Source organism: Pituophis catenifer, unplaced genomic scaffold (genome assembly GCF_029215685.1).
Source record: "Pituophis catenifer annectens isolate HBS135680 unplaced genomic scaffold, rPitCat1.0.hap2 SCAF_3, whole genome shotgun sequence".
NCBI lineage: Eukaryota > Metazoa > Chordata > Lepidosauria > Squamata > Colubridae > Pituophis > Pituophis catenifer.
Genome location: NW_027256883.1, coordinates 213,997,748 through 214,060,412, shown reverse-complemented (window position 1 = coordinate 214,060,412; position 62,665 = coordinate 213,997,748). Strand labels below are relative to the sequence as shown.

The 62,665-nt window shown below is 47.7% G+C and overlaps 1 protein-coding gene across 1 annotated transcript; it reads right to left on the bottom strand.

The window, feature by feature from the left end:
* Nucleotides 1-18,051: 18,051 nt before the first annotated feature.
* Nucleotides 18,052-40,639, bottom strand: XKR7 (XK related 7). Its single transcript, XM_070941144.1, has 3 exons — nucleotides 40,011-40,639; nucleotides 21,346-21,545; nucleotides 18,052-19,007 (listed from the first exon to the last, which is right to left on the bottom strand). The coding sequence occupies exons 1-3, from the start codon at nucleotides 40,637-40,639 to the stop codon at nucleotides 18,052-18,054; spliced, it is 1,785 nt and encodes a 594-aa protein (XP_070797245.1).
* Nucleotides 40,640-62,665: the final 22,026 nt, after the last annotated feature.

The following is a 62,665-nucleotide window of genomic DNA, read 5'->3' as shown; positions in this document are numbered from 1 at the left end:
GTGCTTAGATTTTATCCAGGTGCTCCCTCCCACAGAGAGAAAGACAGAAGGACAAGAGAAAAGAAAAGAGAAAGAGAGAGAGAGAAAAAAAAGGAAGGAAGGAAGGAAGGAAGGAAGGAAGGAAGGAAGGAAGGTAGGTTAGAGAGGAAAGGGAGGGAGGGAGGAAGGAGGCAGGATAGAGAAGGAAGGAAGGAAAGAAGGAAGGGAGGCAGGAGGGAAGGAGGGAGGGAAGGGAGGGAGGGAGGATAGAGAGTAAATGACAGAAGGAAGGAAGGAAGGAAGGTTAGAGAGCAAAAGGAGGGAGGAGGCAGGATAGAGAAGGAAGGAAGGAAGGAAAGAAGGGAGAAAAGAAAGGAGGGAGGAAGGCAGGAGGGAAGGAGGGAGGGAAGGGAGGGAGGGAGGAGGGAGGATAGAGAGGAAATGATGGAAGGAAGGAAGGTTAGAGAGGAAAGGGAAGGAGGAGGCAGGATAGAGAAGAAAGTAAGGAAGGAGGGTGGGAGGTTAGAGAGAAAAGGGAGGGAGGGAGGGAGGAGGCAGGATAGAGAAGGAAGGAAGGAAAGAAGGGAGGAAGGAAAGGAGGGAGGGAGGCAGGAGGGAAGGAGGGAGGGAAGGGAGGGAGGGAGGAGGGAGGATAGAGAGGAAATGATGGAAGGAAGGAAGGAAGGAAGGAAAGAAAGGAGGGAGGAAGGCAGGAGGGAAGGAGGGACGGAAGGAAGGGAGGGAGGAGGGAGGATAGAGAGGAAATGACGGAAGGAAGGAAGGAAGGAAGGAAGGAAGGAAGGAAGGAAGGAAGAAAGAAAGAAAAGAAAGAAAGAAAGAAAGAAAAGAGAGAGAGAACGAATCTTGCCTAGTTCTGCATGTATAGAGCAGGCCTTTCCTCCCCTATAAGCTTCTCCTGGCCTAAATCTATGGGACCTGCTTTACGTATTTCATAATAAAATAAAATAAAATTTGCCAAGTCCTGAAACAATCAGATCATCTCTGCTAAAACACCAACGAAGAAATTATGCAGGATGACCCACATGATGTCTGCCTGTCTGGAGGTCTCCTGGGAGCTTTTGAGCAGGACCCCCCCCCAAAAAACCCCTGCTTTAGATCTGATATTTTGATATTCTGAATTTAGTGACTGGGGTTGGCCCACCCTGCTTCCCAGCCATCAAGATGCCTCAAATTTGCCTGGCCAGTTTGTCAATCTTCCAAGGAGATGGCCACACCAGATCCTGTGGCGGTGAGTCCCACAGGGGAATTGCATATAAACAGAAAGGATCCATGTAGTGGATTTGCGATAAAGTAAATAAAAAATAATAAAAACAATAAAAATAATAAAATAAAAATAAAATATAATATAATGAAATAATGAAATAATGAAATAATGAAATGAAATGAAATAATGAAATGAAATAAAATAATAAAATATAAAGTAAAAAGTAAAAGGAAAGAAAGAAAGAAAGAAAGAAAGAAAGAAAGAAAGAAAGAAAGAAAGAAAGAAAGAAGAAAGAAAGAAAGAAAAGAAAATAATGAAATGAAATAATGAAATGAAATGAAATAAAATGAAATGAAATGAAAAATTGGGGCCAGGTTTATGAATTAAATTTATGAATTAAATGAATTAATGTATGAATTAATTCAGAAGATCCTCAAAAAGAATACACAACAGAAACTAGAATTTTTGTTTTTTGGAACTGTGGGATAAAGATATTGGGGGAAAAAATGGGGAAAATTGTTATTATATATGTCGACTGCAGCAAGAATCTTCAATGCACAAAAATGGGAAAAGCTGTGTCAACTCCCACAACGGAGGAACGGATTGAAAAGAAGACGGAGCTGGCAGGAGACAGCAAAATTGATGGTTCTAATTAAGGGAAAAAAATGTTTCTAGCATTTGCTTCACTTGGAAACTGCTTGCGTACTTTCTGCTCGAAAGAGGGAAGAAGAAAAAAACAAAAATTTGACTTTGAGTTTTGATGATTAAAATAGGCGGTTGTTATAGAAATGGGTAGGGCTCACTATTCTTAAAAAGTTGAGATTATAACTTTATTATGTAATTTACTGCGCTGGAAAAAATGGGGAAGTCCCTGTTCTTTTTTTCCTTTCTCTTTTCCTGCCTTCCTACTTTTTTCCCATTGTCTTTACTTTCGCTTTGTACTTTTTTTTTTTTTTTAAATTTGATTTATATGCCGCCCTTCTCCGGAGACTCAGGGCGGCTTACAATGTGTTAAGCAATAGCCTTCATCCTTTTGTATATTTATACAAAGTCAGCTTATTGCCCCCACAAACTGGGTCCTCAATTTACCCACCTTAGAAAGGATGGAAGGCTGAGTCAACCTTGAGCCTGGCGAGATTCGAACTTGCAGTAATTGCAGACAGCTGGTGTTACTTAACAGTGCTTTAGTCTGCTGCGCTACCAGGGCTCCTATCTTCCTCCTCCTCCTCCTCCTCCTCCTCCTCCTCCTCCTCCTCCTCCTCCTCCTCCTCCTCCTCTTCTTCTTTTTTAATTTGATTTATATGCCGCCCTTCTCCGGAGACTCAGGGCGGCTTACAATGCGCTAAGCAATAGCCTTCATCCTTTTGTATATTTATACAAAGTCAGCTTATTGCCCCCACAAACTGGGTCCTCAATTTACCTACCTTAGAAAGGATGGAAGGCTGAGTCAACCTTGAGCCTGGGGAGATTCGAACCTGCAGTAATTGCAGGCAGCTGGTCTTAATAACAGGGTGCTTTAGACCACTGTGCTACCAAGGCCCTTACTTTCGCTTAAGATTCTTTTAAAAAAATAAAAACTATTAATAATAATAAAAAGTTCACTGTCCCTTAATCCTCCACTCCCAACATCTCTAGGCAATTACTAATTTAGTCCGCTTGCAGAAAGGAAGAGAGATCAAGAGAAAAGAATGTCTGTAGCTCAGGGTTGAACTGTGGGGTCCTCTCTGAGCTTGGTTGTTTCCTTGTAGACGTTTCATGACCCATCTAGATAACATCATCAGTGCTAAAGGGAAGTAGGGTGTGTGGAGTGGAAGAGGAGGAGAACTGAGGGGTCCCTGGTGCTCTCTGAACTTGGCTGTTTTCTTGCAGACGTTTCATGACCCAACTAGGGAACATCATCAGTGCTAGAAGGAAGGAAGGAAGGAAGGAAGGGAGGAAGGAAGGGAGGAAGGAAGGAAGGAAGGAAGGAGGAGGGGGAGGAGGAGGAGGAGAAGAATTGTGGGGTCCTTGGTGCTTTCTGAGCTTGGCTGTTTTCTTGCAGACGTTTCATGACCCAACTAGGGAACATCATCAATGCTAGAAGGAAGGAAGGAAGGAAGGAAGGAAGGAAGGAAGGAAGGAAGGAAGGGAGGAAGGAAGGAAGGAAGGAAGGAGGAGGGGGAGGAGGAGGAGGAGGAGAAGAATTGTGGGGTCCTTGGTGCTTTCTGAGCTTGGCTGTTTTCTTGCAGACGTTTCATGACCCAACTAGGGAACATCATCAGTGCTAGAAGGAAGGAAGGAAGGAAGGAAAGAAGGAAGGAAGGAAGAGAGGAAGGAAGGGGGGAGGAAGAGGAGGGAGGAGGAGGAGGAAGTAACATCGTCAGTGTTAAAGAGTTTGGGGGTTGCCCTCTATTTATATACAAGTGATTTTCCCTCTCTGTGTTGATGGGACAATTCAGAAACTACCAACATACCATAATCAAACAATGAATAATAGCCTAATGAAGAAACCACCAGGAACATTAGACTGACACTGGCAGGGCAAGGCACTGTATATAAACAGAAAGCAAACCCCACTCTCTTCTAGCACTGATGATATCACCTAGTCTGGTAATGAAATGTCTGTAAGAGAATAACCAAGCTCAGAGAGGATCAAGGACCCCACTGTCGTTCTCCTCCTCCTCCTCCTCCTCTTCCTCCTCCCTCCTCCTCCTCAACTCTGCAAACCTCCCTCCCTTGAAGCACTGATGATGTTATCTAGTTGGGTCCTGAAACGTCCCAAGGAACCCCAAGGAACCCACAGTCCTGCTCTTCTTCCTCCTCTTCCTCCTCACCTCCGCAAACCTCCCTCCCTTGAAGCACTGATGATGTTACCTAGTTGGGTCATTAAACGTTCGCAAGGAAACAACCCATTGCAGAAAAAGCACCGGGGACCCCCCACACACACACAAAACGAGCTCTTGTTGCTTAGTGGAAATCAGCCAGGAAGGGGGGGGGGGAAATAAATAAAAGACTCAGGCCAACGAGACAGTTTTTATTGAAATGAATTTATTATCATGTTGCAGCAGAATTAAAAATATACAAAAAGTTTGTGGTATACAAAAGACTCTTGAGAGCAGAACTTGGTGGCGTCTCCCCTCACGCATGAACTGGGCAAGATCCCAGACCCTGGAGGGGGGGGTCCCAAGGGGGGCAGGATTTGGGGGGGGGGTCCTGGGGGAAATAACAGAGAGATGCCCGGCTGCCCTTTTTCCCAATCCAGCGTACCTCAAAGCAGCCAGCCAAGTCAAGCAGGATTCTTGGACATTTTTTGGGGGGGCTGTCTGCTTCTCTTGTCAACCCTTCCCCATCCTTGACTACAACCTCCATGATCCCCTCCCAACCCCTGGGTAGGGTTGATATACAGTAATCCTCGACTCACGACCATAATCACAGTCATCAGTCCTTGCGGTCGTAAGCCGAGTCATTCTGTGTTCAGTTTGGAAGTTCCCATTGCTTCTCACGACGGTCGTTATGCGAATCCATCCACCGCCCTTCCCCCCAATAGGTGGGTTTTTGTTTGTTTTTTTGGCCAGAAAGTGGAAATAAAACTCTGGTCCAAAAAAGTCATAAATCGCCATCAGGGCCTTATAAATGCGATCCTCGCCCGTATGCGTTTGTGTGCGGCCGTCATCATTCCCAAAAATGGGTTGTGTAAAGTACTTTTGGGAGATCCGTCATAACTTGGTACATCCATTAAACGGCCGGTCGTACGTCGAGAACTACTTGTATGTTGCTACTGAGAGCAGCTACAGTTGTGTTTCGCCATTCTGACCGCTTTAAAGAAAGGTGGACTTCAACTCCCAGAATTCAGAGCTGGCTGGGGAATTCTGGGAGTTGAAGTCCACACCTTTTAAAGCGGATGAGATTTAAAAAAAAAAAATGTGGAATTACTGGCTGAATTCAGAAAGAGGCCATCCTGGGTGCCCGCCTCCTTTTCTTTTAAACCGATAGCCATGCCCACCCTATTCCCAGTTGATACCAGTACACCACAAGCCCGGGATGCCAACAGTTGTAGCTATGGTGTGTGTATGTGGAGGCCTTAAATCACCGGGACACTTTCAACAAGACTCGAGCAAAAAAAGAAAAGAAAAAGCCAGCTTTTTATTCAGGGTAGTAGAAGGGGAGTTGTGTTACTCAGCTTTTCCATAGCATGTGGGGTGGGGTGGGGGGCTTGGAAGAGGGTCTCCAGCCACATCTTCATCTTTGCCAGGGTCTTAGCCAGGAATCTTGCCCGTTCCCCGTTGAACTGAACCACAACGCACAACAATCACACCCCCTTCACAAATGTGCTTGCCAAATTTTCCTGTTCCCCAGGAAGAGGAAGCGAAAGGGATGCAGGAGGTGGGAAGTAACGGAACAGCGCTATCAAATGAGACGTCCCCTACAGCTTCCATAATTCCCTGAACCTTCAGACTACAACTCCCATGGTGCCCATCCAAGCCAGTCCAAACAGCGCCAGGTGAGAGGAGACAGTTGTGAGCCTTTCGGTACGCATCTCTATCGTCCCCCCCCCAAAAAACTGGGTGTTGTTCTATTGGTCGTCCTCGCCCTATGACCACAATTGAGCCCGACGTTTCTGCCGCTAAGCAAGACTGTTGAGTGAGTTTCTATCCCCCCCAATTTGATGACTTTTCTTGCCACGGTTGTTAAGTGAACTCCTGCAGTTGTTAAGTGAGTACCACGGCCGTTAAGCGAATCCGGCTTCCCCGTTGACTTTGCTGGTTGGGAGGTCACAAAAGGGGATCACCTGACACCTCCCCCCTGGGACTCTGTGACTGTCATAAATACAAGTCAGTGGTCAAGCGTCTGAATTTTGATCAGTGACCCTGGGGAGGTTACAATGGTCGTTAAGTGTGAAAAAACGGCCATAACTTCCTTTTTTCAGTGCCATTCAGTGGTGGGATTCAGCCAGTTCGCACCTATTCGGGAGAACCGGTTGTTAACTTTCTAAGCAGTTCGGAGAACTGGTTGTTGGAAGAAATCTTATTTTGTTTTTTTCCCTGCTTTACAGGGCTAATCCTGCAAGGAAGGCAGGAAGGAAACATTCTGGTGTTAGTTCTAGCCTAATCTTTATTGCCCTGCTTACAGAAACTGCCTCTCTGGTTAACCCTTGTTACATTGTAACAGCTAAGGTGAAGCACCCATCAACCTGAGTGACATTGAGTTGGTCATGCCCACACGGTCACATGTCCACCGAGCCACACGGTCAAATGACCACCGAGCCACGCTTATCCAGCTGTTCATTAGGGCAGAGAACCGGTTGTTAAGTTATTTGAATCCCACCACTGGGCAGATAAGGGTGGGTGGGAGGAGGGGAGGGGAGGGAAACCCACTCTGCCGTCGCTCTGTGGGTCTTGCATAGCTTGTGAGAACGTGCAGCCCAGAAGTCTAGAAGATCTTGGCCCAAAGGCAGAGATTCCAAAGAGCCCCCCCTCCCCCCAAGGGATTTGAATACATTGCAAACAGGGGAGAGGGGGCTGCATTTCCTGCCCGGACAGAAGGCAGCCCCCTCCCCTGTCTTGTGGCTGCCCAGCCCTTCACAATCTCTTCTTCCACAAGGAACCCCGTGGCCTCACGGTCTGTCTAAGCCAGCGTTTCTGAATCCTTGGCACCTTTAAGAAGGGTGGACTTCAACTCCCAGAATTCCCCAGCCAGGACCTGCTGCCATTATCAGGATATTTGGTGAACTAATTTATTTATTGATTACTAAACTTCTATGCCACCCAACTCACCATGGGGACTCTGACTATATTTTGTTGCTCTAAGAAATAACAGCATGTAGTCCTTCCTTTCCTCCTCCTTCCTTCCTTCTTCCCTCCCTCCCTCCCTCCCTTCTTTCTTTCCCCTTCTTCTTTGCCTTTTCTTTTCCTTTCCGTTCCTACTTTCCTTCCTTTCTTCCTTCTTTCTTTCCCCTTCTTCTTTGCCTTTTCCTTTCCTTCCTTCCTTCCTTCCTTTTCCTTCCTTCCTTTCCTTCCTTCCTCCCTCCCTTCTTTCCTTCCCCTTCTTCTTTGCCTTTTCTTTTCCTTTTCTTTTCCTTTCCTCTTTCCTTCCTTCCTTCCTTTCCTTCCTTCCTCCCTCCCTTCTTTCCTTCCCCTTCTTGTTTGCCTTTTCTTTTCTTTTCTTTTCTTTTCCTTTCCTTCCTCCCTCCCTCCCTCCCTTCTTTCCTTCCTTCTTCTTTGCCTTTTCTTTTCCTTTCCTTTCCTCCTTTCCTTCCCCTTCTTCCTTCCTTCTTTCCTTCTTCCTTCCCTTCTTCCTTCCCTTCCTTCTTTAAAATGTTATGCCAAATGCCTGAAAACCTGGAGGTCAGCTTTAAAATAAAAATTCTCCACTGCTTTCTCCCTACTTTGGAGAAAAATGCAGCCATCATCATCATCATCATCATCATCATCATCAAACATGGGACGTTCAGATCAAAACCTCTGCTGCAGCTCTCTTTATCATTTCTCCCTCGGTTTAATTTCTGCACGGCTGAATTTTGCACCGTCTTCTCTGGGGGCTGGAACAGACACGACGGTTGGTTAAGAAGGCTCCCTGATGGATTGTCAGATGTTGGAGCAAGATGGTTGAAGCCCACCCCACCCCCTTCCCCTGGGGATGCTGGCAGAATCTAGGGACAGCTGCCATCCACCGTGGTCGTCAACTCAGAGACAGATGGCCGGGCCCCCCAAATATGCCGCTGACAACACAAGCCCTCTGTTCGCGGCTTCCTTTAAGAGGCCCACGAATGGTGGCTTATTGTCCTGGCTGTTTGAGACAAAGGAAGAGCAGGCTTGATCCTGAGGAGGCAGGACAGGTGGCTGAGATGGTGGCCTGGTCCTCCATCTGCTGACCTTCAGGCCCAGTTTGGGCTGAGTGGCTTCTTGAAATCTGAGCCAGCCGTGTGCAGCAGCTTCCAAAAAAGCCAACACAGTCCTAGGCTGCATCAACAGAGGGATAGAATCAAGATCACGTCAAGTGTTAATGCCGCTTTATAAGGCCTTGGTGAGGCCACACTTGGCATTCTGCGTCCAGTTTTGGTCGCCATGATGTAAAAAAGATGCTGAGACTCTAGAAAGAGTGCAGAGAAGAGCAATGAAGATGATGAGGGGACTGGAGGCGAAAACATATGAAGAACAGTTGCAGGAACTGGGTGTGTCTAGTTTAATTATTATTATTATTATTATTGGTTAATCTTTAGTGAGATTCACAGCCTTTGAGGCTGGTTAATAGCTCAGCAGCTCGAGTCCTAACCAAGGACCTAGGAACTGTTAAGGTATCGTCGGAGGATGTAAGCTGTTCCGAGTAAGGTGGTTTTTTGTAGAGTCAAAATGTTCAAGTCCGGCAAATTTAGAATTTCTAAATAGCGGGGTAGCCCTTTGGGTATTGCCCCGAGGGCTCCAATTACAATCGGGACAACACACGATTTCTTTTTCCACAGTCGCTCAACTTCAATTTGCAAGTCCCGGTACTTTGTGATTTTTTTCTTGCTGCTTATCTTCAATCCGTGCATCATCATCATCATCATCATCATCATCATCATCATCATCATCATCATCATTATTATTATTATTATTATTATTATTATTATTATTATTATTATTATTATTATTATTATTATTATTATTATTATCTCCCGAAGGACTCAGGGCAGTGTACAGCCTGATTAAAAGCACAAGGACAGACAAAATTTAAAAATTATTAAAATTATTAAATGATTGGCGCAACTGCTAATGAAGAAAAGGACTAAGGATGACATGATAGCAGTCTTCCAATATCTCAGGGGCTGCCCCAAAGAAGAGGGAGTCAAGCTATTCTCCAAATCATCTGAAGGCAGGACAAGAAGCCACGGATGGAAACTCATCAAGGAGAGAAGCAACCCAGAATAAGGATAAATTAATCAGTGGAATAGCTTGCCTCCAGAAGTTGTGGGTGCTCCATCACTGGGGGTTTTCAAGAAGGAAGTTTTCAAGTACCCACAGCATCTGGTGGCAAGCAGTTCCACTGGTTAATTGTCCTCCCTGTTGGGAAGTTTCTCCTTAATTCCAGGTTGCTTCTCTCCTTGATGAGTTTCCATCCGTCATTTCTTGTCCCTGCCTTCTGGTGCTTTGGAGAATAATTTGACCCCCAACTCTTCTTTGTGGCAGCCCCTCAAATACTGGGATACTGCTCTCATGTCCCCCTTAGTCCCTTTTTTTCTCTAGACTGGCCAAACCCCAATTCCTGCAACTGTTCATCATATGTTTTAGTCCCCAGGCCTTTAATCCTCTTAGTTGCTCTTCTCTGCACTTTTTCCAAAGTCTCAACCTCTTTTTTTGTAATGTGGGGACCAAATTGGTTGCAAGATGCCAGGTGGGGCCTTACTAAGGCTTTATAAAACTTCACATGATTTTTATTCTATGCCTCTGTTGATACAACTAAGGATTGTGTTAGCTTTTTTGGCTGCTGGTCTTTTCTTTCTTTCTTTCTTTTCTTCTTTCTTTCTTTCTTTCTTTTCTTTCTTTCTTTCTTTCTTTCTTCTTCCTTCCTTCCTTCCTTCCTTCCTTCCTCCTTCCTTCCTTCCTTCCTTCTCTCTTTCTTTCTTTCTTTTCTTTCTTCTCTTCTTTCTTCTCCTCCTTCTCCTTCTTCCCCCTCCTCTCTCTTTCTCTTTGGTTGCTCAGTTGCTCTTCTCTGAACTTTTTCCAAACTCTCACCTCTTTTTTGGTAATGTGGGGATCAAAACTGGGACGTAGGACTCCATCTGTGGACTTACTAAGGCTTTACAAAGCGGGTACTAATACTTCACGTGATTTTGATTCTATGCCTCTGTTTATTACAACCAAGGATTGTATTAGCTTTTTGGCTGCTGATCTTTCTTTCTTTCTTCTCTTTCTTTCTTTCTTCTCTTTCTTTCTTTTCTTTCTTTCTTTCTTTCTTTCTTCTTTCTTTCTTCTTTCTTTCTTTCTTTCTTTCTTTCTTTCTTTCTTTCTTTCTTTCTTCTTCTCTTTCTTTCTTTCTTTCTTCCTTCCTTCCTTCCTTCTCTCTTTCTTTTCTTTCTTTTCTTTCTTTTCTTTCTTCTCTTCTTTCTTCTCCTCCTTCTCCTTCTTCCCCCTCCTCTCTCTTTCTCTTTGGTTGCTCAGTTGCTCTTCTCTGAACTTTTTCCAAACTCTCAACCTCTTTTTTTGGTAATGTGGGGATCAAAACTGGACGTAGGACTCCAGCTGTGGACTTACTAAGGCTTTACAAAGCAGTACTAATACTTCACGTGATTTTTGATTCTATGCCTCTGTTTATACAACCAAGGATTGTATTAGCTTTTTTGGCTGCTGATCTTTTCTTTCTTTCTTTCTTTCTTTCTTTCTTTTCTTCTTCTTTCTTTCTTTCTTTCTTTCTTTCTTTTCTCTCTCCCTTCCTTTCTTCATTTCTTTCTCTCTCACTCTCTCTCTCACTCTCTTCTTTCTTTCTTTCTTTCTTTCTTTCTTTCTTTCTTTCTTTCTTTCTTTTTTTTTTCTTTCTTTCTTTCTTTCTTCTCCTCCCCTCCTCTCTCTTTCTTTTTGGCTGCTCAGTTGCTCTTCTCTGAACTCTTTCCAAACTCTCAACCTCTTTTTTGTAGTATGGTGACCAAAATTGGATGCAGGATGCCAGGTGGGGCCTTACTAAGGTTTTACAAAGCGGTACTAACACATCACGTGATTTTGATTCTATGTCTCTGTTGATACAACCAAGGATTGTGTTAGCTTTTTATGGTTGCTGCCGCACACGGCTGGCTCATGTTTAAGCGATCGTCCACTAGGACTCCAAGGTCCCTCTCATGGTTACCAGATTTCGCCTAATCTGTACTTGTCCCTTCGGGGAAGCCAGATTTACTTAACAACCATGTACCTTTCTCAGGTGTAAAAAAAAAACACACCTTGCTTTTCTCCACATTAAATTTCATGTTGTTGGATAGGGGCCCATTGTTCAAGTCTGTCAAGATCTTTTCTGGATGCTTAGCTTGTCTTCTGGAGCATTGGCTATTCCTGCCAGTTTAAGATCATCTGCAGATTTAATCCCCAGGTACCTTCCAATGCTACAATTCGATTGTGCGCCTGCCTTTGTTATAATCCTGGACAGAGAAACTTACAGAGTTTGGAAGGGACCTTGGAGGGTCCTTCAGTCCAACCCGCAGCTCGAGCGGGAAGCCCTATATATATTTCAGATATTTCTTTTTGAAAGCCTTCAGTGATGGAGCACCCGCAATATATTGAGGCTAGCTGTTCCGTTGGTTGAGTGCTCCATCATGCTTCCATGAACTCCATTATGGAAGGAAGGTGGAACTGAAAAGGAGACGAAGGATGGAAGAAGGACCCCACCATCACTTCCAGCTGTTCATAGTTCTCCCTTCCTTCCTTCCTTCCTCTTTCCTTCTTTCTTTCATTCTTTTTCTTCCTTCCTTCCTTCCCTCTTTCTTTCTTTCTTTTCCTTCCTTCCTTTCATTCTTTCTTTCATTCTTTCTTTTTTCTTTCTGCTTCTTCCTTCCTTCCTTTCTTTCATTCTTTCTCTTCCTTCCTTCCTCTTTCTTTCTTTCTTTCTTTTTCTGCCTTCCTTCCTTCCTTCCTTCTTCTTTCTTTCTTTCTTTTTCTTCCTTCCTTCCTTCCTTCCTTTCTTTCATTCTTTCATTCTTTTTCTTCCTTCCTTCCTTCCTCTTTCTTTCTTTTCCTTCCTTCCTTCCTTTCATTCTTTCTTTCATTCTTTCTTTTTCTTTCTTTCTGCCTTCCTTCCTTCCTTCCTTCCTTCCTTCCTTCCTTCCTTTCTTTCATTCTTTCTCTTCCTTCCTTCCTTCCTCTTTCTTTCTTTCTTTCTTTTTCTGCCTTCCCTTCCTTCCTTCCTTCCTTTTCTTTCCTTCCTTCCTTCCTTCTTCTTTCTTTCTTTCTTTCTTTTCCTTCCTTCCTTCCTTCCTCTTTCTTTCTTTTCCTTCCTTCCTTCCTTCCTCTTTCTTTCTTTTTCTCTTCTTTCTTTCTTTCTTTCTTTCTTTCTTTCTTTCTTTCTTTCTTTCTTTCTTTCTTTCTTTCCTTTTCCCTTCCTTCCTTCCTTCCTTCCTTCCTTCCTTCCTTCCTTCTTCTTCCCTGTTGGAACACATCACTTCATTGCAATTCCTCCTCTCTATAACAGAGGTCTCCAACCTTGGCCACTTTAAGACCTGTGGACTTCAACTCCCAGAATTCCTCAGCCAGTGAAGCTTCACTGGCTGAGGAATTCTGGGAGTTGAAGTCCACAGGTCTTAAAATGGCCAAGGTTGGAGACCCCTGTTCTATAACATAAGCAGATTTCTCAGCCTCCAAGTCTCCATCACTATTTCATTACAACGCAGGTCGTCCTCAACTTACAACCATTCATTTAGGGACGTTCGCAGTTACAACATCACAGGGAACAAAAGTGAGTTATGACCGTTTTTTCACACTTACGACCGTCCGCACCATCCCCATGGTCACGCGATCGAAATCCAGACACTTGGCAACTGGCTCGTATTTATGACCGCCTCGCGATGCCGTTTTTTGCGACCTTCGGACGAGCAAAGTCAATAGAGCAAGCGAGATTCATTTAACAACCGTGCGACTCGCTTAACAACTGCAGCGACTCCCTTAAACAAGAAAGATGATAAAATAGAGCCAAAGTCACTCTCGCTTTAGTAATAGACGTTTTGGCCTCAATGCGGGTTATAAGTCAAGGACTATCCCTCCTGGGTAGTACATTCTTAAGAGTTTATTAAATTCAAATTAAGAGTGGACCCCAAAGGGCCTTTTTCCAATAGGCAATTGGACTTTATTTTTCCTTGAAGACATTTCGCTTCTCATCAAGAAGCTTCTTCGGTACAGTTCTAGCTTGTACAGAGATTTGTACGAATTAAAAGAGTTTTGTGTGCCAAAAGCTTTCTGAAAAGCTTAAATCACCTCAGCCTTTCCTGACAGTGAGAAAAAATTAACCAGTGGAACAACTTGCCACTAGAAGTTGTGAGTACTCCATCATTGGAGGTTTTTATGAAGAGATTGGACAACCACTTGTCTGAAGTGGTATAGGGTTGGACTAGAAGACCTCCAAGGTCCCTCCAAACTCCGCTATTCTGTCCTGTTCTGCTCCTTAGCTCATAGCAACTGTCTGCCTGTCATTGTTGTGAATCCACTGGTTAAAAACGCAGGATATTGTTGGGGGATTGTACAAGGCCGAAGACGGGTCGCAGCTTTGCCATTGTTGAGGTAGATCGTTTTACCCTTGAATAGAATCTGGCTGCATTAGGTAGATTTTCTCAGCCCTGCTGGTGATGGGACAGGCAGGAAAAAAGCGATCATAATTATTGTTGCTGTTCTTTTCGTCTTCAGGCGCCGGGCAATTTTTTATTTTCTCACCCAGCAATATCCTTGCGTTTCCCTTTGGTTCAACACGTCCCTTCTTACGACCGATCTGGGACACAAATGGACTTCGTGAAAAGCATTTAGTCCTGAGGTGGGGCATGACGGCCCCTTTAAGACTCGTGGACTTCAACTCCCAGAATTCCTGAAGGTGGCTCAGGAATTCTGGGAGTTGAAGTCCACGAGTCTTAAAGGGACCATCGTTTCCCCAGCCCTGATTTCATATTTCTGGCCAATCTTATTATTTCCCCAAGAGAATGTCCTCGGAGGTAGCAGCTGGCATAATGCCAATGATTTCTACACCATCTTGGCACCACACAGTTCAAGAATAGGCCAGTTTTGCTATTCGGCTCTCCAATTAAGTTTCTGGTCCTTATTGAGGCGTAATGGAAGGGTTCATACTTTGCACATGGGGCCTTCAACCCCATCCGAATTCCAGCTCTCTACTTTGCTACAATTCTAATTGCATCCTAAGAGTCTCAGTGCCACATAAGGTGTATCCCAGAGAATAGAGCATGTACAGAGTTTTGGGTGGGTGTTATGGAGTCTTCTGTCTGATGTGATCCCAGAAACTGTCAAGCTAGGTGGTCTGGTTTACCATTAAAGATTTCAAAACCATGTTTTTTTCCAACATGGCGACTCGAAGACGGGTAGACTTCAACTCCCAGAATTCCCCAGCCAACATGGCTGGCTGGGGAATTCTGGGAGTTGAAGTCCACCCATCTTCCAGGGGTCCGGTTGGAAAATTACTGCTTTAAAAGCTTAGGTGTACGGATCTAGTGCAAAGTTATTCACATTCAGTTCTTGTTTGCTTGAGGTAAAAGGCAAGGAAAAGGGTGAGACTTGGATTAGGGGAAATTTGGGTTTGTACAAGAACTTGTTTCATAAACCTAGCTAATCAATTTGAAATCTAATCGATTTAGCTCCTTAGATATCGGGCCTGTTAGCTCATATCATATCAATCCAATTCCTTTCCTCTCTCCCCCCCCCCCATTTTAAGCAGACCTACCCTTAAACATAATTAAATCAAATAATTTTAAATAGAGCCACTGTTCTACATCAGGGATCTCCAACTTGGCAACTTTAAGATCTCTGAACTTCAACTCCCAGAATTCCCCAGCCAACATATCTTAGCAATTCTCCCATGCCACCATGGATGGATCATTCCGAGAATCCCCATTGGGTTAAACAGAGAAAATGCGAGTGTTTCTTCTGTTATATCGATTCCACAGGTAGTCCTCGACTTACGATGACTATCACCAGCCAGAAGTTCCCTTCCTAAACAAGGAAGTTGTTAAGTCAGTCGTATCCGATTTTAGGACTTTTATTTGCTATGGTTTGTAGGTAAATTACCGCAGCTGTGAATCATGTTGTTAAATGAATCACGTGGTTGTTAAGTGAATCCAGTTTCCCTCGTTGATTTTGCCGGTCAGAAGCCGGCTTGGAAGATGACATCACGTCATTCCGGGATGCTGCAACCATCATTAATACGTGCCAATTAAGATCACGGGATCGTTGCAACGGTCATAAATGCAAGGACCAATCCTAAACCACCTTTTTTTTTCCGGGCTGTTGTAACTTTGAACAATTGAACAATGGATCGTTGTAAATCGAGGACTAGCTATAATCGGCTAACCAAGGGCAGGCGTGGAAAATAATGCTTCTGTTATTCCAGTTTATATAACTATGGTCGATTCAGGCTGAGAATTGTTGGGATTGAAGTCTGACATGCCAGCTTTAGAGCTATCTCGGACTACAGTTCCAATGACTCCCAGCCAGTAGGGACCCTGGCCTTGTGGGCTGCAGTGAAGGGAACTGTAGTCCAGTAATCCAGGAGGCTGTGATCCCATAGAGAACAACCAATAATTTGGCACCATTGAGCTAATTCCCAGAATTCCTTGGGTGGAGATGGAACTCCATTAATTAGTGTTTCTCCCCCTGGTGGCTTCTCTTGGGATGGCAGCTCTTAGAAGGCCCGTAAATCCCTTTGGAGAGGAGAGCTGTGAATTCTGGGAGTTGGGTTCTGTAACGGTGTGTGAGAAAGACCTTGAGACACAGGGGGGAAGAAATGCTGCTTAGGGAACAGTTAGATAAGAGGCAACTTAGCCCTTAGTTCATTGGTTAAGACACTGAGTTTGTCGATCAAAAAGGTCAGCAGTTCGGCAGTTCGAATCCCTAGTACAGGTCTCCTGTGTGAGCAGGGGGTTGGTCTAGATGACCTCCAAGTTCCCTTCCAACTCTGTTGCTGCCTTTGGGGAAGGCACGAGCGACGGGCGTCCATGCCCGCGCTCGCCTGCTGCTTGCAGAAGTGGGGATGCGAGCGCTCGCCCGTGACTTTCGCGACAGGGGTTCCAAACGACTCAAGGCCCAGTAGTGGGCTGTGGCGCAGGGGTTGGGGACTCCTGGCTTAGCCCTCAGCTGCATAACGGATGAAGAAAGAAGCTCAGAAGGGACCCTCCCTAGTTTCTCAGGATGTAAAAGTGACAGTGGGAGATTTGTTCTTTCGGACTTGCAAGATTTTGTTAATGGAGCCTTACAGTCAAATAATACAACAGACAACAAACACAATACGGTTGTGTTTGTTGTCTGGCCTAAGACCGACACCCGTCTTGCACATTTGAAGGTACAAATCTCCACCGTCTCCTATACAGCCTGAGAAACTTGGGAGGGTCCCTCCTGATCGTCTTCCTGAGTGCTTCCGTATCAGAGACAAATTCCTTGTGTGTCTAGTCACATTTGGCCAAATAAAGTACAGGTCGTTCTCGGCTTACAACCACAATGGAGCTCAAAATTTATGTCGCTAAGTGAGACATTTGTTCAGTGAATTTCGCCCCATTTTACGACCTTTCTTGCCACATTCGTTAAGTGAATCACTGAAGTTGCTAAGTTAGGGATACGGTCGTTAAGGTTGTGAATCTGGCTTCCCCGTTGACTTTGCTCGTGGGGAGGTCGCAAATAAGGATCACCTGACCCTGAGACGCTGGGACCGTCATAAATAAGAGCCAGCCAGTTGTCAAGCATCTGAATTTTCTGGGATTTTGCAATGGTCGTGAGTGTGAAAAAAAAGGTCATAAGTCACTTTTTCCAGTGCTGTTTTGACTTTGAATGGCGATTAAATGAACTGTTGTAAATCGAGGATTACCTCAATTCAATTCAATTCAATTCAATTCAATTCAATTCAATTCAATTCAATTCAATTCAATTCAATTCAATTCAATTCAATTCAATTCCTGCAACCATTATGTATCTCGGGGTTAAGCCGTCCCTTATCTAATTGTTCCCTAGACAGGATCTCTTCTTCCATCTCTCTTAAGCCATTCCCCCATACCATTCCCACCCTATCTGGAGCCTGCCCATTGGAAGGCTAATACTAATACCCCCTCCTCCAATAACAGCCCTAACCACCCCACCCCACCCCCTTTTTTAATACTCACTAAAGCTTGGGTTTCATGGCACAATTTCAATCCAGGGGGGTCCTAGAATCGGATCGGCTCCTTCAGGAAGCTCTCTCATTCGTTCGGAGGTGGACAAATAGACATAGGAAAAGGGGCAACGAAGGGTGTTTCCCACCCCTCCCCCATCCTGCAACTAAGGGTACCCGACAGCACTACAGACCCTTCCCCAAATCCAGAATCTGCCCTCCCCAACAGATTGTGTCTGATGGATATGCTGTCGTGGGAAATCTTTCTGTTCAATTTGGGGGCGAGTCGAAAAATGGGGTCAACGGTCCTGTTTCTCTATGCCAGCTCTGTTTCCTGTATGAAAACTTGCCAGCTCCCCTGGTTCTGTTCCAGCAAAAGCAAAGTACCCACTGATACCCAGTCCTGGGATCGAATCCCACCCCCCCACCCCCACCCCCGTTGCCAGGAAGTGGCCCGCAACCTAAAATCCATTCCTCCTCCTGCTTTACAAAGGTCTTCCCGTCCCATTCCAGGACTCCCTTGGGCTCTGCAGTTCCCATCACCTCCGCCCGCCACCCCCACTCACTCCAGAGATGGCCCCCCTCTGCTTGTATCACCCACCCACTCCCAGCCAACCGCTTCGTGGGCACCGGAGATAAGAGAAGCCCTTGGTGGCCTTGGCTCAAGTCACAGTGAGGTATTTTGAGAGAGGCTTGGCTGGGAAAACAAGGTCCCTCCTGGAACGCAACTTGGGAGGAGGACCAACACGGGGGGCCCTGCCCACAGGGATGGGGGAGGGGGTTCACAACCCACCCAATGCATAGCCCAGACAGTGAGCTGAGAGAACAGCAAATAGCACCAGTTGACCATCATTGCACGGGGAGCCACGAGCAGTCCGTATATCGTGTGAAGGAGAAATTAAACCGAATATCGCGACATGGGAATAGGACATCCTGATGCTTCCTGGATTGCCACTCCCGCCATCCCACCCGAAAAGGACCGGGACGGACCCAAGGCCTGCTCACTCAGGCTGCTTGGACCCCGGTTCATCCCACGAGCCCTGGAAGGGTCCCTCCTGGCCAGCTCACACAGTGGTCTCGTATTCCAACAGCTCCTGCGATGCCCCCATACTGCGATACTGCAGGCGCGGCGTGGCCGGAGAGGTGTACTCAAGAGCTAGGATGGTCTTACGGAGACGCCTGTCTATGAAATGGGCGTCCCAGGCGGGGTACTTCTTCCGTGGCAAATCAATGCGAATAACAGGCCCCTCTGTCCGTGGGGCCCGGGCTATGGGGGTGGAAGGCATGCTGGGCCTGACCTGAAAGACCGGCCCGCAGCTGTCTCTATCCCCCGGTATCCCCTCTCGTTCTGTAGTCCTTGGCAAGGAGCGTGGTGGACTGGTGATCACGTCCGGTGGAGGCCCCGTAGCCCGGGGTACGGCGGTGGACTCTTCCCCGCAGAGGCAGCCAGTGTTCTGGGCCCCGAAAATGGTTCCACTGGGATGCAAGAGGCAGTAGTAGATGAACATGAAGAAGACTCCCAAAGCGAAGCTAGAGGCCACCACGCAGACGATGATCAAAGCGTAGAATTCAGAGATCAGGTACTGTTCGCGGAACCAGTACCAGAGGCCTGTCAGCGCGGCATTCTCCAGCAGGGTGATGACGTAGTAGATGGACATGCGGCAACGGCTGCGGCCTTCCTTGACGTTGAACCAGCAGAAGATGTAGATGATGCCCACCACCATGTTGTAGATGATCTCCTCCCACTTGGACATGCAGAAATCCGTCTCGCCTTGGATGATCCAGAAGGTCATGATGCACCAATGGGTGACGATGAAGATGCCGAAGTAGAGCTGAAAGACGGAGGCGAAGAGGGCGAAGGCGATGGCTCGGGCGGCAATGGTGAAGAGGTGCCACAGGACTTGGACCATGGCACCTTTGTAGGACATGGGCATCTTGTCTTCCCGGGAATCCCGGAGCACCTTTTGGTAAGAGGCCAAGGTCCATGCCAGAGACACCAGCGAGGCAGAAGCTGAGAGACCTGCCCAAGAAGAACAGAGAGACAAAGGGGAACAACGAATTAGGGAGAAGACAAGGTGTCATTGAAGGTTTTCCAGGGAAGAAGTGGAACTGAAGCTGGAGGAGACCCCAGGGATGGAGTGACAGCCTAGAGCAGGGATATTAAACTCACGACCGGTGGGCCAGATGTGTCACGCGTTGGTCACACTCACCGATTTAGCGAAGGGGGAAAAAGTCGCGATACGTCACGTGACGACAATGTGACGCCGTGAGTTTGACACCCATGGCCTAGAGCCTGGGTGGGGGGGAGGGGGAGAGAGAACTGATCTGAAGGAAAACCAAGAGGAGACAAGGAGAGGATCCCTTGGAGGTACATCACCGAGGAGGACAAGGAGGCCGGAAGTTCAACCACCAAACAGCTACGTTGGTGTTCATATGTGGGAAAGGAGTCAGGAGAAGTCCAACCAAAGTGACACGTGAAGAAGTGGTGATGGGGAAAAAAAATGGGGTGCAGTTTATGGAGTGGATGAGCAAGGAAGGAGGAGGAAGAGGAGGAGGATGGTGGGGTCCTTGGTGATCTCTGAGCTTAGTTGTTTTCCTAAAGGCGTTTCATGACCCAACTAGGAAACATCATCAGGAATAGCATGAAACGTCTGCAAGAAAAAAACCAAGCTCAGAGAGCACCAAGGACCCCACAGTCCTCCTCCTCCTCCTCCTCCTCCTCCTCCTCTCCGCAAACCCCACTCCCTTCTAGCACTCATGATGTTACCTTCACAGGTCATGAAACGTCTGCAAGAAAACAACCAAACTCGGAGAACAGCAAGGACGGCCCCAATTCCCAATTTATTCTGAGTTCATCGAGTGGAGTTCCTTGGAGATGCCTTGCTCTAGAGCAGTGATGGTTAACCTTTTCGGTGCTGAGTGCCCAAAGCGCACATACACAGACGTGAATACACATGCATGTGCCCAAACCCCCAAAATGCAATGCAAGCGCCCTCCTGTGCATGCACCCCAGCCCCCCGTGCCCCATTTTGGCTTCCAGTTTGGTGCAGGAGGCTTTCCAGGCCCAAAATGCACCCCAAAATGGGGTGCGAGGGGGACATGTGAGCCCCCCCGCCCCATGCTCCATTTTGGGCCTGGAAAGCTTCCTGCACCAACCTGCACACATGCGCCCTTCCCACCACACATGGGACCTGAAGACCAGCTCGCTGGTGGGAGGCACATGCACGCATGTGTGGTCGAGCTGGTCTGGGGCAACGTCTGGCATGCCCGCAGAGAGGGCTCTGCATTTATTTTATTTATTTATTTATTTTATTTTATTAAATTTCTATACCGCCCTTCTCCCGAAGGACTCAGGGCGGTGAACAGCCGCAAGATAAAAACACATAAATACAAAAATTTAAAATCAAATAAAAACGAATTAAATTTGGCTGAATTTAAAATACCCCATAATTTAAAACAAATTAAAATTTACATTTAAAAAGGGGAGAAGATTTAGGCCAGGCCAGCTTAATGAAATAAGAAAGTCTTGAGCGCGCGACGGAAGGTATGCAGATCCGGGATCCTCCGTATCTCCGGGGGGAGCTCATTCCAGATGGTAGGTGCCCCCACAGAGAAGGCTCTGCCCCTGGGGGCCGCCAGTTGACATTGTTTGGCCGACGGCACCCGGAGGAGCCCCTCTCTATGAGAGCGTACTGGCCGGTGGGAGGCTATTGGTGGTAGCAGGCGGTCCCGTAGATAACCAGGTCCTAAGCCATGGAGCGCTCTAAAGGTGATAACCAGCACCTTGAAGCGCACTCGGAAGACCACCGGGAGCCAGTGCAGCTCACGCAGGAGAGGTGTTACATGGGAACTCCACGTCGCTCCCATAACCACCCGCGCGGCCGCACTCTGCGCCAGTTGGAGCCTCCGAGTGCACCTCAAGGGGAGCCCCATGTAGAGAGCGTTACAATAGTCCAGACGAGAGGCATGAGTGACTGTGTGTAGAGAGTCCCAATCTAGAAAGGGACGCAACTGGCAAATCAGGCGAACCTGATGAAAAATCCTCCCGGTCACGGCCGTCAAGTGCTCTTCTAAAGACAGCCGTGAATCCAGGAGGACGCCCAAGTTGCGAGCCCTTTCTGTGGGGGCCAGCGATTCGCCCCCAATAGTCAGCGATGGCGTCAACTGACTATATCGGGACGTCGGAAACCACAGCCACTCGGTTTTGGATGGGTTGAGCCTGAGCCTGTTTCTCCCCATCCAGAGCCGTACGCATGCCACCTGTGCCACACGTGCCATAGGTCCCCCATCCCGTCTCTAGGGCCTTGGTCTCACCTTCCCCAGGTGTCTCCTCCCCCTTCTTTCCCTCCTCCGCTTACCCTGCAGCGGGTAAATCTTTTTCTGTTGCACCATGATGCTCAGCTGCAGCACCAGCTGGGGGGCGCTCTTGAGGAAGGTCTCCAGGAGGCGTAACATGCTGACGTCGGCACATTCGAACATCATCCTCCAGTAAAAATGGCGCTGGCGATGCTCAGACTGCCACCGGCTCTGGAGTCCCAGGTAGAGGGTCCTCAGGTACCTGTGGGAAAGGACGGGGAGAGAGGAAGGCGTGCGCACAGGTAGTCCTCGACTTAAGGCCACAAACGGAGCCCCACGTTTCTGCTTCAGCGAGACAATTGTTGAGTGAGTTTTGCTCCAGTTTACGACCTTCCTTGCCGCAGTCGTTAAGCGAAGCACTGCAGTTGTTAAGGTAGCCACACCATCATTAAGCAAATCTGGGTTTCCCCCTTGACGTGGCTGGTCAGGAGGTCGCAAAAAGGGGATTCCCCCCCAGGGATGCTGCAACCGTCATAAAGACATGTAGTCCTCAACGTACAACTGTTCATTTAGTGACCGAAGTTACAACAGCACTGGAAAAAGGGACTTGTGGCTGTTTTTCACACTTATGACCGTTGCACTCAAGGGATCAAAATTCCAACGCTTGGCCTCAACCTACCACCGCAATGGAGCCCAACAGTTCTCTTGGTAAACGAGACAGTCGCCCTGTGAATTTTGTCCCATTTTACAACCTCTCTCGCCCACCGTTGTTAAGTGAATCCGTGCAGTCGATAAGTTCATAACAAGGTGGCTAAGCGAATCCGGCTTCCCCACTGCTTGTCAGAAGGTCGCAAAAGGGGATCACGCAAACACCCGGGACACTGCGACCTGTCATAACCACGAGTCGGGTTTGAGCCAGGCGTGAGAATTTTCATCACGTGACTTACAATTCTGATCCCAGCAGGCGACCACAAGTGTCAGTGGGGAAAAACGTTCCTCGTTCACTTTTTCCAACGCCGTTATAACTTTGAATGGTCACTAAACGAGCTGCCGTAAATCGAGAACCACCTGTATATGCCCAGCAAATAAACAAACAAACAAACCAGAATCTGTCTCCATATCAGCGAAAAACAGGCAGGAACAAAGAAGTCCGTTTCTAAACTCCCACAATAGCGATGCAAAGGGACTATATTTTTAGGGTGAGAAAAAGGAAAAAGACAGAGCAAAAATAGAGTTTTTTTAAAAAAAAAAACCTGTGCATCATTTTTTTTTTAAAAAAAAAAAATCAGGCTTTTAATGAAATCTAGATCGTCAGAACTGGGTGAGGGGGGGGTTGAGAATATTTAGGCAGCTGCGTCTTCTTGAAATACGCAAAGCTCGTTGGGATTCAGATATTAACCACTCGACATTTTTTGGATCGGTGGCAATCAAGCTTAATTCACGGAGCGGAGAAAATAGTCTCGGTTAAATCCGACGCCCGTAAAGGCAGGATTTGCATTTTATATTTTTTTTGGGTGCCGTTTATATTCTCCAAGAACTGGCAGTGATGCAGAGAGGGAGGTCATCGGCCAAGGTTGTTGGCTCAATTCAGCTGCATTCCCAGCTGCTTCCTTCTTCCTGGAAAGCGCAGAAATTTGCCGTCCATCCTCTCTTTGGCATTTTAGGTACCCAGCCGTATCTGCATGTATCTGTACCCAGCGCCCCCACTTTGAAAAAAAAGGCACCCCCTAACTTCTATTTCAGACAGAAAGGTCTCCATTCACTGAAAATAATCACATTTGCTGGTTTCTCATTCTGCCCCCTGAATCGTGAAAGCAAGGCTGGTAAATTAAGAAAGGTGGATTATTCCGCCATTTTTATTTATTTATTGTTTATTTATTTATTGGTTCGATTTATATGCTGCCCTTCTCCGGAGACTCAGGGCGACTTACAATGCGTTAAGCAACAGCCTTCATACTTTTGTATATTTATACAATAAGTCAGCTTATTGCCCCCACAAACTGGGTCCTCAATTTACCTACCTTAGAAAGGATGGAAGGCTGAGTCAACCTTGAGCCTGGCGAGATTCGAACTTACTTTAATTGCAGACAGCTGGTGTTAAATTACAGTGCTCTGTCTGTTGAGCTATCCAGGCTCTTTTGTTTGTATCCTGCCTTTATTGTTTTCTGCAAAGAACTCAAGGAGGTGAACACAAAACAACACAACTTCTTCCTCTTGTTTTGCCCACAACAACAACAACGCTAGGAGATTGGCAGTACCAGGGGTGAGAGAGAGAGAGAGAAAGATTGAGCCAAAATCACCCGGTTAGCTTTTGTGCTTAAGGTGGTACTAGAACTCACTGTCTCCTGGTGATGGCTCCAAAGTCATCCAGCTGGCTTTCGTGTCTAAGGCAGGACTAGAACTCATCGTCTCGTAGTGATTGGCCCAAAATCCCCCAGTCAGCTTTCGTGCCTAAGGCAGGACTAGAACTCACCATCTCCCAGTTTCCGGCTGAGTTCCCACCTTGTAAAATTAAGTGAGATTAAAACTCCCCGAATTTAGCATCCTGCACTATAAGTGCAAGACCTTTAGTTTCTTGTAGGCTGACACACACTGGATTCCCCGTTGCCATATGTGCCCTGCCATCACCTCACACCCTATCCAGCTGTTTTGCGGGCAACGTCTCGCTCCAACTGTTGCCTCTGCATACCCGCAGACATCTACACACGCCTTATGCTCCGATTTGTAGTAAAATGGGTGGGATTTTAATTTGCCTTCCTTTCTGATGTGCATCTTTGTAGAAAGCAGAAAGGTGGAACAAGCTGTGGCCGGAGTTAGGCAGCTTTGGAAGCTGGCACTCAAAATACCCATCAAGTGACTGTGAGTAACAGAGTTGGAAGGGACCTTGGAGGTCATTTAGTCCAACCCCCTGCTCACGCAGGAGACCTTAAATGATTCCGGACAAATGGCTGCCCAATCTCTTCTTAAAAACCTCCAAAGTGATGGAGCACCTACAACTTCTGGTGGCAAGCAGTTCCACTGGTGAATTGTTCTCAGGGTTGGGAAATTCTTCCTTAGTTCTAGGTTGAATCTCTCCTTGATGAGCTTCCACCCGTTGCTTCCTGTCCTGCCTTCAGGGGCTTTGGAGAATAATTTGACCCCCTCTTCTTGGTGCCAGCCCCTCAAATAATGGAAGACAGCTATCATGTCACCCCTCTTCCTTCTTTTTTTTAGACTAGATCAGGGGTGTCAAACTCAAGGGGTGCTTAGATTTGGCCCGCGGGGCCAGCCTGGAAGTAAGAAAGGACCAGCCAGCGAAAATGGAACATTTTCCACCGTTATGGCCTCCTGCAGCCCTCTGACAGCGAAAAGAAGGAAGAAGAAAGGAGAAAGAAGAGAGAAGGAAGGGAGGGAGGAAGGAGATTATCATGAGAGTGAGGGAGGGGCTCAGGGAAGTCCTGCCTTAGCTCTTGGCCACCATAGGTGCCCCTGACACGAGTGACGTCAAGCTGGCCACACCCATCGTGGCCACGCCCGGCCACGCCCACGCCCCACGGTCCTCTGAGGTCAAACATAACCCTGATGTTGTCGAGTTTGACACCCTTGGATTAGACGTACCCAGTTCCTGCAACTTTTCTTTCCATGTTTTAGCCCCCAGTCCCCTAATCAGTGGGGAAATCCAAGTTTTTTTACTACCGGTTCTGTGGGTGGGGCTTGGTGGGCGTGGCTTGGTGGGCGTGGCAGGGGAAGGATACTGCAAAACCTCCATTCCCACCCCACTCCAAGGGAAGGATACTGCAAAATCCCCATTCCCTCTCCACTCCCGGGGGAACGATATTGCAAAATCTCCCTTCCCACCCCACTCCTGGGGAAAGGATATTGCAAAATCTCCATTCCCATCCCACTCCAGGGGAAGGATACTGCAAAATCCCCATTCCCACCCCACTCCAGGTGAAGGATACTGCAAAATCCCCATTCCCTCTCCACTCCCGGGAGAACGATATTGCAAAATCTCCCTTCCCACCCCACTCCTGGGGAAAGGATATTGCAAAATCCCCACTCCCACCCCACTCTGGGGCCAGCCAGAGGTGGCATTTGCTGGGTCTCCGAACTACTCAAAATTTCCGTTACCAGTTCACCAGAACCTGTCAGAACCTGCTGGATTTCACCCCTGCTCCTAATCCTCTTTCTTGCTCTTCACTGCACTCTTCCCAGAGACTCAACATCTTTTTTATGGTGTGGTAACCAAAATTGGCCCAACAATGTCCTGAGTGATGGACCAGGAGAAAAATGTCTCCTACCACACTCTCCACCATAAGGAGCTCTTCTGCCCCAGCTACGGACCCCAAAGAACGCAGAACACACAAAGTCTGTACAAACCTTAGTTTACTAAATTAAATCAGTCTTTTTCAAACAAAGGCTGTCAATTAACTTTCTTAACAGCCTACAAGAATCCAAAGAATAAATAATCGTAATCTTACTAGGGTTGGCAGAAAGCCCAGAAGCAATTTGCAGAGAACTAAGATCCAGACGTGAAGGAGAGTGAACAAAGTTGTTCTCTGCAAATTGCTTCAGTCGGTGTTCCTCCTTAAATAGGCTAAGGGAGTGGCCAATTAGTCCCAAGCCTTACTCTCGAGGAGACCTCCTCCTAAGGAGCCACTCCTGCCTTTTGGCAGCTCTGCGCGCCCGTGCATTGAGAAGAGGCTCCTCCTCTTCTTCCTCTTCACTTATGGGAGGTTCTGGAGGTTCTGAAGGCCCTGGCGGAATCCCTGCCTCTGGCACCACATCTTCTCCAGCCTCCTCACTGTCCGACTCGAGTGCCAGCTGCACAGGCTGCTGGCACAGCACCACACCAGCCTCCTCGCTGTCGGAATCAGCTACTAGCTGCACAGGCCGCTGACGGGCCACAACAGGAGCCTACAACAGTCATCAACCCGAGGACTAGTTTGTAAGTTATATTTTTCCAGTGCTGTTGTAACATTGAATTGTCACTAAATGAATAATCATTAAGCCGAGAACGGCCGGCTGGCTGGGGAATTCTGGGAGTTGAAATCCACTCATCTAAGGGTTGAGAAAGAGCCAGGTTGAAAAACACAGGTTTACAGTACATTGTTGTGTGAAGGCAGCCTAATCTCCTGCTTGAGCAGAGGGCTGGACTAGAAGACCTCTAAGGCCCCTTCCAACTCTTGTTATTCTGTCTTGCGGTGCTCTTTTTTTTATTATTATTATTTTTTATTTATTTTTATTTTTTTTAATTTGATTTATATGCCGCCCTTCTCCGGAGACTCAGGGCGGCTTACAAGGCGTTAAGCAATAGCCTTCATCCTTTTGTATATTTATACAAAGTCAGCTTATTGCCCCCACAATCTGGGTCCTCTTTTCACCTACCTTAGAAAGGATGGAAGGCTGAGTCAACCTTGAGCCTGGTGAGATTCGAACTTGCAGTAATTGCAAGCAGCAGATGTTAATCTGTTAATAACAGTGCTTTAGTCCACTGTACTACAGGCTCTTCCTTTTTAAGCAATAGCCTTCCTACTTTTGTATATCTATACAAAGTCAGCTTATTGCCCCCACAAACTGGGTCCTCATTTCACCTCCCTTAGAAAGGATGGAAGGCTGAGTCAACCTTGAGCCTTGGAGAGATTCGAACCAGCAGAAATTGCAGGCAGCTGTGTTAATAACAGGGTGCACTAAACCACTGTACTATCAAGGCTCTTCTGGGATGAAAGGAAGGGAGAAGGTTCCTTCCCCTCCTTCCTCCTTCCATTCATTACCCTGTAATATAATATTATTTTCCATTTCTGGGCACCAGCAGCTGAGCCACATGCGTCTTCCCAGGAAGGGTTGGGGGAAAAAAAAAACGAGCCTCGTTTCTTGGCTCCTTCTCCCTTCAGCGCTTCCGAAAGCAATTCAGGGCATCAGCAAAACGCTGGAGCTTTTGGGAAGCTGGGAATTTTTCCAAAACCCATTAAAAAAATAAAAATAACGATCCATCGTCCCAGCAGCCTCTGCCCTTTCTCTGGTTAGCCTCTCCAGTCTGGAACAAACTCAGCCGTCCAGAGCACCAGGATTTGCTTCCAAAGCCAGCAGATGTTTTCCAATGTTGGGCTGCGTTCACACAACACACAAGCCCAGGATTTGTGTGTGTGTGTGGATGGGGAGGGGGGGGCAACAGTTCCCACAGGCTGCGCGAGCCAGAAAATTGTATTTTGCTTTAATTACGGTTTGCCTTTTTTTTTTTTCAAAGGCCTGGGAGAGAAGTTGCACTCTTGTTTGCTCAACCTGGGATTTCGGGAGTTGTGTGAACGCAGCCAAAAAGTGGGGGATTTGAGCTGCATTTCTGCAGATTTTCACTTTGCAAAAAAGGCAAACGTTTTCAGGCCAGGTAGTTCTCGACCTACGTCAAGTTCATTTAGGGGACCAAAGTTACGACGACGCTGAAAAAAAAAAAGTGACAAATGATCGTTTTTCACACTTAACGACCGTTGGAACGTCCCCAAGGTCATGTGATCAAAATTCAGACGTTTGGCAACGGGCTCACGTTTATGACGGTTGCGGTGTCCCGGGGTCACGCGATCCCCTTTTTACGACCTAAACAGAGCCAATGGGGGAAGGCCAGATTCGCTTAACAACCGTGTGACTAACTGAACGACGGCAGTGATCCACTTAACAGCGGCGGCACGGAAGGTTGTAAAATGGGGCAAAACTGACTTAACAAATGTCTCGCTTAGCGACAGAAACGTTGGGCTCGGTTGCGGTCGTAAGTCGAGGACTCCCTGCAGCAGAAAGGCTTGTATTTATTCTCGGCCTCATTGCAATTACGTGAGTGCCAACTCTGGATTCGGAGAGGAAGTGGTGCTTTATGGCCTTTCCATTCAACACCCTCCCTCACTATCTCCAGGGGCAAACTCTCACTGGCTCAGTCCGTGTAATTTGCTTCATGTTGTTCCTACAACCTCTGCTTACTCAGCAGGAAGTATCTCATCACCTGGGATAGGTGACTGACAGCTGCTCCACAGAGTTTGTTCCCCCCCCAACTGAGAACATCTCCTCAAAACCCATGATTCTCTAGCTATCTGCCTCTTTTTCATGGCCTGCTTTCCTTCCTTTCTTTCTTTCTTCCTTCCTTCCTTCTTTCCTTCCTTCTTTCCATCCTTCCTTCCTTCCCTCCCTTTCTCTTCCCTCCCATCCTCCCACCCACTTTCTTTCCTTCTTCTCTCTCTTCCCTCCTATCCTTCCTTCCCCTCTTTCCTCCCTCCCTTCCTTCCTTCTCTCATTTCTCTCCCTTTCTCCTTCTATTCATTCTTTCTTTCCTCCCTCCCTTCTTTCGTTGCTTCTCCTATTTCCCTCCCATTCTCACTTTCTTCTTCCTTTCCTTCCTTCCTTCCTTCATTTTCTCATTTCTCCCCTTTTCTCCCTCCATCCATTCTTTTCTCCCTCCCCCTTCCCTTCTCCCTTCCTCCCTCCCTTCCTTTCTTCCTTCTCCTATTTCTCTCCCATTCTCCCTTTCCCCTTCCTTCTACCCTCCCTCCCTCTTTCTCTTCCCTTCCTCCCATCCTTCCTTCTTCTCTCTTTCTCTTCCCTCCCATCCTTCCTTCCTCTCCCCTTCTCCCTTCCCCCTCTCATTTCTCCCCCTTTCTCCCTCCCTCCATTCTCTCCTCCCTCCCTCTTTCTCTTTCCTCCCTCCACCCTTCTTTCCTTTTCCTATTTCTCTCCCATTCTCACTTTCTCCTTTCTTTCTTTCTTTCTTTTCTTTCTTTCTTTCTCTTTCTTTCCTTTCTTTCTTTCTTTCCTTCCTTCCTTCTTTCATTTCTCTTCCTTTCTCCCTCCCTCCATTCTCTCCTCCCTCCCTCTTTCTCTTTCCTCCCTCCCCCTTCTTTCCTTTTCCTATTTCTCTCCCATTCTCACTTTCTCCTTTCTTTCTTTCTTTCTTTTCTTTCTTTCTTTCTTTCTTTCTTTCTTTCTTTCTTTCTTTCTTTCTTTCTTTCTTTCTTTCCTTTCTTTCTTTCTTTCTTTCCTTCCTTCCTTCTTTCATTTCTCTTCCTTTCTTCCTCCCTCCATTCTTTTCTGCCGCCACCCTTCCTTCCTTCCTTCCTTCCTTCCTTCCTTCCTTCCTTCCTTCCTTCCTTCCTTCCTTCCTTCCTCTACCTCCTTCCCTCCCTCCCTCCTCATATTAATTTCCATGAAGTTTCTTTATGAAAGATTCCCAGGAAAGTTGCCCCTATTATTGGCTACGCTGGCCTTCCTACTACTTTTACAACTCTTGGGAGCCCAAGTCTGATTTAACATTGGCTTATTGATCATATCAAACACGCTTGCCTGCCTTTACACAACACTAAACCACAAATCCTTCCTTGTTTAGAAAACTTGTCAACATGGCTTAGCAGAAGCCGGGCAGTTCAAAGTTATTCACAGACCCCTTCACTGGCAGCTTCCAAATTTCAGAAAGATGGATAAACGCTGAGAAACTCTCCTTGCGGGTACCAAGGGGCTCTTAAGCAACAAACCAGGATCCAAAAAAGGTTAGGTTTCAAGGCAGAGCTTCTGCTTGCTTAAAACCCCAGCCCTTGCAAAAACGGTGTGATTGTGGCGTTTGGGTGGGATTAAGGAAGAAAATGAGTTCAAGATTTAAGACCTTCACTTTATCCCCTAAAGCTTCTCAAAATCCAAAGATGAAAAAAGCCCCAATATCAACGGGCTGCCTGCTGGCCATCTGAAGAAGGGCTTCAGAAGCCACACTGAGACCAGACCGTCATCATGGGCACCACCCATGTTCCATGGCTGGCACCACTGGAACAATGCCCAGCCTCGCCATGTCCTCGGAGCATGGACGTCTCTGTTGTTGGGTATTTCAGACATGGCAACCCCTTGCTGCATTCTGTAGCACAGTGTTTCTCAATTTGACAACTTTAAGATGGGTGGGCTTCCACTCCCAGAATTCCCCAGCCAGACGGATTTAAGACGGGGGGACTTCAACTCCCAGAATTCCCCAGCCAGCCAGATTTAAGACGTGGGGACTTCAACTCCCAGAATTCCCTAGCCAGCAGGCTTTAAGATGGGTGGACTTCCACTCCCAGAATTCCTCAGCCAGCAGGCTTTAAGATGGGTGGACTTCCACTCCCAGAATTCCCCAGCCAGCAGGCTTTAAGATGGGGTGGACTTCAACTCCCAGAATTCCCTAGCCAGCAGGCTTTAAGATGGGTGGACTTCAACTCCCAGAATTCCCTAGCCAGCAGGCTTTAAGATGGGTGGACTTCAACTCCCAGAATTCCCCAGCCAGCAGGCTTTAAGATGGGGTGGACTTCCACTCCCAGAATTCCCCAGCCAGCAGGCTTTAAGATGGGGTGGACTTCCACTCCCAGTATTTCCTAGCCAGCAGGCTTTAAGATGGGTGGACTTCAACTCCCAGAATTCCCTAGCCAGCAGGCTTTAAGATGGGGGGACTTCCACTCCCAGAATTCCCCAGCCAGCAGGCTTTAAGATGGGTGGACTTCCACTCCCAGAATTCCCTAGCCAGCAGGCTTTAAGATGGGTGGACTTCAACTCCCAGAATTCCCCAGCCAGCAGGCTTTAAGATGGGTGGACTTCAACTCCCAGAATTCCCCAGCCAGCAGGCTTTAAGATGGGGTGGACTTCAACTCCCAGAATTCCCTAGCCAGCAGGCTTTAAGATGGGGTGGACTTGCACTCCCAGAATTCCCTAGCCAGCAGGCTTTAAGATGGGTGGACTTCAACTCCCAGAATTCCCCAGCCAGCAGGCTTTAAGATGGGTGGACTTCAACTCCCAGAATTCCCTAGCCAGCAGGCTTTAAGATGGGTGGACTTCAACTCCCAGAATTCCCTAGCCAGCAGGCTTTAAGATGGGTGGACTTCCACTCCCAGAATTCCCTAGCCAGCAGGCTTTAAGATGGGTGGACTTCCACTCCCAGAATTCCCTAGCCAGCAGGCTTTAAGATGGGGTGGACTTCCACTCCCAGAATTCCCCAGCCAGCAGGCTTTAAGATGGGTGGACTTCCACTCCCAGAATTCCCCAGCCAGCAGGCTTTAAGATGGGGTGGACTTCCACTCCCAGAATTCCCCAGCCAGCAGGCTTTAAGATGGGGGGACTTCCAGAATTCCCCAGCCAGCTGGCTTTAAGACTTGGGGAGACTTCAACTCCCAGAATCCCCTTTTTACGACCTTCTGACAAGCCAAGTCAATGGGGAAGTCAGATTCGCTTAACCATCGTATTCTTAACTTCACGGCTGCAATGATCCACTTAACAACCGTGGCAAGAAAGGATAGAAAATGGGGCAAAACTTATCAAACAACTGTCTCGTTTAGCAGCAGAAATATTGGGCTCCATAATGTCGTAAATCAAGGACTACCTTGTAATGTTTCTTTTGCACTCCAGCGGGAAACTGGACCCAGTTTGGAGCCTCAGATCCAACAATTTATTGGCCCAATCAAATTTCATTTGTGCCCAGTTTGAAACTGGCTTCTTTTCAGAATTTCAAACATTCCCTTCAGCATGCAATGAGCAATTTACTGGTGGTCCTCGACTTACGACCACAACCGAGGCCAGAACTTACGTTGCTAAGTGAGGATTTCGTGAAGTGAACAAATTAACCACAAATGAAATGTTTTGTCCCGTTTTATAACTATTCTTGCCGCCCTTGTCAAATGAATCACTGCAGTCGTTACCTTAGTAACCCGGTCGTTAAGTGAACCTGGCTTCTCCTATGGACTTTGCTTGTCAGAAGGTCGCAAAAGTGGGGGATCACGGGACCCCGGGACACTGCGACCATCATAAATATGAACCAGTTGTCAAGCATGTAAAACTACGTGACTCTGGGGATGCTGCAACGGTCATAAGTGTGAAAAACGGTCCCTAAATCGCTTCTTTTTTTTAGTGAAAAAATGAAATGGAAGAAAGGCAACCCTGAATAAACACAAATATATTAAAGATAAAGAATGAATTGTTAAAGAATAAAAGAGAATAAATATGAATAAGCAGGAAAATTAGAATCTGAGGGCGAAAGAAGATGCTGTTTATATAAGTCAGCAAAGCAATATTGAGATATGATTAAAAAAAAGGGGAAAAAAGAAAATTGTGGCAAAAACTGTAATTGAGTAAAATGTATTTGAATTTAATAAATTGTATAAGATAAGATATGGCCAATATACTCTGTTCAAAAAAGATGTGGGTGAATCGGGGAGGGGGAGGAAAACTTGATTTAAAAAAAAAGTAAGTCAAAAATTGCCTGTTCATAAGGAGTTGGTTTTGCATTCTGCTCCTGCAGCTGCCGGACTTAATAATTGGGGGTTCGAGAGTATCTTAATGTCCCAAGAGCCAGGAATAACATACCTAAAAATCTCCAATGATGCCCTGCGCAAATCTTTTCACCAACCTCACATGGGGCAGCCCCCACATCCCAATGCAAGGGAAATTCAGATTTATGTCTTGTTGCACGCCAATGAAATCCCTTGGGAGCTGCATTTCTTCCTTCCCTTTCCCTGCTCAATTCCACACGTCAGCAGCTTGTGAAAATGATGGCCCAGCTCCGGATTCCCAAGGATTGTGACACACACCAACGGTCCTTATCAAAGTTATAACGTACCAAGAATAAACAAAGTCCGGCAAAGGTTGGCAACCAGCCCAGAAAACAAGATACGATAAGACACTCACTCTCCAACATGCTCTGTAATAATTACACGTTGTTTCCAGCAAGAAATTACTAACTGCGTGCGACTTAAATAGGCGAAGGGAGTGGCCAATTATCCTCAAGCCTTACTCTCGAGGAGACCTCCTCCTCCTGAGTAGCCACTCCTGCCTTTTGGCAGCCCTGCGTGCCCGAGCATTGAGGAGAGGCTCCTCCACTTCGCTCTCTGCACTTGAAAGAGCCTCTGGAGGTTCTGAAGGCCCTGGCTGAGTCTCTGCCTCTGGCACCACATCCTCTTTGGCCTCCTCGCTGTCCGACACGAGCGCCGGCTGCACAGGATGCTGGCACGACACCACACCAGCCTCCTCTTCATCGGGATCAGCCACGATCCGCGCAGGCCGCTGGCGGGCCACAATAGGCTCCCTGTCAGGTGATCCCACCATTGGCTGGCCCCTCCCCTCTCCCTCCCCTCCCAGTCACTCCTTGCCTGGCCTGAGAAGGTAAGGGCGATGGCAATGGAGAAGTGGCCGGGGCAGAGACAGAGAGATACAGAGAGAGTGGGAGAGAGAGGAGGGAGGGAGGGAGGGAGAGAGAGAGAGAGATCAAAAGGATTTTGTGATTCCCGGTGTTTTTTAACAACTAGTTCTCTGCCCTAATGACGAGCTGGGTAGGCGTGGCTGGGGGGGTGGTCATGTGACTGGTGGAAGTGAGTGGCGTCAAGTTGGCCACACCCACCGAGGTTTTGTGGCTCCCGGTGTTTTCTTTTCTGTGGGAAATGGCTCCAAATGGCTCTTTTGAGTATTTAAGGTTGCAGACCCACTGGTCTAGGGTCTCCTGAGCAGGAGGTTGGACTAGAAGACCTCCAAGGTTCCCTTCCAGCTCTATTCCGGTGGATTGACTGACTCCGCGTTTCAGGAATTCATAGAAAGAAATCATAGAGCGAAGCGTAGAATCATACAATCATAAGAGTTGGAAGGGACCTTGGAGGTCTTCTCATCCAGGGGTCTCCAACCTTGTCAGCTTTGCTGGCTGAGGAATTCTGGGAGTTGAAGTCCACAAGTCTTAAAGTTGACAAGGTTGGAGACCCCTGATCTAATCCCATAGTCCCCCAATCTTTGCAGCTTGGCGGCCTGCTTGGGGTGGGGGAGTTGGGAGAAGGGAACTGGGCCCCACGAATTGAGCTGCATGTGTGTGGGTGTGGACGCGTGCCAGCCTGCCAGTTGCACAAGTGAAGCATGTGCGTGCATGCACAAGAGTGTGCACCAGCCTGCTGGTCATGCGGCCCAGTTCTAAATAGGCCATGGCTCAGTAGTGGTTGGAGACCTCTGTTCTAATCCAACCCCCTACTCAAGGCGGGAGACCTTATGCCATTCTTGCACTGGACTTGTAGGCTGTTTGGAGGGTCAGGATGGAGAAATGTAGGTGTGGGAAGGGACCTCCGAGGTCTTCTAGTCCAACCCTTTTGCCCAACTCCTTTGACCATCTTTTCTGACAGAGAGAGAGAGAGCGATCAACCGATGGAACAGAAGTTGCCTTCAGAAGTTGTGGGAGCTTTCAAGAAGAGACTGGACTGCCATCGGTCAGAAATGGTGTCGTTTCTCCTGCTTGGGCGGGGGGGGGGTTGGACTAGATGACCTCCGAGGTCCCTTCCAACTTCGTTAATCTGTTCGGACAAGATCTTGGAGAAAGGCTGCTCAATCTCTTCTTAAAAACCTCCGGTGATGAAGCACCCACAATTTCTTGATAAACCTCTTAATCATCTTGGTCTCCTCTGACCCTCTTTCCCCATCGTCTTCTGCCCAGCTTCAAAAAGAGACGGCAGGAAGATCCGTTTCAGATCCATCTCAGCCCTCAAGAAGAGGAAGAAGGGAAAGGCTGGGCTGTTTGGGGCACAGAGGGAAGGCATCTGCTCTAAAAGCCTAGAAGACTGACGCTGTACGAGGGGCACCTGGGATGATTTGACCCCCATCTCCCTTTCTCCGTCCCCAACCAGGGCCCCTCCTTGGGTTTCGTTGTCCTGGGGGGGGAGGGGGTGACTGGGGAGTTGGATAAAAGGTAGAGGGAGAAAGGAAAGGAACAGAGGGGGCAGGAGATGGAGACTGAGGCCTTGGCTAGGGGAGCATATGGATTGTGACCCCTCTTCCAATCAACAGGCTGTCAACCCAGCTGGTATTCTGGAGCCAAACCCTGTGATTAGATAGATAGATAGACAGACAGACAGACAGACAGACAGATGATAGATAGATGATAGATAGATAGATAGATAGATAGATAGATAGATAGATAGATAGATATAGATGATAGATAGATGATAGATGATAGATGATAGATGATAGATGATAGATGATAGATAGATGATAATTGATAGATGATAGATAGATATATAGATATATATAGATGGATGATAGTTAGATATAGATGATAGATAGATGATAGATAGATGATAAATGATAGATGATAGATGATAGATAGATGATAAATAGATCATAGATAGATAGATATAGATGGATGGATGATAGATAGATGATAGATAGATGATAGATAGATATAGATGGATGATAGATAGATGATAGATGATAGATAGATATAGATGGATGAAAGATAGATGATAGAGATGATAGATGATAGAGATGATAAATAGATCATAGATAGATATAGATGGATGATAGATAGATGATAGATAGATGATAGATAGATAGATAGATAGATATAAATGGATGATAGATGATAGATAGATAGATATAGATGGATGATAGATAGATGATATAGATGATAGATGATAGATAGATGATAGATATAGATGGATGATAGATGATACATAGATAGATGATAGATAGATAGATATAGATGGATGAAAGATAGATGATATAGATGATAGAGATGATAAATAGATCATAGATAGATATAGATGGATGATAGATAGATGATAGATAGATGATAGATAGATGATAGATAGCTAGATATAGATGGATGATAGATGATAGATAGATAGATATAGATGGATGATAGATAGATGATATAGATGATAGATGATAGATAGATGATAAATAGATCATAGATAGATATAGATGGATGATAGATAGATAGATAGATAGATAGATAGATAGATAGATAGATAGATATAGGTGGATGATAGATAGATGATAGATGATAGATAGATGATAGATAGATGATAGATGATAGATAGATGATAAATAGATCATAGATAGATATAGATGGATGATAGATAGATAGATAGATAGATAGATAGATAGATAGATAGATAGATAGATATAGGTGGATGATAGATAGATGATAGATGATAGATAGATGATAGATAGATGATAGATAGATGATAGATGATAGATAGATGATAGATGATAGATAGATAGATAGATAGATAGATAGATAGATAGACAGATAGAGACAGACAGACAGACAGACAGACAGACAGACAGACAGATGATAGACAGACAGATGCTCTTTCCCTGAGCTGCCCTGGGGGCACAAGATCCATCAACAGATGGGCCCTGCCCACCTCAGCCAACCTGTGAGTTGCATTTGAAGAACCCACATTGGGAAAAGCTAGAGGGGGGAGGGGGGCTTTGGCTGCAACCTAGAGCTCCGCAGCATTTGGGAAATAATTCAGAAGATGGTTTGGAGCACAAAGGGGAATGGGGGGGTGGGCGTAGCTGCCCTCCGCAGCCTTTTAAGGCAGCCGCATCTCCTCCACCCTGTGGACAGTCGCCTCCTTTGCATCTCAGGCATAGCTGGCAGCATCTTCTGGGAGTTGAGTTGGAATCATTGGCCTCTGCACAGGCCAGCCTGCCAGGCAGGGGGGGGAAGAGCCAAGCAATTTGGCAATTTAGCTTGGAAACTCTTATGCATGGCTCAATATTTTGGCCTCGGGGACAGGAGGAGCCCCAAAGTCCCCGCTCAGCCATTAGGCAGGGAGTGGGCTCAGGGGTCAATGGCTCCCCAGAGCTCCCCCTCCTCTCCAAGCTGCCTAGCAGCAAATGGGAAGCAGACCAGAGTCCGTTCCCATCTGTCTTTTGGCTGGGTTTCTTATACCCTCTAGAAAAAGTGCAGAGGAGAGCAACCAGTATAATTAGGGGACTGGAGGCTAAGACATAGGATGAACGGTTGCAGGAACTGGGCCTGGTTAGTCTAGTGAAGAGAAGGACCAGGGGAGACAGGAGAGCATCTTCCAAGATTTGAGGGGCTGCCCCAGAGAGGAGGAAGGGGGTCAACCTGTTTTCCAAAGCACCTTTGAAGGCCAGAAGAAGGAACAACGGATGGAAACTGAACAAGGAGAGATTCAACCTGGAAATAAGGAGAAATTTCCTAACAGTGGGGACAATCAAGCAATGGAATCAACCTTCAGAAGTTGCGGGAGCTTTCAAGAAGAGACTGGACTGCCATCGGTCAGAAATGGTGTAGAGTCTCCTGCTTGGGCGGGGGGTTGGACTAGATGACCTCCGAGGTCCCTTCCACCTCTGTTGTGGTAATCTGTAAAGCCTTGGACCCTCCACATGCTGCGGGCCTTCAGATCGATCACCCCAATTGGGGAGGGGGGCGGGGACAGGCCTCACCGGCAAGGGTCCAGCTCCTCCCGTTGTATTTATGACTAGTTTTTTTTTATTATTATTATTTTATTTTAATTTGATTTATATGCCGCCCTTCTCCGGAGATTCAGGGTGGCTTACAATGTGTTAAGCAATAGCCTTCATACTTTTTGTATATTTATACAAAGTCAGTTTATTGCCCCCACAAACTGGGTCCTCATTTCACCTACCTTAGAAAGGATGGAAGGCTGAGTCAACCTTGAGCCTTGGCGAGATTCGAACCTACAGTAATTGCAGGCATCTGGTCTTAATAACCAGCTTAATAACAGGGTGCCTTAGACCACTGTACTACCAAGGCTCAAGTTTGAGCTACCAAGTTTGAGTGTTGAATGAGTTGGAGCATCTGTCGCTAAGGGAGGCAGTCGTAAAGGGAGTCAGACTCAATTCTAGAACCCTTTTTTGTGGCAGTTGTTAAGGAATTCTGTAGTCATTAAGCGAACCTAGCTTCCCCCAATGATTTTGCTCATCGCAAACGGAGATCAAATCACCCGGGAACTGGCACAAGTTACAAATGCGAGGAGAGAAGCTGGGCAACCGGGAATGTGGATGACCCCCAAACCCCAGGACCAGGTCACCTGTCGCCCCTCCAGACAGTCCCCCCAAGGGGGTGTGGCAGCTGGCCTACCTCCAGACCTGGCCGAGTTGGATCAGGTGAATGCAGGCCCGTCTCTCTCCTCCTCGCGCATAAAGAGAGTTGCACTCAATTTTAGAACCCTCTTTGCAGCAGTCGCTAAGCGAATCATGTGGACATTAAGCGAACCTGGCTTCCCCCCATGACTTTGCGGATTGGGGAAGGTCGCAAACCACAATCACATCAGCTGGGAAGCCTGCACAAGTCACAAATGCGAGAAGCGAAGCCCGGGCAGCTGGGGACGCAGCTAACCCCAAACCCCGAGACTGGATTATTGCGCCCGACTTTCTCTCTCCTCAGGGGTCCTGTCACCCATGGGGCACGGCAGCTGGCCTACCTCCAGACCCGGCCGAACTAAAGCAGATGAATGAGGGCCTCTCTCTCTCTCTTCACCCAGTCATAAAAAGAGTCACACTCAATTTTAGAACCCTTTTTACGCCAGTCGCTAAACAAATCATGTGGTTGTTAAGCAAACCCAGCTTCCCACAGTAACTTTGCTCATTGCGGAATTTCGCTGACAGCGATCCCATCACTTGGAGACCCTGCGCACGTCACAAGTGTGGCTGGGGACGCGGATAAACCCCCAATGCCCACATGCACCCGGCTTTCCCACTCCCACCAGTCCACCCCAAGGGGGTCCCCGAGCCTGGCTTTCCCCCCTCCTGGCTCTCCTCCCCAGGAGTCCCCTAGCCCATGGGGCATGGCAGCTGGCCTCTCTCCAGACCTGGCCGAGCTGGAGCAGGTGAATGAGGGCCGGGCTCTCTCCCCTTCCGGTAGTAAAGAGAGATGCCCTCCATTTTAGAACCCCGTTTTGAGCTGGTTGCTAAGCGAATCACGCCGTCCTTAAGCGAACCCTGGCTTGCCCCCATGACTTTGCTCGTCGGGAGCCCCACCCCGGGGAAGGTACCAAACGGGCGACCACCAGATCATTCGGCGATCCTGCAGAAGTCACCAACGCCAGGAGCCAAGAGGTGGGAGACCGCGGAAAAGCAGCCCCAAATCCAAGGGCCACATGCGCCCGGCTCTGCCCCTTCCCGGGAGGGTCGGTCGTCCATGCCCCCCACCCATGGGCAAGGCTCCCCCCAAGGCCCATGGGGCGCGGCGGCTGGCCTACCTCCACACCTGGCCGAGCTGGAGCAGGTGAATGAGGGCCAGGCTCTCTCCCCTTCCGGTGGTAAAGAGATGCCCTCTATTTTAGAACCCCGTTTTGAGCTTGTTGCTAAGCGAATCACACCGTCCTTAAGCGAACCCTGGCTTGCCCCCATGACTTTGCTCGTCGGGAGCCCCACCCCGGGGAAGGTACCAAACGGGCGACCACCAGATCCCTCGGCGATCCTGCAGAAATCCCCAACAAGAGGAGCCAAGCTGGGAGACCGCAGATAAGCAGCCTCAAATCCCAGGACCGGGCCACGTGCGCCCGGTTCTGCCCCTTCCCGGGAGGGTCGGTCGTCCATCCCCCCCCCCCCCCGCAAGGCTCCCAAGGCCCATGGGGCACGGCAGCTGGCCTCCCTCCAGACCTGAGGGCCAGGCTCTCTCCCCTTCCAGTGGTAAAGAGAGATGCCCTCTATTTTAGAACCCCGTTTTGAGCTGGTTGCTAAGCGAATCACGCCGTCCTTAAGCGAACCCTGGCTTGCCCCCATGACTTTGCTCCTTGGGAGCCCCACCCCGGGGACGGTACCAGACCAGATCCCTCGACGATCCTGCAGAAGTCCCCAACGCCAGGAGCCAAGAGGTGGGAAACCGCGGATAAGCAGCCCCAAATCCAAGGGCCACGTGTGCCCGGCTCTGCCCCTTCCCGGGAGGGTCGGTCGTCCATCCCCCCCACCCACCCTCAAGGCTCCCAAGGCCCATGGGGCGCGGCGGCTGGCCTACCTCCACACCTGGCCGAGCTGGAGCAGGTGAATGAGGGCCTGCAGGATCCAGACGCAGAGGCGGCAGCAGCCCAAGCGGGGCGCGGCGGCGGCGGCGGCCGAGGCAGCAGCGGCGGCGGCGGCGGCGCTGTCCTTGGTGCTGAAAGCGGCGGCGGCGGCGGCGGCGGGCGCGGCGGCGAAGTCGTAGACGAACCACCTGAAGCTGAGCAGCTGCACCACCAGCGACGGGAGCAGCACGAAGAGCAGCGTCAGCCCGAACCACCAGTAGTGGCCCCGCAGGTAATAATCGGCCGCCAGCCACAGGTCGCTGGCGCCGTCCGAGAAGAAGACCAGCAAGGCGCCCAGCACCCAGCAGCCATCCCGCAGGCTGTAGGCGCGGCCCCGCGGCCCGGGCACCGGCACCGGCAGCGCCGTCGGCGGCAGGAGAGGAGGAGGAAGAGGAGGAAGAAGGGGAGGAAGGAAGGGGGGCGGCGGGGCGGAGGAGCAGGAGGAGGCGGTGGCCGGGCTGCCCGGTGCCCGCCTGGCCCCCCGCGGGAGGCTGCCGGCCTCCGAGCCTTCCCGGCGCAAGAGGGGCGCGGGCGAGGAGCAACGGGGCGCGGCGGCCGCCTGGCCATCCGACTTCGCGGCCATGTTGGCGGGGAGGGGGAGGGAGAAGGCAGGCACGGCCCCAGACTTCCGGGCGGACCAGGCAGAGGGGGGTGGAGGGGAGCCCCGAGCGGGCGTCGGAGAAGCAGGAGGAGGAAGAGGAGGAGGAGGAGGAGGAAGGGAGCGGCCAGGCCGGGCAGCGCCCACCCTACCGCGGCGCCGCCCCCCAGCAGGCGTGGAATGGGGGGGGGGGCTGCAGCCGGAGAGCGAGCCCTCCAGGCCTCCTCGCGGGGCCGCGCCCCCTCTCCCCCTCCCGGCACGCCCACCCCCCACCCCCCACTCTTCCTCCCTCCCGCTGCTGCTGCCCCGCCCCGAAGGCTAGGTGGGGCTCCCCTCCTTCTCCCCTCCCCTAATCAGCGCTCGGCCGGCGACCGAGGATGGGCTGGGTGTCCTACTCCGCTTCGGGCCGGTCCGCACCATTCATCCCGGGGAGAGGGGCAGAACCCCCCCCCTGCCTCCCAAGGTTGCAGGGGATCAAAAAGCCCTAATCATTGGGGGGGGTTAGGGAAGGGGGTCCTGCAGAGAGAGACCCCACCCCCCCTTGGGAAAAAGCAGGGCTGTGTCCCGGGCCCCGTTCTCGGACCCCCGGAAAAGTCCTGCAATCTACACACACACACATAAACACACACACACACACACACACACACGCACAGCGTGATCCCTCCCCTTCAAAGCCCAACTCGCGTGCCAAGGAGAATTCAGCTTGGAGAGAATCCAGTCAGAAAGAGTCAAGATCATTTCGGGAGTGGGGGGGACGGACCTAGCAAGGGTTGTCCCTGTAAACCAATTAAGGCTGCTAATGAGGGTGTGTTTGTATGGGGAGGGGGCGGGAGGGGTGTCCCACCAGTAAAGCATCCTCCCGAGACAATCCTGTGTAGCCTCTCTTGAAAATGCCAGAGCTGGACTGGGAAGAATTGTTCTTGTAACAAGGTAAGGGGGAAAAACAAAACAGATGCCATAGGGCCCTTAAATCCCTGGTTGGGGGGGGGGTAGGGGGCTTGTGGGGGAGGGGGAGAGGTATCTCTTCTGCTCCTGCTCTCCACTTGGGTGTTTCTAGCCTCACATTCTCCCCCACCCTCCCTTCCTCTGGCAAGCATCAGGCCAGGAAAGGCGATACTTCGCTCTGCTACAACAGAGATTCTAGAGAGAAATGCTTTCCATGGACTCCTAATTTCCCCACTCTTCAAGGAGAGATTTTTTCCCCTCTCAAGTTCGCCGCTGAAGCAGAAAATGAGCTGGGTGCACTTCAGGGTTGGAGCCAGGAAAAAAAATAAAAAAAAAATAAAACAGCAACCAGTTTCCTAGTCATCTTTGGAACCGTCTACCTTGGCCAAAGAATTCTGGATCCAAAATGTAGGTTTCTGCTCCAGCTTAGAACCGTTCAGACGTAAACAGCCTGCACCTTAGATAAGTGATGGTGGCTGCAATTTCCATTGTGATTTTGCAATATCGGGTAGTTTGTAGTGTAATGGAGACTTTTTGTTCTACGATAATAGCTTCGCGCATTGTGCCAGCACACAGAAAAGCTTTCCCTCCACCACAAGGCCTGGTATTGTGCAGCTGGTGATGGAATCAGGGGTGTGTCAGTTCAGGGGTGTGTCGAAGCACTGGAGGTTTCTTTACAAGGGCTAGTAGACATTCTCGTAAAGACTGAGCGGGGAGGACCAGAATGGTTCAAATTGAGAAAGGAAGCGCCCGTGCGCCGGATCCCCATTGGCTATTTCAATCCAAGAATGAGTATATTTTACGAATGGCACAGCCAGAAATGGGAGGAGGGATGCAAATGGGAGGTTTTGAGATATTCAGCTAGGAGCATTTGTTAATCAAAAAAAAAAGGGGGGGGAAGGGAAGGGAAGGGAATAGAAAAGAAGGAAAGTGGAGGGCAGGAAAGGGAAGGAAAGGGCAGGAAATAGAGAAGAAGGGAAGGGAAGGGGAAATAAAGGAAAGGGAAATAAAAGAAAGGAAAGGAAAGGGCAGGGAAGGGAAGGGCAGGAAAGAGAAGGGCAGGAAAGGAAATGAAATAGAGAAGAAGGGAAGGGAAGGGAAGGGGAAATAAAGGAAAGGGAAATAAAAGAAAGGAAAGGAAAGGGCAGGGAAGGGAAGGGAAGGGCAGGAAAGAGAAGGGCAGGAAAGGAAAGGAAATAGAGAAGAAGGGAAGGGAAGGAAAATAAGGGAAAGGAAAAGAAAAGAAAAGAAAAGAAAAGAAAGGAAAGAGAAGAAGGGAAGGGAAAGGAAAGGAAGGGAAGGAAAATAAAGGAAAGGAAAGGAAAAGAAAGGAGAAAGGAAAGGCAGAAAGGAAGGAAATGGGAAAGGAAAGGAGGGAGGGAAAGGAAAGAAAAAGAAAGAAAGAGAGAGAGAGAGAGAAAGAAAAAGAAAGAGGAAGTAAGTTTGATCTTGAGGAAGAAAGGAAGGAAGGGAGAGAGAGGGGAAGGAAAGGGGAAGGAAGGAAGGATGGAAGGAAGGATGATCTTGAAGGAAGGGAGGGAGGGAAAAGGAAAGAAAGAAAAAGAAAGAAAGAAAGAAAGAAAAGAAAGAAAGAAAATGCGGGTGACTATTAAACATTAACAAGCAGTCGTTGTCAAACAGCATGATTGGTGAAGGGACAGTTGACAATGAAGAAATCAGGGTGGTAAATGGCTTCCTTTCCTGGGCTCCGGAGGAGATAAGGATGAACTGAACCATTTGGAGGTATAGAAGCACTTAATCCCAGGCAGTGACAAATGTAAGGAAGATTATGAGGGATAAAAGCAACATCTGTGTGACCCCCAAAGATCAGGAGAATAATGATCTTTCCGTGGCAATATATATAACTCTGAAAGCTGGACCCGAGACAGAATGAGTGAAAGATATTTGGGGGAGGGGGCTTCAAATCAGGAGTCTGGACACCAAGAGGACCATGGAAGAGGTCCTCATTCCTGCACCATCCCAAGACTCTTCTTCCTTTGTCTGTGACCGACAGGAGTAATTCACTTCCTTCGGGCCTGTGATGGGAGCAGATAAAGGGGCCAGAAACATTGATCACACTCTGCAAGATGGAGAGAGGGAGAGAAGGAGGAAGATAAACCGACCAGGCGGATGGAGACAACTGGAAAGTTGCCAATAGCAAGACAGGAGGAGTTGGGCTCAGGCTGCATCACTTCCTCAATTCAACCACTGTCCGACCTGCGAATGAAAAAAAAATAGAATTACATAATAACAAGAGTTGGAAGGGACCTTGGAGGTCTTCTAGTCCACCCCCTGCTCAAGCAGGAGACCCTATACCATTTCAGACAAATGGTTATCCAATTTCTTCTTTAAAACTTCTAGTGTTGGAGCATTCATAACTTCTGGTGGCAAGGAGTTCCACTGGTTAATTGTTCTCACTGTCAGGAAATTTCTCCTTAGGTCCAGGTTGCTTCTCTCCTTGATTAGTTTCCACCCATTGCTTCTTGTTCAGGTGCTTTGGAGAACAGCTTGACTGCCTCTTCTTTGGGGCAGCCCCTCAAATATTGGAAGACTGCTATCCTGTCACCCCTAGTCCTTCTTTTCATTAAACTAAGACATAGTTTATGCAATTCCTGCAACCGTTCTTTATATGTTTTATCCTCCTGTCCCCTAATCATCCTTGTTGCTCTTCTCTGCACTCTTTCCAGACTAAGAAAATACTAAGGTTAACACTTTCGCACGTTTTTAAAATCTTTTTTAAAAATCTATTATTTATTTGGTTCGATTTATATGCCGCCCTTCTCCGGAGACTCAGGGCGGCTTACAATGCGTTAAGCAATAGCCTTCATACTTTTGTATATACCTTTTGTATAGTAGGGCTTTCGCCCCCCCCCCAAGCGGTGTTCTTTTTTTTATATACAAAGTCAGCTTATTGCCCCCACAATCCGGGTCCTCATTTTACCTACCTCGGGAGGACGGAAGGCTGAGTCAACCTTGAGCCTGGTGAGATTCGAACTCGCAGTAATTGCAGGCAGCTGGCAGCTAAATACTACTTAACAGCACTTTAGTCCGCTGCACCACCAAGGCTCCTAATCTTAATCTGTGTACAGGCAGTTCTTGACTGCAATTGAGCCCAACTCTTCTGTTGCTAAGGGAGGTGGTCATTAAGGGAGTTTTGCCCCATTTTACAACCTGTCTTGCCACATTTTGAAGTGAATCACCTTCGTTGTTATGTTAGTCACCCGGCTCTTAAGCGAATCCGACTTACCTCTTTTTTTGGGGGGGGGGTGTTGGTTGTTAAGTGAACATGACGATCATTAAATGAATGCGGCGATTGTTAAGCGAATCAATGGTTTTGCCAAAAAAAGGAAGTAAGTGTCAGTTTGGGGCAAAACCATTGTAAAACGTGATCACATGAATTTCGTTCCTATGACTGTGGAGAAGGCCCGGCCATCAGAGCTTCAGATCTGGGTCATAAGTCCCCTTGTTTGGATCTGTCATAACTCTGAATGGTTGTAAATCTAGGACCATCTGTATTTTTAGAAATCAGAATAGAGTGGGAAGGGACCTTCTAGCACAGTGTTTCTCAACCTTGGTAGCTTGAAGATGGGTGGACTTCAACTACCAGAATCCCCCAGCCAGCAGCGCTGGCTGGGGGATTCTGGGAGTTGAAGTCCACCCATCTTCAAGCTTCCAAGGTTGAGAAACACTGTTCTAGCAGGAGAGCCTATACCCGTGATAGCAAACCTATGGCACGCGTGCCACAGGTGGCACGTGGAGCCATATCTGTGGGCACGCAAGTGTTGCCCTAGCTCAGCTCCACAGCGCATACGCACGCCAGCCAGCTGATTTTCTAGCCTTCCGGGCCGACCGGAAGTTGGGAAACTAACCATTTCTGGCCTCCAGAGGATCTCCGGTGGGGTTGGGAAGGCTGTTTTTGCCCTCCCCAGGTTCCAAGAAAGCCTCTGGAGCCTGGGGAGGGTGAAAAATGACCTACTGGGCCAGGGGTGGGTTCTCATTTTTTTTACTACCGGTTCTGTGGGCGTGGCTTATTTTGTGGGTGTGGCTTGGAGGTCATGTGACTAGGTGGGCGTGGCTAGCTGGTCAGAGTCATTTCTGGAAGGTCCTCGCACTTGCGACCAGTCCTCGCACTTACGACCCGACTCATTTGTTTGCTTTTAACACTGATCAGCTGTAGGGCGGCCCTTTGAAGCCCCGCGGAAAGAGTTTAAACAGTTTTTTTTCCCCTCTAGTCATCAGCTGGGACTCAGGAGGCAGCAATAGATTGGGGGTGGGGCCAAATAAAAGGTAAGAATAATGTGGGGGGGGGAGGGCGGGGGGGAGAACCGGTTCGGTGATGTCATATCGTCATTGCTACCGGCTCGGCCGAACCGGACCGAGCCAGGAGGAACCCACCACTGTACTGGGCCCACCGTGCCATTGCGTGCCAAAAGTGGGGGGATTGCGGGGGGGATCGCGCATGTGTGCGCGGGGGTGGGTGGGCCGCATTGAATTATGGGTGTGGGCACGTGCCTGCGCTCCCCCCGTGCTCCCCCTCGCTTTTGGCACGAGACAGCAAAAAGGTTAGTCATCACTGCCCTATACCATTTCAGATGAATGGATTGTTCTTAAAAAGCTCCAGTGATGAAGTGCCCATAACTTCTGGTGGCAAGCAGTTCCACTGGTTAATTGTCCTCCCTGTCAGGAAGTTTCTCCTTAATTCCAGGTTGCTTCTCTCCTTGATTGATTTCCATCCATCGTTTCTTGTCCTGCCTTCAGGCGCTTTGGACAATAGGTGCCCGACCCCCACCCCCTTCTTTGGGGCAGCCCCCTCAGACTGCTATCATCTTCCTGGCCGAACTTATTCTTCCTTCTCTCCTGGAAGCTGTGTGGTTTGCTAAGGTCACCGGAGGCGTTTGAGAGCTTTTGTTCTCCGGCCCAGTCGGCCGGGGAGAAAGGAGAGTCGGAGGGAAGAGGGGACAATACCGGTGCCCAAATTATCTCTTTTCTGGAAGGCTGTTTTCCTTCTGTGCCAACGGTGGCGTTGGGAGAATTGCTGGGGTCAGATGCTGCCAGGCGAGCTGATACCTCTGACTCATCGCGAGCTGCTTCCTTGGCCAAGGGGCAGCCGAGGGAGCCCTGCCAAAGAGAGGAGCCCGTCTGTGCCAAGAAGTGGGGGAGACGGACTGGCAGGGGAAGAGAAGGGCTGGCATTGCCGTAAAAAGAGGGGGAGGGAGAGAGAGAGAAAGAGAGAGGGGGGGAGGGAATCCTAGAATCACAGGGTTGGATGGGATCCTGGAGGTCATCTAGTCCAACCCCACTGCCCAAGGCAGGAGATCTTATTCGATCCAGGAGAGATGGTTGTCCAATCTTTTTGATTATTGTTTATTTATATCTTCTCTATTATTTTTTTAAATAACTCAAGGCGGTGAATGTATCTAACCTAGCTTCCTCCTCCTATTTTCCCCACAACAACAACAACCCTGTAAGGTAGGTTGGGCTGAGAGAGGGAGGGACTGGCCCAAAGACACCCAGCCGGCTTTCATGCCTAAGACAGGATTAGAACTCCCCATCTCCTGGTGATTGGCCCAAAGTCACCCAGCTGTGAGTTGTAATCCTGCTTTAGGCATAAAAGTCAGCTGGGCGGCTGAGCCAATCACCAGGAGACTGGGAGGAAGGGAGGGAGGGATAGAGGGAAGAAAGAAAAAGAGAGAAAAAGGAAGGAGAGAAGGAAGGAAAGAAGGAAGGAAAGAAAGAGAAAGGGAAGGGAAGAAGGGAAGGGAAAAGAAGAAAGAAAGAAAAAGAAAGAAGGAAGGAAGGAAAAAAGAAGGAAGGAAGGAAGAGAGAGAGAGAAAGAAAGAGAAAGGGTGAGGGAAGGAAGGAAAGAGAAAGGAAAGAGAAGAAGGGAAGGGAAAGGGAGAAAGAAAGAAAAAGAAAGAAGGAAGGAAGGAAGGAAAAAAGAAGGAAGGAAAGAAGAGAGAGAGAAAGAAAGAGAAAGAGGGAGGGAAGGAAGGAAGGGAAGAGAAAGGGAAGGGAAGAAGGGAAGGGAAAGGAAGAAAGAAAGAAAGAAAAAGAAGGAAGGAAGGAAGAATGAAAAAAGGAAGGGCAAGAGAGAGAAAGAAAGAGAAAGGGGGAGGGAAGGAAGGAAAGAGAAAGGAAAGGGAAGAAGGGAAGGGAAAGGAAGAAAGAAAAAAAGAAGGAAGGAAGGAAAGAATGAAAAAAGAAGGAAGGAAGGAAGAGAGAGAGAGAAAGAGAAAGAAAAAGGGTGAGGGAAGGAAGGAAGGAAAGAAAGGAAAGGGAAGAAGGGAAGAAAGAAAAAGAAAGAAAGAAGGAAGGAAGGAAGAGAGAGAGAGAAAGAAAGAGAAAGGGGGAGGGAGGGAGGGAAGGAAGGAAGGAAAGAAGAGAATACACTCCAGATTAAACGTGGAGTCACTTTCAAGAGCTGCTAAGCCTGATAGTGTCCACAGGAAGGAGAATGTCACAACTGCCTCCTGGGGGCATTGCACCCCTCGGCAGAATTCTGCCCTTGGCATCAAAGCCAGGCTGACCTGCCCAAAATACTCCCTTTTACATGCTTTGGGCAGTGACATCATGGCGGCTTATCCCAGACATCTCCCCTAAGGGACGTCTGTGGGGCAAGGGGCAGAATCTCTGGCTCCATTGTGCAGACACACACACACACACACACACACACACAGAGGCCCCTGATGTCCTTGCGTGCAACACAAGTGCGAAAGAGATGGGTTTGTTGTTACTGGTGCCCCAATGCACGCTTTGTCATTCTGGCATCTTCAAGGTTAGAGACCAGCCTTCCAGATCGTGATGAACGAGCAGCTAGCTAGAGACAGGGACGGATGGCCTTCGTGATTTGTTGTGGCACCCTAAAACGTTGTGCTTTGTGTCTTCTGGAGAGGCCCTTCAGAGAGGCTCTGGGGTCATGAGGAGGTTTAGTTGTTCGGTGGTTTGGAGTCCCAATTTATAGGACACGTTTTGATACAGCGATGAGAGAACGCTCAGCCATAAGGGGGTGAGGAATGATGATGATGGAGAGGAGGAGGAAGAGGAAGAGGAGGAGGAGGAGGAGGAGGAAGAGGAGGAGGAGGTCTGCGGGGTCCTTGATGCTCTCTGATCTTGGTGGTTTCATGCAGATGTTTCCTGACCCAATGTTGTGGCCCGTCAGCGGCCTGTGCAGATTGTAGCTGATTCCGACAGCGAGGAGGCTGGTGTGGTGCTGCGCCAGCAGCCTGTGAAGCTGGCACTCGAGTTGGACAGTGAGGAGGCTGGAGAAGATGTGGTGCCAGAGACAGGGATTCCGCCAGGGCCTTCAGAACCTCCCATAAGTGAAGAGGAAGAAGAGGAGGAGCCTCTTCTCGATGCACGGGCGCGCAGAGCTGCCAAAAGGCAGGAGTGGCTCCTCAGGAGGAGGTCTCCTCGAGAGTAAGGCTTGGAGCTAATTGGCCACTCCCTTAGCCTATTTAAGGAGGAACACCGACTGAAGCAATTTGCAGGGAACAACTTTAGTTCACTCTCCTTCGCGTCTGGATTCTCTGCAAAATTGCTTCTGGGCTTTCTGCCAACCTTAGTAAGATTGTGATTACTGTAATGACAATTTAAGTCAGCTTTCTAGAACCAAAGCTTAGGTGATTCCAACAGTTTCCCTAGTATTCTTAGTCAACAGCAGAATGACAGAGATGGAAGGGACCTCGGAGGTCTTCTAGTCCAACCCCCTGCTCAAGTGATGCAGCTGCCCCTGAGGTTATCCATTGAGTTGTGTCTGACCCTTAGGTCAGGTGGTCTCTCCACGTCTTCTGATCTTGCACTGTTTGTAGGCCTGGAAGCCAACTTTTTTGTTGGATCTTCAGGCCTGCCACATTTAGTACTGTGGGAAACTGGGAGGGGGGATTATATCGAGCCAGGATGATATGTAGTCATAATAACATTCCTTTCTCAGAGAGTCAAGGACATCTTGCCCTGCACCTGGAGGGCTGGAACTGGGAGGCATCTCCAGTTGGGACGATGCTTGGATTGGACGATGTGATGAACATGTGGGTGTTGGGCAGGAACTTGGACTTTCCTTTGGGAGGGGAAAACCTGGAGACCTTTCAGATTTGGGTTTTCCCAGATGTGCTGTTCTGCCCCAGCTATGGACCCCAAAGAACGCAGCACACACAAAGTCTGTACAAACCTTAGTTTACTAAATTAAATCAATCTTTTTCAAACAAAGGCTGTTAATTAACTTTCTTAACAGCCTACAAGGATCCAAAGAATAAATAATCGTAATCTTACTAGGGTTGGCAGAATGCCCAAAAGCAATTTGCAGGAAGCTGATAAGATAAGCAAGACAAGACACAAAGGTATGTGAACTAAATTGTTCCCTGCAAATTGCTTCAGTCAGCATTCTTCCTTAAATAGGCTAAGGGAGTGGCCAATTAGCCCCCAGCCTTACTCTCGAGGAGACCTCCTCCTGAGGAGCCACTCCTGCCTTTTGGCAGCTCTGCGCGCCCGTGCATCGAGAAGAGGCTCCTCCTCTTCTTCCTCTTCACTTATGGGAGCTTCTGGAGGTTCTGGAGGCCCTGGCTGAATCCCCGCCTCTGGCACCACATCTTCTCCAGCCTCCTCACTGTCCGACTCGAGTGCCGGCTGCACAGGCTGCTGGCTCAGCACCACACCAGCCTCCTCGCTGTCGGAATCAGCTACAATCTGCACAGGCCGCTGACGGGCCACAATATGTGCCAATAAGACATCTCTAATAAAAGGAACTTTGAGGAAACTCAAGCCTCGGAGTCTTCTTTCTTTGGGGGTGTTACTTGGAAACCTGACACTGCTTCTTTGAGTTTTCCGATGCTTTAGCTGGTGTCAGTTTTGGTGTCCAGCCACCGAGTTCTTTGGTGGCCTGGTTGCCTTTTACCGCTAACTCTTCCAAAATAATTGATTTCTCCAGTGAGTTCCCTCGTATGATAGGGCCAAAATAAGTGAGATGCATTTTTTATTTGCTGTAACTCTCTACCTGTCCTCTCTGCATGATCACTGTTTGATCATAGCTACATGTTGCTTTCTACTATTCATTGAATGTTTTGATATTGAACTTGTTCCTGTTTGAAACTCAAGAAGAACTGTTTTATTGTGTATGACTGCAACTGGTAAGAAGACTTTGTACTTGGAATATCCCTGGATTGATCTTTTAACTCTCGTCTTATCTGTGTATGACTTGGATTGTTTTTGGACTATGCTTTACTTTTTCCTAAAAGTAAAAGACTACAACAACTCAGTGTGTTTGTATGTTGACTGTGAATGTTCACAACCACTCCCAATAACCTACAACATCGGTTATGAGCCAAGAATATCCTTAACAATGATTTTGCCTCCCAGCGAAATGTTTGGTGTTATGAGCTCCATGCTTCCTTGTTAGTCCCCTCTGCTGTCCAAGGAACACGCAGGTGCCTTCTCCAGCACCCCAACTCAAAACGAGTCCCTTTTCTCCCTGACTTGCTTTCTTAAATTCCAACTTCCACAACCGTTGGTAGCTACGGGGGAACATAGGAAACTATGTTCACAGCTACACCTCACCGTACAAATATACAAATTAAAATGCACAATAGCCAAGGACGCAGCACAGTGCACAGTTGTTGGCGCAGCCAGATTAACTGCTGACTCTTCCCAACGTAATTGCTTTCCTCTAGTGAATTTCCTAGCATGACATGGCCAAACTAAATGAAACAGAGAGCCCCTCCGATGGAATGGTGATCAAAAAGGTGTTAGATTGTGCAGAGATGGACAGGCTAACATTGGAATTAAAAGAAAGAGGGGAAACGGAATATTCTTTGGTCTGGGACACATGGTACAAATGGTTTAGAGAACAGATTAAATATAAAGGTAATTTAAGAGGTATATTAAAATTCAAAGATAATGTATATAGTTAAAGGAAGAATTGTTGTGGCCCGCCAGCAGCCTGGGCGGATCGTGGCTGATCCTGACAAGGAGGAGGCTGGTGTGGGGTCGCGCCAGCAGCCTGCGCAGCTGATGCTCGCGTCGGACAGCGAGGAGGCTGAAGAGGATGTGGTGCCAGAGGCAGAGACTCAGCCAGGGCCTTCAGAACCTCCAGAGGCTCCTTCCAGTGGAGAGAGCGAAGTGGAGGAGCCTCTCCTCAATGCTCAGGCACGCAGGGCTGCCAAAAGGCAGGCGTGGCTACTCAGGAGGAGGAGGTCTCCTCGAGAGTAAGGTTTGAGGATAATTGGCCACTCCCTTCGCCTATTTAAGTCGCACGCAGTTAGTAATTTCTTGCAGGAAACAACGTGTAATTATTACAGAGCATTTTTGAAGAGTGAGTGTCTTATCATATCTGGTTTTCTGGGCTGGTTGCCAACCTTTGCCGGACTTTGTTCTTAATAACTTTGATAAGGACGCTTTGCACGGGAAGCCTGCATTCTTGAAAGGGGTTTGTTTGGAATTAAACAGTGTTTGCGAAGCTTGGTATGTGTCACATTCTCTGGGAATCCGAAGCTGGGGGCAGAACAAGAATAAGGAATGTAATTGTTATGAATGTATGACTATTATCGATGCTGGAGCACTGTAAAGACTGTAAATGTGATATAAAATGATGAAATATGTTCAATAAAAATAATTTTAAAAAAATAAATGGAACAGAGACAGAATAACAGAGTGGGAAGGGACCTTGGAGGTCTTCTAGTCCAATTCCCTGCTCTGGCAGGAAACCCTATTCCATTTCAGACAAGTGGCTGTCCAGTCGCTTCTTAAAAACTTCCAGTGAGCCCCCACAACTTCTGGAGGCAAGGAGTTCCATTGGTTAATGATTCCAACTGCCAGGAAAATTCTTCCTTAGTTCTTGGTTGGTATTCCGACAGCCACATTTTTACTTTTTCCCATTCCCTTCCTTTGAATGTTTCAGCCCTGAAGCTCTGTGAGAGGCTCTGCACTTTTCATTACTGGTCTAATTTCACATATTATTTATCTGAGTTTCCTGCAAAAAAAGTTAGAAACGAAGAATTTCTGTTTCTGTTTTATTTACTTTCATTACAGTTTTGTGATAGCTTAGATCAGCGTTTCTCAACCTTGGCCGCTGGACGATGTGTGGACGTCAACTCCCAGAATTCCTCAGCCAGCTGGCTGGGGAATTCTGGGAGTTGACGTCCACACATCGTCCAGCGGCCAAGGTTGAGAAACACTGTCTTAGATTGTGTCTTTTAGGGTTCGGGGTTGTTGTCAGTCCGAGAATCAGGGACGGCAAAGGGGAATTGAAACAAGTCAAGATGATGGCAGTGGCTGCAAGATCAAAGATCCATCCTTGGTTACATACAGAGAGTCCTCGACTTAGGACTATTTCTTTAACAACTGTTCAAAGTTACGGCAATCCTGAAAAAAAGCGACTTATTTATTTATTTATTTAATTTGTATACTGCCCTTCTCCAACAGGACTCAGGATGGTGAACAGCCACGGTAAAAACATAACATATAAAATTTAAAAGACATTTATGATGTCTACATCTACACTTACAAGAAAATCAGGTTCTACATTTAGGCCAGAAAAACAAAATGCACAGGTACCGTCTATGTGGTACCTTGCTCAATAGTAGTGAGAGGGATCTTGGAGTCCTAGTGGAGAATCGCTTAAATCGGAGCCAGCCGTATGCAGCAGTTGCCAAAAAAGCCAACACAGTTCTAGGCTGCATAAACAGAGGGACAGAATCAAGATCATGTGAAGTGTTAATACCACTTTATAAGGCCTTGGTGAGGCCACACTTGGAATTCTGCATCCAGTTTTGGTCGCCACGATGTAAAAAGATGTGGAGACTCTAGAAAGAGTGCAGAGAAGAGCAACAAAGAGGATTAGGGGACTGGAGGTTAAAACATATGAAGAACGGTTGCAGGAACTGGGTATGTCTAATTTAATGAAGAGAAGGACTAGGGGAGACAGGATAGCATCTTCCAATATCTCAGGGGCTGCCCCTAAGAAGAGGGAGTCAAGCTATTCTCCAAAGCACCTGAGGACAGGACAAGAAGCAACAGGTGGAAACTAATCAAGGAGAGAAGCAACTTAGAACTAAGGAGAAATTTCTTAACAGTGAGGACAATTAACCAGTGGAACAACTTGCCACCAGAAGTTGTGGGTGCTCCAACATTGGAGGTTTCTCTGAGTGGCTGCTGTCGATTTGGGGTAGATTACCAAGATGATCCGATGCCCTTGGGTAAGAAGAATAACCCCTAAAAAGGTTTGTCTCCCTTCCCCAAATTCAGTTGCTGGATTTTAACGTTGGAAAGAAAACTGGGAGTGGAATATTCTGTGGAAGGAACTGCAAAGGCTGGTTCTGGCAGAGCTAACAACATGGAATTGAAGAGCTTTTGGCCTACCTTCTCATTTCCTGTTGACGATTTCCCAATGCATCTGCTAAAATATTTAAATCCCATTAACATGGCAACTTTTCCTGGAGAGCTGACTCACCCTCATCATGGAAATATCCGCATTAAAAAGAAGGAACGGTTACGGTTGCAGGAACTGGGCCTGGCTAGTCTAGCGAAGAGAAGGACCAGAGGAGACAGGATAGCAGTCTTCCAAGATTTGAGGGGCTGCTACAGAGAGGAGGAAGGGGGTCAACCTTTTTCCCAAAGCACCTGAAGGCCAGACAAGGAATAATGGATGGAAGCTGAACAAGGAGAGATTCAACCTAGAAATAAGGAGAAATTTCCTGACAGTGAGAACAATCAACCGATGGAAGAGAAGTTGCCTTCGGAAGTTGTGGGAGCTTCATCACCGGCGACTTTCAAGAAGAGACTGGACTGCCATCTGTCAGAAATGGTGTAGGGTCTCCTGCTTGGGTGGGGGGTTGGACTAGATGACCTACAAGATCCCTTCCAAGTCTGTTAATCTGACTCTATCAAGATGATCAAAGCAGGCCTGGAGACTAAAACATATGAAGAACGGTTGCAGGAACTGGGCACGGCTGGTCTATGGAAGAGAAGGACCAGGGGAGACAGGAGAGCATCTTCCAATATTTGAGGGGCTGCCACAGAGAGGAGGAAGGGGGTCAAGCTATTTTCCAAAGCACCCAAAGGCCAGACAAGGAATAATGGATGGAGACTGACCAAGGAGAGATTCAACCTGGAAATAAAGAGAAAATTTCTGACAGTGAGAACAATCAACCCATGGAACAGAAGCTGCCTTTGGAAGTTGTGGGAGCTTCATCACTGGAGGCTTTCAAGAAGAGACTGGACTGCCCTCTGTCAGGAATGGAGTAGGGTCTCCTGTTTGAGTGGAGGGTTAGACTAGATGACCTACAAGGTCCCTTCCTTCCAACTCTGTTAATCTGTCAAGGTGACGTTGCAGGCGATTAGATAAAGCTGGAAACGGATACAGAATAAATACAGAATTAACAGAATTAATTGGAAGGGACCTTGGAGGTTTTCTAATCCAACTCCCTGCTCAAACAAGAGACTCTATCCCAGGGCTGTCCAACTTCAGCCGCTTTCGGACTTCAACTCCCAGAATTCTCCAGTCAGGATGGATGGTAAGCGTGAAAAAAACACCCTAAGGCACTTTTTTCAGTGCCATTGTGACTGAATGGTCACTAAACAAATGGCTGTAAGTTGAGAACTATCTGTACTCTTTGTTATAATTACATATCCTATTGTGCTTTTCTTTTCTTTGTTGTATTTTCTTTCACGTTTTTGATAAAAGCATTTTTTTTCCCGGTATCCTTTTTAATTCTTTTTTTGGCAACGGGTGCCTCTCCATCGTATAATAAATGCGACAATAAATACAATAGTATAATAAATACTATTATCGTTGTATTTTCCTCCTTTTGTCCTTTTTCTTTGTTATTATTTCAAAAGCAAGATTAAATAAATAAAAGAGGCAATATGCGAAGCTTGGCTGAATTGAATCACAGCTGGTTGGTTCCTGGCTTGGTGTGTTGCAGAAATGTACCCTGTTGGCTCCGTTTATGGTTTAATCGATCCTGAAATCAAAGCAATGGATGAATTCATAGAATCATAAAATCCTAGGGCTGAAATGGACCTTGGAAATCTTCAAACCTCGGCTCAAGGCAGGAGTCCTTATACCATCCCGGACAAATGGTCGCCCAATCTTTTCTTGAAGATCTCTAGTGATGGAGCAGCCACAACTTCTGGTGGCAAGTCGTTCCACTGGTTAAAACCCATTGCAGTCTTAGACTGCATCAACGGACAGATAGAATCAAAATCATGTGAAGTGTGAGTACAGTTTTATACTGCTTTGATAAGGCCACCCTTGGAATACTGTGTCCAATTCTGGTCACCACGATAGAAAAAAACGATGTTGAGACTCTGGAAAGAGTGCAGAGAAGAGCAACGAAGAGGCTAAAACACACGAAGAACGGGTGCAGGAATTGGGTATGTCTAGTTTAATGAAAATAAGGACCGGGGAGACAGTGGGATGGGATGGGATGGGATGGGATGGGATGGGATGGGATGGGATAGAATAGAATAGAATAGAATAGAATAGAATAGAATAGAATAGAATAGAATAGAATAGAATAGAATAGAATAGAATAGAATAGAATAGAATAGAATAGAACAGAACAGAACAGAACAGAATAGGAAAACTCAGCTGGAAGGGACCTTGGAGGTCTTCTAGTCCAACCCCCTGCTCTGGCAAGAAACCCTATGCAGTGATGGCGAACCTTTTTGCCATCGTGTGCCAGGAGGGGTGGCTGGGGGGGGGTCGTGTGCCCACATGCCCACACCCATAATTCAATGCGCCCTGACCCCATGCATGCACACATGACCCCCCTCCGCGACCCCCTGCTCCTGGCATGTGATGATAGGCTCGTTTTTCTCTCTCACTTGGCTCCAGAGCCTTTCTAGGAGTCTGGGGAGGGCGAAAACGGCCTTCCCCACCCCCCTCAGAGGCCCTCCGGAGGCCAGAAATGTCCCGTTTGCCAACTTCCAGTGGGACCGGAAGGACTGTTTTTTGCTGTCCCCAGCCTCCAGAGCCTCTCTAGGAGTCTGGAGGGGGGCAAAAACGGCCTTTCCCACCCCCACCCCCCTCTGGAGGCCCTCCGGAGGCCGAAAACGGCCCGTTTGCCAACTTCCTAGAGAGGCTCTGGAGGCTGGGGACAGCAAAAAACGAGCCTTCCCCACCATCTCCGGAGGCCCTCCGGAGGCAGGAAACAGCCTGTTTCGCGCCAGAGCTGACCTCACGTGCCCACTGATATGGCTACATGTGTCACCTGTGCCATTGGTTCGCCATCACGGGTATAGGGTCCCCTGTTTGAGCAGCGGGTTGGACTAGAACAGGGGTCTCCAACCTTGGCAACTTTAAGCCTGGCGGACTTCAATTCCCAGAATTCCCCAGCCAGCTGGCTGGGGAATTCTGGGAGTTGAAGTCCGCCAGGCTTAAAGTTGTCAAGGTTGAAGACCCCTGGATTAAAAGACCTCCAAGTTCCCATCCAACTCTGTGATTCTGATTAACCCTTCCCACTCTCAGCAAATACCAGATTAAATACGTTGTGTGTGAACGCAACAAACAGGCGTTACGTGTTCAGTCTGAGCCTACTCCGTGGCGACTTTAAATGAATGGCAGACAGGCGCGCCGCTCCGGAGAGACCCAAAGCACTTCTGAATTGTTTTCCAACCGATCACATCCTTATTATTATTATTTATTTATTTTTACAGGAAGCATATGTGTATTTTTTTTTTTTTAAAGACGGTGTGTGCTCAGAGTGTTTGCTCTGCTTTTCATCCTCTTCCTATGTCTGTGTGCATTTATTATTTATACTGTGTGTTTACAGGGCTCCGGAAGGAGCAATTCCGTTGCAAATGCGTGTGGCTATATAGCAATAAGGACATTTTTTTTCTCCCCCAATAGCTAATGGATTCTTTTCCATCCTCTTCTCCCTTGGGTGTGCAATGCACATTTAACCATGGTTTTTTTTCTTTTTTTACACCTTTAAACCAATCGCCTCACGGACTAACCACGTGGGTGACATACAGGTAACCCTCGACGTACCAGAGTTTGTTTAGCGACCGTTCGAAGGTGCAACAGCACCGAAAAAAGTGACTTAACGTCCAGTGGTAAAATTCAAATTTTTTTACTACCGGTTCTGTGGGCGTGGCTTGGTGGGCATGGCAGGGGAAGGGTACTGCAAAATCCCCATTCCCTCCCCACTCCTGGGGGAAGGATACTGCAAAATCCCCATTCCCTCCCCACTCCTGGGGGAAGGGTACTGCAAAATCCTCATTCCTGGGGGAAGGGTACTGCAAAATCCCCATTCCCTCCCCACTCCTAGGGGAAGGGTACTGCAAAATCCCCATTCCCACCCCACTCCTGGGGGAAGGGTACTGCAAAATCCTCATTCCTGGGGGAAGGGTACTGCAAAATCCCCATTCCCTCCCCACTCTTGGGGGAAGGATACTGCAAAATCTCCATTCCCTCCCCACTCCTGGGGGAAGGATACTGCAAAATCTCCATTCCCTCCCCACTCTTGGGGGAAGGATACTGCAAAATCTCCATTCCCTCCCCACTCCTGGGGGAAGGGTACTGCAAAATCCCCATTCCCTCCCCACTCTTGGGGGAAGGATACTGCAAAATCTCCATTCCCTCCCCACTCCTGGGGGAAGGATACTGCAAAATCTCCATTCCCTCCCCACTCCAGGGGGAAGGGTACTGCAAAATCCCCATTCCGTCCCCACTCTTGGGGGAAGGATACTGTAAAATCCCCATTCCCTCCCCACTCCTGGGGGAAGGGTACTGCAAAATCCCCATTCCTGAGGGAAGAGTACTGCAAAATCCCCATTCCCTCACCACTCTTGGGGGAAGGATACTGCAAAATCCCCATTCCATCCCCACTCCTGGGGGAAGGATACTGCAAAATCCCCATTCCAGGGATGGGTTCTATTTACCTTTACTACCGGTTCGCAACCGGGCCGCGCACTTAATTCACTTAACAACTGCCTCGCTTAGCATTGGAAATTTTGGGGTTCAGTTGTGGTCGCACGTCTGCAATTTCAGTCATAAGTTGTGATGGGGGAAAAGGGGATCACTGCAGGCAGGGCTGTGCTTGATTTGATGACCTTTCTTGTGCCCGTTGTCAAGCGAACTCATTTTGGTCATAAATTGTGACGGTTGTAAACTGGCTCACCATGTAACAACACTCGATTTTAGGACCTTTTTTTGCTGTAGTCATTAAGCGGATGCAGCAGTCGTAAAGTGAATCTGGCAGTCGTTAAGCGAACACATTGTTCTCTGTGGGTCACTTTTTTTTGCTGGAAAACAGAAGTTGCCCAAAATGTGGTCACGTGACCACAGGAGGGGGGGAGGATGATGGAACTTAGAATCCATTTCCTAAGCATCTTTTTTAGGGTCAATAGTAAGTTTGAACGGTCGCTAAGCCGCTGGACGTAAGGCAAGGACTGGTCATAAGTGGGGGGACTACAGGTATTACAATTCTTCCACGTAATAGTAATAATTATTATGGTAATAAATAATTGGTATTAATTAATTATGGGGAAGTCTTTTTCTGTACACGCCCCCGTGTCACACCACTTGAGCTGCGAAGAAAGAAAGAGAAAATTAAAAAGAGAGAGAGAATAAAATAGAGAGAAAAAATAGAGAAAAAATAATAACTTCTCTGCTAAAATTGCAATTCCAATCACTGCCATGCACTCGGCTCGGCTTCCCAGGTGCATCTCGGGGGTCTCTCCAGGGACAGCCTGTCTGAACGAGAACAGACCTTCTCTGATTATGATCCGTCTCCAGTTTCCAAATTTAGGAAGCCATCTTTCATAAGACATTATTATGTAAGACGAAACAATGATCTTTATTACTCGTGATGCATCTGCTGGCTTGATCTGAAGCCGTGCGGGGAGAGGTGACTGTTTCGGGCCTGCTACAAAGGAAGCCCTTGCAAGAAATGGAGCTGAGCTGGGGAAACCCAAAAAGAATCATAGAATCCTCGGTCTGGAAGGGACTTCGGAGGTCATCTAGCTGCCAAAAAAAAGCTAATAAACAGAGGTATAGAATCAAGATCATGTGAAGGTATTAGCACCGCTTTATAAAACTCTATAGGAAGACCCCGCCTGGAATATTACAACCAATTTTGATCACCACACTTTAAAAAACGATGTTGAGACTTTGGAAAAAGTTCAGAGAAGAGCAGTTAAGATGATCAAAGGCCTGGAGATTAAAACATACAAAGAACGGGTGCAGGATTTGGGTTTACGCATACAGAGTGGATGGATAGAGATAGATAGATAGATAGATAGATAGATAGATAGATAGATAGATAGATAGATAGATACAGAGATACAGAGATACAGAGATATAGAGATAGATAGATCAGAGATAGATAGATTAGATAGATAGATAGATAGATAGATAGATAGATAGATAGATAGATAGATAGATAGATAGATAGATAGATAGAGATATACAGAGATAGATAGATTAGATAGGTGATAGATAGATGATACATAGATAGGTAGATAGATAGATAGATAGAATAGACAGGTATTGATAGATTGATGATAGATAGATAATAGATAGATAGATAGATAGATAGATAGATAGATAGATAGATAGGTAGATAGACAGATATTGATAGATAAATAATAGAGATTAGATAGATAGATAGATAGATAGATAGATAGATAGATAGATAGATACAGAGATACAGAGATATAGAGTTAGATAGATCAGAGATAGATTAGATAGATAGATAGATAGATAGATAGATAGATAGATAGATAGATAGATAGATAGAGATATACAGAGATAGATAGATAGAGATATACAGAGATAGATAGATTAGATAGATGATAGATAGATAGAATAGAATAGACAGACAGGTATTGATAGATTGATGATAGATAGATAGATAGATAGATAGATAGATAGATAGATAGATAGATATAGATAAATAGATAGGTAGGTAGGTAGATAGACAGACAGATATTGATAGATAGATAATAGAGATTAGATAGATAGATAGATAGATAGGTAGGTAGATGATAGATAGATGATAGTTAGTTAGATAGATAGATAGAATAGACAGACAGATATTGATAGATTGATAGATGATAGATAGACAGATATTGATAGATAATAGATAGACAGATAGAGATTAGATAGATAGATAGATGAGAGACAGATAGATATAGATGATATATAGATATATAGTATGTTTCTGTTAAATAATTATATAGAGAGAATTGTAACCATTAATTACTATACTGATACATATTGATTTCTCTCCCCCCCCGCATTGTATTCTTTTCACTTCTTAAAAGCACTTTTTAGGCGCAGTTTTGCCATCGGTTGTCATCATAATTATCTTAGTCTTTCATTTCCTTTTTTTCTGTTCTTTTGTTCTTTTTTGAGCGATACGTAATAAATAAAAAGAAATATTTGATCAATAAACGTAGTTACAGGATCATGGAAAGCTTCCCGAGAGCAAAAATCTTTCACCGTTGCCCCACATCGTACGATGCACATGTGACCGAAAACACCAGTTTGCTTGCAAATGTCTTTGCCCACCCACCCACCCCCCGCCACAGATTGCCACCATCTGTTCGCCTGGCCTGTTGCTGGTGTCCTGGGACCCATCAAAAACCACTTCTGGGTCCTCCCCAGTGAGAAAGCTACACCTGTCTTCCTTGGGAAGGGCTTTCTGTCAAAGTGACGGCTGCGGCACGGTCGATGAAGCGAAAGCTTTCGGAAGAGATCAGACAAATGCCAAGCCATAGCAAACCTTCCCCAGAATCAGCAAAAAGGAAGCCAGATTTCTCATTAGTATTAAAACAAACAAACAAACAAACAAACAGAATGACAGAGTTGGGAGGGACCTTGGAGATCTTCTAGTCCAACCCACTGCTTAGGCAGGAGACCCTACACCAGTGATGGCTAAACGTTTTGCCATCGCATGCCAGGAAGTGGGGGCGGGCAGGGGAGGTTCGCGTGCATGCGTGCCCACACCCATAATTCTATGCGCCCCGCCCCTGCGCACATGACCCCCCCCTCCGCCCGCTCCTGGCACGCGATGGCCCAGTAGGCCCGTTTTTCTTTCTCACCTGGCTCCAGATCCTCTCTATGCATCTGGGGAGGGCGAAAACAGCCTTCTTGACTGGGAAAAGATGGTCCTTCAAATAAATTGGTCCGAAAACATGTACTGAGCAACCTGGTATATGCAGTACAATGCAGTGACCCATGTGCAGATCTGTACATTGGGGAAACAAAACAGCCACTTCACAAATGCATGACACAACATAGGAGAACTAGGACTACATAGGACTAGATTCGGCCGTCCATCTTCATTTAGAAGACAAAGGCCACTCTTTTGAAGACAGCAAAGTCCACATTTTGGACAGAGAAGACTGCTGGTTTGGAAGAGGGGTCAAAGAGGCCAACCGTGTCCAAATTGAACAGCCCTCTCTCAACAGAGGGGGATGGGATACGACATCGTCTATCTCCAGTCTACAACACGGCCCTTTCAGCAGTTCCAAGAAGGCTCCACACCCATTTGCACCACTCAGGTGACCCTCAGGACACAGATAAACTTCCAGGTGGCCTCAACGACCCTCTAAAAGGATGCAAGTGACCAGCTTTCTGCAAGGAGTATAAATCCTTCCATTCCCCGCCATCCTGTCAGAGCTGAAGAAGCTTCTTGGTTGAGAAGCGAAACATCTTCAAAGAAAAATCAGAAAGTCCAGTCGCCTCTTGAAAAAAGGCACCTTTGGGACACCTGGATGACTGAGACTCTCCATAGACATCGTCCCTTTCCTAAGGATTTGCTCCGTCGTCCCTTGTCTGAACCTGGACCTGGTGGGCCCTGCCAGTTCCTTGTCTGCAAATATCACCCTGGGTCTCGGCTATTAAGGTTGCAAATTGCAAGTGAGCATGCAGAACGGAAGGGACATGGCTGGCTCAGGTGTGGTTGTGCCGCCAGGCAAGGTGAGGTTTCTCCAGCTGATGGTTTTGCAGCTCTCTGGACCTCAAACGGCCAGCGGTGGATGATGGCTGCTGGCACAAGAGCAGCAATTAAATCTGATTTCTGAATGGAATGCCACTGGCATGAGAAGAAAGCGAATGGGCACTTTAGC

Excerpts from the sequence above, each read along its gene's own strand:
- XKR7 (XM_070941144.1), bottom strand. The coding sequence starts at position 40,639 with ATGGCCGCGAAGTCGGATGGCCAGGCGGCCGCCGCGCCCCGTTGCTCC. Across the intron at positions 21,546-40,010 it reads CAGCTCGGCCAGGTGTGGAG|GTACCTGAGGACCCTCTACC; the intron begins GTAGGCCAGCCG and ends CCTTTCCCACAG. Across the intron at positions 19,008-21,345 it reads AAAGATTTACCCGCTGCAGG|GTCTCTCAGCTTCTGCCTCG; the intron begins GTAAGCGGAGGA and ends CTTCTTGGGCAG.